Here is a 72089-nt window from a genome sequence, read left to right as displayed (position 1 = left end):
AAAGTGGCTGAAGCAGACTTTGATCTACTCTGTCAAGAAATTATTAACTAAGAATAAAATTTGTGCAATTTGCCATAGCTTATAGCCTGAGCATTAGCATTATGTGCAAAAAGATTCCTTCTATTTTACCATAATAATCTACTTTTTTTTTTTTTTTTTTATACGATTGATTTGTAAAAAACCCACCTGAGATTATCTATAATACACATTTTTTTATTATTAAAATAATACTTTTTTTTTTATTATTTTCCTTACCCGGCCCCACCACCTTACATCTTTGAAACACTCTCTTTCTTCTTCTCCTTCTTTCTTCTTCTATGTTTTTCTTCTTCAGCGTCTTCTTTCTTTTTCTTTTTCTTTTGCTATTCATTCTTACTTTCTTGTCTTCTTTTTCATTTCTAAAAAAAAAAAAAAATTCTCTCTCTTTCTCCCCCTCTCTTTCTCTATCAAATCAGTGCTCTCTTCAAATCTGAAAAAAATCTATTTACCAAGCTTCCATGACTCAATCCGCTCACACTCTCTGTCTCATGGGGTAGCAAACTTGAGTTTTGGGTTTATTTGTATTTTGCCAAATGGGTTTTCTAATGTGTTTTATGTTGAGTTGATTTTAAATTGGGTTTGTTGGAAGTATAGTTTGAAAAATTGTCCAAATTGATTAACAAAATTACAAAGCAATATCAATAATATATCAATAAAACAAGATATGCTCAAATTAACTTATAAGCAAAATAGACAAGTGCAAAAGCATATAAAATTAAGGATTAAGTAAAACTTATCGCCGAGGCACGGAACTAAATTCGCTGTCTTTAAGAAGTGATTTCGCCCCCACTGGAATAAATCCGTCAGTACAAATGGCTCAAGCGGTTGCTCTCTAGGATACAACAGCAACTCTGTTAATGTACACTCACAAACAGAGTTTCGAACTCGTCACAAATGCCCAAGAGAAAATTTTCAGTAAAAACAAAGGAGCTAAAATATCAAAGTAATATATATATATATATATATATATTAACTAATATCATATATACAGAATTTTTGATAGTCTTAGAATTCTAAAAAAAGGAAGTAGCTAAAGGTGATTAGAGTGAAAAAGGAAAAGCAAAAACAAAGGAATTGATGCCGCAAGCTGCTATGTATTTTCTGCAAAACGGGGGAAGGTGCGGCTGACTATTCTTCTAAGGAAATATGAGATGATTGAGGGTTTTGCTTGCTGCCAAAAATTCCCACGCTAGCCAAGGAAAATTCTAGAGCATGGGCTTGGACTTTACCACAAAATATTATGGGCTTAAGCTTTGAACATACCCAATTAATTTTAAAACATACCCAACAAGGTTTGTGATGATTTTCATTAATTTTGGGTTGATTGTGTTTGTATTAAATTGATGTTGTAATGGGTTGGTTGTGGTGGTGGTGGTGGTGGTGGTGGTGGTGGTTGGTTAGTTGTGATGGTCGGTTGCTTCTTCTTCTTGGCATTGAAGAGTAGGTGAGAGAGTGTCCGACAAGGCAAGGGAGAGGAGAGAGAAGAGAGAAAAAATATAAAATAATAGATAGAAATAACCGTGCATATATGCACAGTTATTATAGCAATTAAGGATAAATGCACAATTTTACATCCACTTAAGTGGATGCTTTTTTGCTCAAAATATATAAAAGGAGTAACTTTTTCTATTTTTCAAGACTTTATCCTAGTGATGCTGAGGCTCTAATGAATAATCTTTTATATGATTATGGCATTTTCTTTTTGAAAGGATCTAGGAGCTTTGTTCTATCTCTAGTGATTGGCATACCTGCTTGCACTACAAAAAATTGACTGGAGAATAATTGCATATGGCATACAACTCAGTTTAAGAACGAAGTAGAATACAAGCTTCCAATGCCAAAGAGAGGACGGCTTCCTCTAGAAATGTCAAACAGTCTATGATGTCGCGGAAGCCTAAAGAAGAGCACACACGATACTCTCTTGATGGAACAGAAACTAAACTGTTAGTTCCTAGGTAGTAAACCTCGAGTCCACGAGGGGTTCCTTGAATCCACGAGGTGATAGGTCTGGAATCCACCAGAGAATACAATAGACACAAGTCTGAATTTTTATTGATAATAAACTATGAAAAACGTTTACAGACTTAGGGGCCTATTTAAGGGCTCCTTAAAACTTGACAAACAAGAAAATATAATCTAAAATAACTCCTAATTGATACCTAACCATAACAGGAATCAAATTTGACCTAAAAAACATTAAATGCACCTAAAGATAAGGAAATAAATCACCTAAACCTAAAATAACGTTTTTTTACATAAAAATACCAAAAATAATAATTTACAATAATTAAATAGTAAATTGTGTCCTACATCAGACCCCTTCACTTGAAACAAACTCGTCCTCGAGTTCATCTTTGAAATTTGAAATCTCCCATGCCAAGAGAACAAATACCTTGAATACTTTATCTTCTTTATCTTCTTGCCAAACTTAAAAGTCATTAATTTGGCAACTTGAACTTCTTCTCCCTTGATCTTCATGTAATTGGCAATATTCACCAAATAAGAGTCAATGATCAAGTCAAATCTTTCTACTCCAATAAAATCAATAAACTTTGTTTCGATGTCTCCCAATAAAATAATAGGAGTTTGAATGTTGCAATCATCTAACTTGATTTCATCGAGATCGTTGACAACTTCCTCTATAATTTCTTCTTTAATGGTCTCTACTATCTCAACTTTAAAATCTTTCTCTATAATGGGGTCTTCATTAATCTCCTCTACAATCTTGATTTCAGATTCTTCTTTGACTTCTCCATATTCTTCAAGAACAATATTTGCTTCAACATGTAAGTCTTCCTTTAGCGGTGGAATATTTGGCTCTTCAAAATAATTCAAGTATGAATTTCTTGGCCAATAATAATCTTGTATTGTATACGACAAGATTTCTTCACAATCCAAAAGATAAAATTTGATAGCAAGCATCTTTTTCATCCTTGGCGATGATCGAATTTTGTCTTTACCTTGTCGGATTCTATCAGATTGTACTCGTTCCCACCAACATAATGCATACTTACTAAGTTTATACAAAGCAAGTCCAACTTTTCTCTCATAACAAATATTCTCATAGTCAAATAAATCCTCTAGATCAAGTAACCAATCAAGGAAATCTTCTTTTAAAAAATAACCATTAAAACTTGCAATTCTCTTATAAGGTCTATATGAAATTTGCTTACCAATAGGTTGCTACTTTTGTAATGTATTGTAGACTAAAAACAATTTATAAGGCCAAAAATCATACTTAATTTTTGTAATGCATAGTAAGTTAAGTTATTCACATACTTAACTCTCTTCTCCGCCGCATATGACTCTAAATTTCTGACAATATTGCGTTAAGAAGGTGACATTTGTCAATGAAGCATCTCACTTTTTACACAAATGACCTCTCCTCCCTAATCATAATGGAAGTGGATCAAATGGATTGAAACGGACCAAAGTGAACAACAATGGACCTAAGTGGAAATGAATGGACTGAAGTGATCAAATGAAGCAAAATGAACCGAAGTGGACCAAAGTGAACCGAATGGACTGAAGTGAATTTAATACAGAATGAAAATTTTCACCTAAGGTAAAAATTTAAGTAGAGGCTCTTTGTAGTAAAATCGGCAATAACTTCAATGATACGTTGTACTTTGGAAAATTTTGTTGCCAAGTGAGTTCCAAAACCTCTTCCTAAAACTCGTAATGCATTGTGAGTTGAGGGGGTTCTTTTTTATTTTTTAATTTTTTTTATAGGACATTGTGAGTTAAGTTATTCATGCACTTAAATTTCTTTTGATCTTTCCTCCCTGTATTCTTCCACACTCCCTAATTCTTTATCAATATTACATTAAAAAAGCGGTATTATTGTCAATAAAAACAACTTTTTTTACCATAGTTTTAAAAACCAAAAACTAGGCACCAATCCAATTTGATAAAAAGCTCCAAAATCAATCAAAATAGGTAAAAAAATTGGGATCAAAACCAGTTCTTTGACAGTACCGGTTTTTAAAACTAAGCTTTTTACCCAAAACTCTCCTCTTAAAAGCATCATCAAAATGAACTAAATGGACTAAAGTGGATGAAAATAGACCGAATTTGGACCAAATGGATTGTAGTGACTAAATGAGCCTCACCGAATGGACCGAAGTGGATTGATAATTATAAGCTTTCATTTGGGTTTAATTGAGAGAATAACATTATGACATATTTGCTCTTTTCCAAAATATTAAGGGATAAATTACTTGATTTTAAAGTCTAAGGCGGAATTGTGAGTTACCACTAACAAAAAAGATGAAAAATGTTTTAATCCAGTTTTTGTTTTTGATTTTGTGTGTGTGTAAAACTATGTGTTTTTACTTAAAATGATGTATAAAGAAAAAAAAAAAAACAAAAAATTCAACTCAAGAATATTGTATGTTAAACAGTGAATTTTGGTTCAACAAAAATTGACTGATAAAAAAAAAATTCTAAAAACACAAAGAATGACACAACATTTTCATAATACATTTATAACTTTATTATATTTTACTTTGACTTGTAAAGAACTGACACCTTAGTGCAGTTGTGAATATATTGTGATAACAACAAGATGTTTTAACATTTTCACAAAAAAAAAAAAGCTATATTCACAACAATTTCATTACAAATCATAAGTAGTAGGTTGTTATGGGTTGTTATTGGTGGAAAAAAAGTAATTTCATTGGTAAGTTTAAATTAGAATAACAATTTACCACCTAAAATTTCTTATAAAAATATTGTAGATCTACAACACTTTTTTTTCATAATACCTTTATTTTTAGTTGTGATTGATTCCAGTATGATATTTTATTATTTTATTTTGATACATAAAGAATTAACACGTCAATAATTGTGAAAATATTATGACAATTTATTGTGTTAATATTTTATTATTATTTGTGGGGTCCGTGGGCCTGATAGCCTCAGTCCTTCGTATAGCAGGCCCAAGGCCCATGCCGAGGAGCGCAAGCTATTTCTGAGGAGAAAGGGGGAAAGCCTATTCTCTTGAATCCGCGCCGAGGACACCTTGTCCTCGGCCTGACAAGAGTGATTTCGGGGAGTGGCTAACCCCAAGGTAAGCTGTCACTCTCGCATTTAATGCACTCAACTAACCCCCCTGGCCGCATTAATGGAGAGGTAACCCCTTGGCAGGATAACGTTGGTCAGAGTGAGCCACTTGAGTATTGATAAAGCTTCTGATGGGATGGACGACCAGAAAAAAAAGGCGAATAGACAATCAACAAATGGAAGCAAAAGATAGGAAGATTAAAACTATAAAAGAAGAGCAGGTTAAGCCAAAAGGGGGGAGGGAGAAAAAAAGGTCTCCTCGGCCACAGGCCGAGGAGCATTCCCTCATTTGTAAGAAAATACTTAGCCATTTTTAAAGATAAGTTTGGGCATGGTGATCAACGGACAGCACCTAAGCCTGTCAGCCCACTCTCTATAAATGTATTGTTTGGGCTTGTTGGGCTGAAAACCCAACACTCAATTCAAATTGAGTCCCTACAATTGGCGCCGTCTGTGGGAAGAATTAGGGTGCTGGCCGATGCACCAGGTAAACGTTCCAAGTTATAAGTATTTGTTTTACAGTAGATTGAGTAAGATAAGGTTCTAAGTTCTAAGTGTTTGTTTTACGGTAGATTGAAAAAGATAAGGTTCTAAGTTCTAAGTGTTTGTTTTACGGTAGATTGAAAAAGATAATGTTCCAAGTTATAAGTATTTGTTTCACAGCAGATTGAATAAGATAAGAGTTCTAAATTTTAAGTATTTATTGTAAAAAAAAAAAAAAAAAAAAAAAAAAAAAAAAAAAAAAAAAAAAAAAAATTTTTGTAATGCATAGTAAGTTAAGTTATTCACATACTTAACTCTCTTCTCCGCCGCATATGACTCTAAATTTCTGACAATATTGCGTTAAGAAGGTGACATTTGTCAATGAAGCATCTCACTTTTTACACAAATGACCTCTCCTCCCTAATCATAATGGAAGTGGATCAAATGGATTGAAACGGACCAAAGTGAACAACAATGGACCTAAGTGGAAATGAATGGACTGAAGTGATCGAATGAAGCAAAATGAACCGAAGTGGACCAAAGTGAACCGAATAGACTGAAGTGAATTTAATACAGAATGAAAATTTTCACCTAAGGTAAAAATTTAAGTAGAGGCTCTTTGTAGTAAAATCGGCAATAACTTCAATGATACGTTGTACTTTGGAAAATTTTGTTGCCAAGTGAGTTCCAAAACCTCTTCCTAAAACTCGTAATGCATTGTGAGTTGAGGGGGTTCTTTTTTATTTTTTTATTTTTTTTATAGGACATTGTGAGTTAAGTTATTCATGCACTTAAATTTCTTTTGATCTTTCCTCCCTGTATTCTTCCACACTCCCTAATTCTTTATCAATATTACATTAAAAAAGCGGTATAATTGTCAATAAAAACAACTTTTTTTACCATAGTTTTAAAAACCAAAAACTAGGCACCAATCCAATTTGATAAAAAGCTCCAAAATCAATCAAAATAGGTAAAAAAAATTGGGATCAAAACCAGTTCTTTGACAGTACCGGTTTTTAAAACTAAGTTTTTTACCCAAAACTCTCCTCTTAAAAGCATCATCAAAATGAACTAAATGGACTAAAGTGGATGAAAATAGACCGAATTTGGACCAAATGGATCGTAGTGACTAAATGAGCCTCACCGAATGGACCGAAGTGGATTTATAATTATAAGCTTTCATTTGGGTTTAATTGAGAGAATAACATTATGACATATTTTCTCTTTTCCAAAATATTAAGGGAGAAATTACTTGATTTTAAAGTCTAAGGCAGAATTGTGAGTTACCACTAACAAAAAAGATAAAACATGTTTTAATCCAGTTTTTGTTTTTGATTTTGTGTGTGTGTAAAACTATGTGTTTTTACTTAAAATGATGTATAAAGAAAAAAAAATACAAAAAAATACAAAAAAATACAAAAAATTCAACTCAAGAATATTGTATGTTAAACAGTGAATTTTGGTTCAACAAAAATTGACTAATAAAAAAAAAATTCTAAAAACACAAAGAATGACACAACATTTTCATAATACATTTATAACTTTGTTATATTTTACTTTGACTTGTAAAGAACTGACACCTTAGTGCAGTTGTGAATATATTGTGATAACAACAAGATGTCTTAACATTTTCACAAAAAAAAAAAATGCTTTAACTTTGTTATATTTTTACTTTGACTTGTAAAGAACTGACACCTTAGTGCAGTTGTGAATATATTGTGATAACAACAAGATGTCTTAACATTTCACAAAAAAAAAAAATGCATATTCACAACAATTTCATTACAAATCATAAGTAGTAGGTTGTTATGGTTGTTATTGGTGGGAAAAAAAGTAATTTCATTGGTAAGTTTAAATTAGAATAACAATTTACCACCTAAAATTTGTTATAAAAAATATTGTAGATCTACAAACTTTTTTCATAATACTTTATTTTTAGTTGTGATTGTTTCAGTATGATATTTTATTATTTATTTGATATATAAGAATTAACACGTCATAATGTGAAAATATTATGACAATTTGTTATGTTATTTTATATTATTATATAAGCAAGTTCAACTGATGATATTACCACCCAAAAAAAAAAAAAAAGTGAGAAGAAGGCAATTGTAACAGCGGAGATTGAACAACTCTTCTTAAACCAAAACACTCTATCACTATCACCACATATAAATATTTAAAAAAGGGAAATCTAAAATGAGCAAGAAAACTGGTATGAATGGTGATATGTTTAAAAAATAATTAAAAAAAAAAAAAAAAAGGCTAGCTCAAACGGTGAGTTTATGCTCACCAAAGGCCAAAAATATTGTAGAAATGTCTCTACTCTTATCAATTTTGTTTTGTTAAATTGTGACTTTTTGTTTTTTTCAAAACAAAGCAAACCAAAGCACGGTAGATATAAGCATCGACACTTTTTATATAATTAATAGAAATAGAAATAGATATGGTGTATATAATACCATTTCCTTCTAACATTGTTTTAAAAAATAAAAATTAAAAACCTAAAATAAATAAGAATTAAAAAATGCTAGCAAAAATTTTTCATAACATCATAAGATCTTAGCTAGATATGTGGTTGCGATTATGCAGAAAGAAAGAAAAAAAAATCTAGTAATACAAATTATTACACAATTTTTTTTCATAATTGTGATGAAACAGAGTGTGAAAGGTGAAGGAGAAAATAGTGGACGCTTAAGTGAAGTCAATTTCTCACTCAATGTTGTCATGTAGATTTTGCGAAAAAAAGTTGTCGGTATAGTTTCTAGTCCGAAACCACCCTTTCAAAAATATCATACATTCACAAATGATCACTGACAACGTGGGCAGTTAGCAAACGTGTGGCCGGCTTGGATGAAACGAGTGAAGCTGTGAGGGAACACGCTGATGAAAAGGAATTAATAGGCATCACTTGTGGAATATCACCAAGTCACACAGCCTCCTTTATATACGCTAACAGATCAGTTCAAATCTTCATTATCTTCTTATCTTCAACAACTGTTTACAAAGCAAACCCTCTTCCAATTCATTCAGATTCTCTCACAAACACAATGAACTTTCTTTCAGATCTTCAGAAGAAATCCAACAGTTCTTCTGAGACTCACCAGCCTCAAGAAAAGAACAGTTCTTCTGAGACTCGCCACCCTGAAGAAAAGGCTGATCAAAACCAAAACCAAAACCAAAACCAAAACCAACACCAACACCACCAACCATCAAACGCTGAGCTCATGGCCAGTGGCAAGGTGTTAGCTGAGGCAGGCCAAACCACTGTTAGCCAGGGAGCTGGCAAAGTTGACAAGGCCAGGGCAGCAGGAGCAGCTAGTGATCTTTTGGAAGCTGGCTCTATCTATGGAAAGTTGGAAGAAAAGAGCTATGGCAAGTATGTGGAAAAGGCTGAGACTTATCTCGACCAATATGGCAACCCCTCCTCCCAATCCCATTCCAACACCACCGCCACCACCACTCCTAGCCATTCCACCACCCCTTCCACCACCACAGACTCAGAACCACACTCAGCTGCTGGTGGGGGCTACGTGAAGATGGCTCAAGGTTTCTTGAAGAAATGAGCATTTGAATTCTAATTTTGCCAACTGCTTATGCTTTGCGGTTTCTTAATTTTGTGTATCTTTAATATTATGACACCCTTGTTTCTGTGTGCGTGCGTGTGTTTTTTTTTTTAAATGTTGTGTTGTATGTTCTATAGTATGTTTGTTATCTGTTTAGCTTTTAGACTGAAAAGTGGTTGAAGCAGACTTAGATCTACTCTGTCAAGAAATTATTAACTAAGAATAAAATTTGTGCAATTTGCTATAGCTCCAATTCTCAATGTAAAATTAACGTCAAGCAAGAGTGCATGTAGAGATTAAATCAATGAATCAAAGGGATAAATTGCAATCAAGTAGTTACAATGTTCACAATATTAAAAGATAACCCAAATAAAAGTCAAATTCTAATAAGCTCCATAATTAATAATGAGAGTATGATATTTCAAAGAAATTGGTTTTTTTTTTTTTTTTTTCTTTTAGAATTTTAAAATGGGTACTGAAAGCACAAATAATAAAATAGCTAACTTGAGCACAAAATGGGTAGGGCAGTGGAATATTGTGGGTAGGGACGGAACCAGGATTTGAACCTAGGAGAGGTGAAAGCATGAACCAAAAAAATTTCCAGTGACATGGTTTATTAAAAAAAAAAAAAAATCATGGTAGACAAAATAACTATACATTATTACCATAAATATTTAAGTCAAGAAGGAAATAATATGAACCAAAAAAGTTGAAAGTTACAATATGATATTCAAACCTTTTCAGAGAAGAATAAAAAAAGAAGAGGATTTTGGATCTCCAAATTTTGGATAATTAGAATTAATATGTTGATTTTATCACATTGACCAACTCACCAATATGATAAACTTATACTTCTGGATGCAATTAAAAATCACACTAATGAAGTTTTCAAAACTTTGTTTGAGGATTTTAAAAAATTGGGATATTAATAGTAAGATTTAGCAATGCTACATCATTAATATTGGTTTCTAAAAGAATTTTGCATTTTATCTTTTGAAAAAAATTTAAATATTGTAATTGACTTTCCTGTAATTTATAAATTAATTAAAAAGTTATATAATTATTGTCACCCCCGTAAGGGATTTTTTTTTTTTTTTTTCTATGAGCTATTGAATTATGATATTGATTATTTGTTGATTTTTTGTTGTGTTGTATTTGGACTATAGAGGAGCCATGAGTTCAAAGAAAGTGTTAAGTAATTAGTTTCTTTTAGGCTATTTGGACCAATCCAAAAATTTGAGGGGGGCCAACTATAAACTCTAAAATATGGGCATGCAAATAAAATAGCTAAAAAAGTTATTCAAAAAAAAAAAAAAAAAAAGCTAATTTGAGAGAAGGGGGGTGGGGGGCCTGCCCATTAATGGGTCCATCATTGGTGGGAATATGCGTACAAAAAATATAAAGATATTATTTTTTAACGAGACAAATTGAACCCACTAAAATAGAGTAAGAGTTGTACACTAAGATCCATTCACTTGAGGAGCCGGGCCCATGACTATCTAGTGCAGTAATAGCCTATAAACCCAATATGTATCTTTTCTCTCTAGCTCTTATCTCAAATTGCAATGTATTGGATGATCTAGCCAAGGACGTGTATCCATTAATTTTTCTCTTTTCTGGAGGATACATGTACCCTGACTACTTATCTACGTGTGACTACTTATCAGCGTGTTGACTGGAGCATGAGAAATGTTTCACATAATGTTCACATTTTCATGTTATATATACGAATTTTAGATGCGATGGAACGTGGACATGATATGAAATGGTTGGATACTCGGATGTGAAACAATGAAATCTATCTTACAACATATTGAAATGGCATCATTTGTATGGGTAATTCTTACCTACCCTCGGAGTGTCTAAGTTTTTTTCCATTTGTGTTTACTGTTTACACATCAATCACATATTAAAATAAAATTTTTAATTATCTTTTGGAAAATATACAAAATCTCCCATTAAGTTCCCATAAAACATGTAACTACCCTAGAAATTAGTGTAACACTTAATCCTCTACCGGATATTGATTTATGTGTGTAGACGACTAAATTTTTGGTTTGAAATAAATCAAACAAGTAAAATAATTTCACAAATGTGAATTTGTATTGATGAATGTGTGGTACAATTCTCTGTGATTACAAAAGAGTAATCATCTGATTTGATCTCCTTGAAAGATTTATTGGTTGGAATTGTAATAATGTGATTTTGACTCAAACACCAAAATCCTTCAATTTGGCTGAAGAATGGATCGAAGATCCTTGAAATAGAATTAGAATGAATCTCTGGCTATAAGCTTGTTAGAAATTCTTTGTTCTTCATGTTCTTCGGGTGTTCTTCGTGTCACGCATCAGCATGTGTAAGCGATGACATAAGCAGCTCAGCACGTGTAAGCGATGACATAAGCAATCCAATCAGGCTATGACATGTGTCACCAATTAGACTTCGCCATGTGTCGCTCACTTACCTCCAAACTCCTATAAATAGAAGCCTTCCCAAGGCATTTGAACACACACCAAGCTATCTAGAGCATAAGCAACATTAGAAAAGATTCAGAAGCACTCAGAAGTACAGAAGCTCTGCAAGAATCAAGCCTCAAAGCCTTCAAGAACTTCAACCTCAAAACTGAAAACATCCGAAGCCCAAACTATTAACCTAGATCTTGAAGTTTGCTAGAATCAAGCTCAAAAGCCTCTAGAAACCTCAACAAATTGTAAATCAACGAAACTCTTCAGATTCAAGCCTCTAAAGCACCAAAGAACTTCCACCATAAACCTTCGAAGAAAATTGAATCAGAGGATTACTCTTTTGTAATCACAGAGAATTGTACCACACATTCATCAATACAGATTCACATTTGTGAAATTATTTTACTTATTTGATTTATTTCAAACTAGAAATTTAGTCGTCTACAAATTCTGGCATGCCTGGTGGGACCTCTTTGCCTTTCATCTCTTTCTCCTTCAAAAGAAAAGAAATTCGACATCATTTTGCTACCAGCTTCGATGGCCTCTAGCAAGAATGTCCGAAAATCAATGGTTGATGCTTCCATTGTCGATGATTATGTCTACCCAATCACTCGCAGTTGATCCAAAGCTCTCGATTAACTTCAACCCCAACCAAGCAAAGAAAGCAAGCTTCATACTATCATCTCTTTGGTATTTCTTGCAAACAAGAAAGCTATTGCTAAGGATTCATCTGTCTCAAAAGATTTGGAGATCGATAATGAACCATCCCCAACAAAGACCTTTTCTATCAACTTTTCACCCATGATGAGAACTTAAGAAATGAAGTACCTTTAACTCATCCTGTGATTCTCTTATTTGATCTCCTTGAAAGATTTATTGGTTGGAATTGTAATAATGTGATTTTGACTCGAACACCAAAAATCCTTCAATTTGGCTGAAGAATGGATCGAAGACCCTTGAAACAGAATTACAATGAATCTCTAGCTATAAGTTGTTAGAAATTCTTTGTTCTTCATGTTCTTCGGGTGTTCTTCGTGTGTTCTTCGTGTTCTTGGTGCGTTCTTTGTTTTCGAAGGTTTATGGTGGAAGTTCTTCAGTGCTTTAGAGGCTTGAATTCGTAGAGTTTCATTGATTTTGGTTTGTTGAGGTTTCTAGATGTTTTTAAGCTTGATTCCAGCAAACTACAAGATCTAGGTTGATAGTTTGGATGGTTTTGCTTCAGATGCTCTTTGGTTTAAAGTTGAAGTTCTTGAAGGCTTTGAGGCTAGATTCCTACAGAGCTTTTGCACCTCTGAGTGCTTCTGAATATTTTCTGATGCTGCTTATGCTCTAGATGGCTTGGTGTGTGTTCAAATGCCTTAGGAAGGCTTCTATTTATAGGAGTTTGGAGGTGGGTGAGCGACACGTGGCAGAGTCTGATTGGTGACACATGTCACAGCCTGATTGGTTCGCTTATATCATCACTTACATGCGCTGGATTGCTTATGTCATTGCTTACACGTGCAGGGCTACTTATGTCATCGCTTACACATGCTGATGTGTGATTGGTTTTTGTTGCATGCATTTTATGCCCTATTTTAATGACACTTGGAAAATTTCTGTTGATTTCTGAATAGAGATAGCAAAACCTAGCAGCAGTACGTGACGCTTTGTAATTGGCTGTATTTTGTGGACTTGGTAGTATGATGTGTCAGCTTGTGATAGGTTGGAAATTTTCCCTCTCTACAATGTGTAAGCCATTAATTGTGTAATTCTTAATCCTTAAGAATTATGAGCGTAAAAAAACTCTTACTTGGTATTGATTTATTTTTGCTAGGCCTTGGTATTGTATTGTGTTATGTGTTTATGTGAAAATGCAACACTAATAAACATGGACATGTGTCATCACGTGAGTAATTTATAATTTATTTTCACATATGGTGAATAGTATACACATACAATAATATAAAGGAGTTTTAGTAAGTCATTCAAAACTTTGGGTGTTTTGTCATTTGTGTTTTATGGAATAATCTAGCATCATTTTGCGGCAAATAAGTAATAAAAGAGAAAGTTCATAGTACACCATGAGAAGTGGAGAGAGTGAGAGTATATTTGAAAGTAATTGTCAATTTATCTAGCACACGAATGAAATCAATCAATTAATATATATATATATATATATAAAGAAAGATGCTACGTCTACAACAATTTTACAACAAATCACAGGTGATTAGTTGTTATTGGTTCAAATTTGAAACTAACACTAAAATTACTTTTTTGCCCCAACAACAACAACCAGTAACAACTGCCACTTAGGATTTGTTGTAAAAATGTTATAAAAGTGTTGTAAACATATCATTTCTTATATATAAAAGTACAAACCTTATTATGTGGGAGAGCAAAATGTTTTGCCATGTGTTGCATTCTTTGGTATTTTATTTATTTAGTTCATTGAATTAGCCAATGAAATAAATGCATATATTAAATATCTACAGTTGAGCATTAATTATTTATAATAAATGAATTTATATGATTATTTTTAAAATTTTATATAAAAACTATTTTTTATTTGGAATAATAACAATTATAATAATAATAATAATAGATTCACAATATGATATTTTTCTTGTGTTTAGTTGCTTTGAAAACAATTGACACAAAAGCTATAATAAAAATTAAATATTTATGAATTCACTAAATAATCTTAACCATTTAGATTTCCCAATGACATATATATATAAACCGACACTAGTGTAGTATTTACTTTATGCAATTAAAAAGATTACTAATAGAATAAATATTTTTAATTAGTTTGTTATACTAATTATTTTAAGTGGTATATTAATATTTAATTATAATTAAATTTTGATATTATTTTTCTAAAATTTATATGAGAAAAAATTAATTTAAAATATGATATTTTTGCTCAAATTTAGTTGCTTTTGAAACTGTAGAAACAAGTTGAACAAAAGGAAAAAAAAAATGACACATAATGAAGATGTTAAAAAAAAATGATTGAAGAATATTTGCATTTTAATTTTATCAAATCAATATTTTTATTTTTGAGTAGGCGTGAAACATGCCTCTATATATATATATATATATCAATTACTATATTATGTAATTTTTAAATTTTTAAATATGATCAAATCAAACTTTTATTGTCTTTTGATTTTTTCTATAAAAAATTGTTATAAATTATAAATTTTTATTAGAACAATTATTGAAATATTGGATGAAACTAGGAAAGTATTTACTCTCCAACATGACTCATCTTTCTTGACATCTAGCTATATTGGCGAGGTTCGGAATGAAGATGGTAACTGGATCCTTGGCTTCTATCGCCGTATTGTTGTCACATCTAGCTATATTGCTGAATTATGGACTATGTGACGGTGTCTTGTCTTTCTTGATTGTAATGTGTGCTTTATTTTAATTTGATAAAATAAATAAATTTTCCATTCCAGCACTCTTGTCATCTCTTATCCTAGTAAACTGATATCATGATTGTTATTAACTTCTAGTGGTACTAAAAGCTGAGATCAAATTCAACTCATCAAATGAAAAAAAAATGTGCTCATTCTAATTCATATGTCTTAATGATGGGACCTCATATTAAGATCTTCTAAAATTCCGAGGATAATTCTAATGAGAAGTTCTTGAAAATTATATCTTTTTATTTTTATTTTTTGGTTAAAAAAAATTATATCCATCTATATTGAAATGAGTGGATTAAATTTTGTTACATTATTAATAATTTGAATAGATATCAAAATCATGATGGTCAACATTTGTTTAAACGATATTGATGTAATATAATTCAATCCACCATTTATTTATAGTGCTACTGATGTGGTACTACTCAATCACATTTGTTAGCACGCAATTTGTAAATCTTTTATGATAAAATTTAGCATTTCTTTATATTTTTGTCTTGTGTTTAAAAGTAAATACATCAATTTATAAAGTTAATGTGGTAAGATTTGTAACACCCTAGCATCACTCTAAATGAGATCAAGCTATTATTTTCATCAAATCCTTCTGTTACTAGCTCAATTGCTAAATTTATCACTGAAAGGACAAGCTAAAATGTAGTAAAAATGACGACATCTTATAGTGTTGGAAGAATGACAACATGGTGACATGAGGTTCTCTTATAAAAGAGAGCTCTATCAAGTAACAAAAACCCATCTCCAGTATCACAATGTCCACTTTCATATAACAGAGTACACCCCAAAGGAGTGACAATTGAGAACACAAGGAGCTTTGGCTTCCAAATATGTCTAACGCACTTGTGTTCTCAGGTCACCCCTTTGGGCTTCCTGTTTACATGGCATGACAACAAACCATTGTAAGAGAGAAATAGAACCCAAGAAAACCAAAATCCCAGATGTTCAGGATAACATTTTTCATGTATCAGAGTACACCCCATAAGGGTGACACCTGAGAGCACAACTAGAGTTGGCTACTCTAATGTAAAGCTAATGCAGTTTGTGTTCTCAGGTCACCCTTAATGGGCACTATGTTTACCTGAAATCTCAAATTGAAGTTTTTAGAGACATTTTTTAACAAATAAAAAAGGGTTTTAGGAGTGGACTCATCAACTCCTTCTCACATGACAGGTAATACCTCTCTTGTAGGAGTATATTGTTTTTCCTTTCTATTACTCTTTATATTATCCATCAAATGGTCACTTAATTTGTTACAGCCTTGCAGGAAAATGTAGTCATTGTAGTCCCTTTCAGTTTCAGCAGGATTCAACCAAAACGCGCTTCATGCCACAAGGTCCTAGAGACCAATAGGAGTCTGATATTGCAGAGACATCGTGTCAATATTTAATTTAAATCTTGAAATGGCTTCATTTGAAATGAAGTGGATCAGTTTCCTCAAATTTTCACTAAACCCTCATGCTTTTTAATATTGTTTAGTAGATATTATTATTAAATGAACTAAAACTTATGATTATAAGCTATGACAAATGTGGACCGCATGTTTTTTTTTTTTTTTGGCTGAATTAATGTGGACCACAAGTTATGATTATGAAACCATCATGTTGACATTCCAGATGGGTCTTTTATTTTTTCCAAAAAAAAAAGATGGGTTTTTTTATTTATAATTTAATTGTATATCATCACTTAAAATTAAAATAGTGACAGTCTATGTTAAAGTTAAGATTTTATTCCTTCTATATAACAGTACATATGACATCATGCCTTTTAAAATTTTAATTAATGTAACTCTAATATATTTTTAGATTTATAATATTTAATCTCACTTCTACTTTTCTTAATTCAACAAGTTTATAGGTACCCAAAAATTCACAAAAAAATTCAGACACTCTCTTATCTTTGTCCTGGTCAAAGATCTTTTAATTGAATTAGTATCTTTCCATGCACAAAATGCTTGGAGGACTAGGAGAATAGGGTTTGAGCAATATATTAGAAGCATATTGTAATTATCTCTTAAATATATATATATATATATATCTTTGTACTGTAGTGGACCTACGTGAGGTGAGCCGACAAGTATATGTAAGTGAATGTGAAATTTTAGTGAGTTTTTCTTTTGTCGGTAAGACTTATCATACCTAATATTCTAGCCTGACTTGCAATAATGAATCGTTTATCAAATTAGGGCAATCAGGACTGGTGGGGCTATGGACATCTCAACTTTTGTCAAAACTCAAAGATGTAACTTGAAAGGCAGGCATGAATAATCTTTTATATGATTATGGCATCTTCTTTTTGTCAAGAACTCAGGAAGGAAGAGAGAGGATTTCGGGTTTATCACAACTTTAGAGGCTTGTAATAATGTTGTTCTCATAATCTCATGTAATTATGCTGCTCAAGTTTTGGCTGGGTTTGCAAAGGAGAATGAGGAGGAACTCATTTTGTTAGAAGAGGGTCCTAGGCCTCATCCCTTCTTCCCATTATATAAAAAGATTCAATGAAATAAAACTGCTACTGTATTCTATTCCTATTTTTTCTTGGCTAATAATGTATAAATGTACAAATAATCTTTGTAGAATTAACAAAATATACTCTAAAAAGGAGAATATCTAAAGAAGAAGATGCATGATTGACAATAAATAATTAATCTAGTAGTGGTACTCTGGTTATGCAATGTATTATAAGCCTATTTAAAAAATTTTGTATATTACTTTTATGTTTGTGTTTGTGAATTCTAATAAGTATTATTGTTTCATAAAAAAAAATATATGGATGTTTATCCTATATCGGTTGTGTGTGTTAGAGTTTTAGTCTTTATAACTTTAGGCTACTACTACAAAGGTTATGTTATTTTGTAGTGGTACCCTGGTTATATAATATATTATAAGCCTGTTAAAAAAAAAAAAAAAACTTTGTACTCTCTAATGCACAAAAGCAAGGTTCCACATGGAAGCAACGCAGAGTTGTTTGAGGGATCACTACGGTAATCACTCATCCTATTCTTATTTTGGTAGATTCCATTAAAGCATCTTTGTTAAAGAAACTAACAAAATTGGAAGAAAATTGACGACTTTTGTAATGTATTGTAGACTAAAAACAATTTATAAGGCCAGAAATTAGAAATCATACTTAACTTTTGTAATGCATTGTGAGTTAAGTTATTCACATTCTTAACACTCTTTTCCGCCGCATATACTCCCACTCTCTAATTTTCTATCAATATTGCGTTAAGAAGGTGACATTTGTTAATGAAGCATCTCATTTTTTACACAAACGGCCTCTCCTCTCTAAGCATAATGGAAGTGGATCAAATGGATTGAAACGGACCAAAATGAATAGAAATGGACCGAAGTGGAAATGGTTGGACCGAAGTGATCGAATGAATTAAAATGGACCGAAGTAGACCAAAGTGGACCGAATGGACTGAAGTGAATTTAATGCAGAATGAAATTATTCACCTAAGGTAAAAATTTAAGTAGAAGCTCTTTGTAGTAAAATCAGCAATAGCTTCAATGATAAGTTGTACTTTGAAAAATTTTGTTGCCAAGTGAATTCCAAAACCTCTTTCTAAAACTCGTAATGCATTGTGAGTAGTGGACATTGTGAGTTAAGTTATTCGTGCACTTAACTTTCTTTTGATCTTCCTCCCCGATTTCTTCCACTCTAATTCTTTATCAATATTACGTTAAAAAGGCGATATAATTGTCAATAAAACAACTCTTTTTACCATAGTTTTAAAAACCGAAAACTATGCACCAATCCGATCTGATAAAAAAGCTTCAAAATCGATCAAAACAGGTCAAAAATCGGTCAAAATTGAGATCAAAACCGGTTCTTTGACTGCACCAGTTTTTAAAATAATGCATTTTTACACAAAACTCACCTTCTAAATCATCATCGAAATGGACTAAATGGGTAGAAGTAGACAAAAATAGACCGAATTGGACCAAATGGATCGTAGTGGACTATAAATGAACTGAATACCGAAATGGACCGAAGTGGATTTATAACATACAATGAAAAATTTCACCATAGGCAAAATTTAGGCAAAATTTGCCAAATAATATATTTTTCCAAAAAAATTAGGCACGTGGCATGCATTCAAAGTTATTTAGTAAGTTGGACTGTTTTTGAAAATCGAGTTTGGCAAAATCGACTTTGGGCTGGAAAATGAACGTTATAGTGGCGTTTTTTTAGTGCCTATAGCAGCGTTTATAGAAAACGCCACTATAGGGTTCCTATAGTGGCGTTTTTACAAACGCCACTAAAAAAAACGTCACTATATCGTTTATTTTCCAGCCCAAAGTCGATTTTGCCAAAATCGATTTTCAAAAACAGTCTAACTAACTAATTAACTTTGAACTCATGCCACGCACCTAATTTTTTTGGAAAAATATACCATTTGGCAAATTTTGCCCAAAATTTAAGTATACTCTTTGTGAGTTCCAAAAACCTCTTCCTAAAACTCGACCGCCATGGACATGGAGATCGATCCCCCAAACACGAATCCTGAGGTTGAGATCAAAGATGACGATCTCTTCAAAGCCGCTGAGTCCGGCGACGCCTCCACCTTCGAATCACTCTCTCAGAACCAGCTCTCCAAAGCTCTCTCTCTCCGAAACGAGGACGGCCGCTCCCTCCTCCACGTCGCCGCCTCTTCTTCTCATCCCGAGGTATCGTCTCTCTCTTATTCCCTGTTTGTTTTCCGCGAAAACCGTTAGAAACTGAATACATATACACACGCATAGCAACTAAGAACACTCACAAGGATTTTACTTCAATTTCTGTATTGATTTTTGGGAAGTATTAGGAGTTATTGAGTTCTGTATAAAACTGTTGGGAGTTAAAGTTTGAATCTTTGCATTTTTTGAGAGTTATAAAGTGGTTTTGATGGGATCAGGTGGTGAAGGTACTATCAGCAATCGATGAATCAGCAAGTGTGATAAACAGTGCAGATGAAGAAGGGTGGGCGCCGCTTCATTCTGCAGCGAGCATTGGGAATTTGGAAATAGTGGAAGTTTTGTTAAGCAGAGGTAGAATGTTTTTTGGTATTTTGTGATCAGAGTTGTTTTTGGAATTATTGTTTCTCATGTCAAGATTGGCACTGTTGTATAGTCTGTTTGATTTGGCGATTTAGGAGATAAAAGCGAGTTTTTGAAACCCAAAACACGATAGCTTTTTTTACAAACGCTCATTTTAAACCCAAAATGTCATTTTGAAACAGCTTATACAAATGCACACTTGGTCTCTAAATGAACTCCAAGCTATTGATACTATTCGGAAACCCTATGAGTTGGCTAAATGAATAGAATCGGAATTTTTAAATGCTCAAATCATGTTTTGGGACAAAAAATTGAACTGAACATCTTTTGGGGGCCTAATTATATGTAAGGGGATAAGATTGCTGGCAAAGAAATGAATTGAATTTGAATTAATGTGAATTGGCAGACAAAGGACCAAATTGCATCAAATATTCTTTAGTTTCCACTTTATTTATATACAAAATGGATTTCATGTATTTATTGGCACTGGTATGGTATACAGTTCTTGTTCCCAAATTCTTTTCCCCCTTATTTTTCATGTATAGGCCTAAATTTGTAAGCTTCTGAATCAACACAGCATTTCATCTAGGAGGAAGATATGTGGGGCAGTTTAGGCTGTATTAGAGGCGAGTGGATCACCATTCTACCCATCAATCTGCACCATTTTATTGATCATGAATTTTTGGTTTGATTTATTGGCAAAAAATAACCTGGGCTTAGGTAACTGTGCCATTACTTTGCTCACTCTAAATCTTAAACAAGCATATGTGCTATTATTTATAGGGAGATAATATGAGGAGCTGTTTAGTTGGTAAGATTTTGTTTAATACCTAAGATTATATCCTTCTTGATAATAGCGGTAGCAAAAGAATAAGGTAGCACATTTTAGGGGCTAGTGCCTTATACTGTTTACCTCTTTTTTTTTTTTTTAACCTTCCTGTTTGCATTTTGGGAAATTGCAAGATGTAGAATCCCATATGTTCTGATTTTTGCATTTTACAGGAGCTGGTATTAATATGAAAAATGATGGTGGTCGCACTGCCCTTCACTATGCTGCCAGTAAGGGATGGATGAAGATTGCTGAATTTTTGATCTCACAAGGGGCAAAGATTAATCTGAAGGACAAGGCTTGTAACTTCACACTAGAGAATTTTACTTGATATCTCAGAGCCCTGTTTTCTATTTATCTTCATCTTCATGTGCACATTTCATGCAAATAACATCATTTTTAATGTTTTTGCATTTTCTCTTATAACACTAGTTGTATGACATTCATTGCCTCCAGGTTGGTTGCACCCCATTGCATCGGGCAGCTAGCACAGGGAACTCAGAATTGTGTGAACTTTTAATTGAGGAAGGAGCAGAGATTGATGCTGTTGATAAAGCTGGTCAAACTCCTCTTATGAATGCAGTTATTTGCTATAACAAAGAGGTAAGCTTGGTTGGAGTTGCCAGGGAAGATATCTTTGTGACATTCACTGGAATTGTTTTTTTCAGTAAAAATTAATTTATTAATACCTTCACTTTTGCGTGTTTGATGCCTATCTTTTTCCTCTTCTCTGTGTTGGGACAATGCATTGTTGAGCAGCTTGAGCCTACTTTGCCTGTGCTGTGTCTGAGGCCTCATCATTTTACTCATATAGTTAAGATATAGCTTTCTTGCTTTTCCTAGCAAAAAAATAAAGCTGAAAGAAGGATGCTTGGGAAAAGGATTAATTTTAGCAAGTGCGTGCCTGGCGGTTAGTTTAATCATTCACATTGGCCGTCTATATTGGCCAAAATCTTCCTGGATAAGAAGAAATTTCATTTTTCCCCTCTTGAAGAACACCTATGCAATGTTTTTTCTTAGATTGAGCTTGAACCGAGCTGTTCTTTCTCTTATAAATCTTGGTTTGATTTGATTTTACCTAAGCTTGAGCTCCTTCATGAGCTTTGCCAAGTTCAATGGATCTTTGTGTTAGAATGAACAATCTTACATGTTGACATGCATATATAATTGGAAAAGTTCTCAGTTTGTTAAATCTTGCTGGTTTCTCTAACATCTGAATCTTTTAGAAGTATATTTGTGGTTAAAAACTCGAGCGGTTTTTCTAAAAATAGCTGCATTATGCTTATGGGAACTGTTTGCAAGCTTTAGCCAAGCATGGTGTTGCTCATCATTGACTTTTTATATTATTGATTTGAATATTGAGCTTTGGCCTGGTTTGTAGAGCCCGTTGAAAAAAGTATTGAATGAGCTAGGTTGAGCTGTTAAGTGACAGTAGGTATATACTTCATCATCTTATAGTCAGTAGCTGCTTCTCCCTCTTTTTTTTGTTATTTTTCCCCTTTTTTCTTGTGTGCGGGTTGATAAATTTTTAGTTCTCATAAAAGTGGTATTTTTTCTGAGGTTTTATTAGACATATCCCCAATGTACCAAGAAACTGAGTAAACTTCTCATTTATTTATTTATTTTATATATATAAATAAATATATTGTCTTTGATCAGGGAAGTGAGATGGATTTTTCATATTATATCGATGAACTTTTACCATTCATAATTGTCTAATTAAATTCTTTCCTTTGGGGTGGATATATTTAGAATTGTTTGCATCTTTGAGCAGTATTATTTGTTTCTTTAAGGTGTCTATTTGAAGTCATGTACATAATAAACTTGCTGATTTACTTGAAGCTCTTGTATCTGATTTCCCTTTCATTTCAAATGCATCACAAAAGATGATTTAAAAATCATGTAGCTGATATGAGGCAGAATGCATCAATGCAATTTTTCCTTCCCTTATAAATTTTGATCTGTGTTTGTTTGACAGGTAGCTCTACTTTTAATAAGGCATGGAGCAGATGTTGATGTGGAAGACAAGGAAGGATACACCGTGCTTGGTCGAGCTTCAGCTGATTTTAGGCCAATTCTAATTGACGCTGCCAAGGCCATGCTAGAAGGATAAACTTCAGAATAATTAGCAGATTAGAAGGGGAATCCTTTAGGTGAGGCTGACGTGTGCTTTGTTGAAGAATTGTACTGTGGTTAAATTCCTATCAAGTCATACAAAAAGTGTGAAATTCACTGTACAGACATGTAAACAATCATCATCATAGTCATCAAGAGCCTATAGAGACAATTGAAGGATGTATAAAATTTTATTGATTTAATCATAACAGGGACTATGCTGCTAGCTATATTTAGGTAGAGATTACCTGCAGTTTGATTAAATCAATGACAGCAGAGCTTACTAAGTAGAATTTCAGCAAACATGTGGAATTTGTGCTATCTGGAGATCACAAAAAAGAAAAAGAAAAGCATTGATCTTAAAGCGGTTAATGGGATTGTTTATGGTTAAATGGTTGATTCCATGTGACTTTTCAGAATTAATATATTTATACAATACGCTCATATGCTGTTGCTGAAGGCGCGCGCACACATACACGGCACGGGTGATCAAATTGAAGGATTGGTGACCTTCCCTTCTTAATTTCTAACCAACAACCATTCGTCCCTTGATTTTAAATCAGTTCCCAAGTTCCTCCTCGATCCGGAATTTGTGCCATTACTCAATTTTGTATAATCAATTTCTGAATGAGAGATACATATTCTACATGGGATACTAATTGTTATTAGTGTCGGTGTTTTGGTTGTTCTCTGACGTGTGAATATATTGTGGTTACGCCTGTGCTTTTGCCAATTATGGTAGAGGATAGTTTTGTTTGTACTTGGTAGACTTGTATGATTGTATCCCCCTCTCATGAGTGATGAAACTTGAGCGGGGTAAGTTAACTAAAAGTTCTCAAAATAATAGAGTATTGGTACGCTGCAGCACTAGCGGATACGTAGGACAGAATGGGTAGGTAAATCTGTAGCACTAGCCTTGAGTGTGCATTAACAATTAGCCTTGAGAGTTGACTCTCTCTTTTAAAGTTTCATCCTCTACAGTTTAGATCACCTCCACTGCTCTGCCAAACATGTCAGCTTGTGATGATCTTCTACATCCTCATCCTCATGTAGCTCTTCTCCCAAGTGCTGGCATGGGCCATCTCACACCCTTCCTTAGACTCGCTACACAGCTTGTTCACCACCATTGCAATGTCACCCTCATCACCACCCACCCAATTGTCTCACTTTCTGAGTCTAAGCTAATCACCCACTTCCTCACTGCTTTCCCTCAAGTCAACCAAGTGAAATTCAATCTTCTCCCTTTGGATCACACCACTGCCAACTCCACTGACCCCTTTTTTCTTCATTTTGAAACGATTCGTCGCTCAGCTCATCTCCTTTCTCCTCTCCTTGCTTCACTTTCACTACCACTTCATGCTCTTGTTTGTGATGTGACTTTGATTTCCTCTGTTATTCCTGTTACTGAAGGCTTACATCTTCCTAACTACATTCTTTTCACTTCATCAGCTAAAATGTTATCCTTCTTTTCATACTTCCATATTTATGCATCCAAAGCTGGTGATGATGATCCTGCTATGCTTGGTGATGTTGAAATTCCAGGCCTTCCTTCAATACCCAGATCTTCAATCCCTCCTTTACTTCTTATACCAAATAATATTTTTGCAAATATATTCAAGGTAGACAGTCCCAAAGTTACCAAGTCAAATGGGGTTTTGATCAATACCTTTGAGGGACTTGAAGCAGTGTCACTAGAGTTGCTTAATGGTGGAAAAGTAGTTGAGGGGATGCCTCCTGTGTTTGCTGTTGGTCCTCTTGTGCCATGTGATTTTGAGAAGGGAGAGTTGGGTAATAATCAATTGAAGTGGCTCAATGAGCAGCCAGTTGGGTCAGTGGTGTATGTCAGCTTTGGTAGCAGGACAGCCATGTCCAGGGATCAAATAAGAGAGATAGGATATGGGTTAATTAGAAGTGGGTGTAAGTTTTTGTGGGTGGTGAAGGACAAGAAAGTTGACAAGGAGGAAGAAGAGGGTTTGGAAGAGGTGGTGGGGCATGAACTCATGGAGAGTTTGAAGGCAAAGGGATTGGTGGTGAAGAATTGGGTGGACCAAGGAGAGATACTTGGTCACAAGGCTGTGGGAGGCTTTGTGAGCCATTGTGGATGGAACTCAGTGATTGAGGCTGCTTGGCATGGTGTGCCAATTTTAGCATGGCCACAACATGGGGATCAGAAGATTAATGCAGAGGTGGTGGAGAGAAGTGGGTTTGGGATGTGGGTGACAAGTTGGGGGTGGGGTGAAAAGGATATGGTGAAGGGGGATGAGTTTGGGGAGAGAATTAGAGAGATGATGGGTAGTGAATTGTTGAGAGGGCAAGCTACAAACATTAGAGAAGAGGCAAGGAAAGCTCTTGGAGACTGTGGAAGTTGTGAGATGACTTTTAAAAGACTTGTTGCAGAGTGGAAGATGAAAGGTGGTTGTGTTTCTGGTTCTAAATGACAGCTTTGTGCTTTGATAGACTATTCTCCAAATTATGTTTGGAGGTGGAATATTGAGTTGTAATTTGGAAATTTTTATTGTTAATTTTCATTGTTTGGATTTACAGGACAACAATTTCAATAAATCAATAAAATTTAGAACCTTGGAATTTTAAAATACTAAAATCTCTTCTTTTCTTTTCTTTTTCTTTTTTTTTTTCAGATTTTATCAATGTTATCATATAAAAAAATCCACAATTACTCTTCACATAGACACCATCCATCATCATTACTATTGTAGTCGCCGCCAACGTTTTCATCACGACGACACCACCACAATCAGCATCATCATTGTCATCGTTATATATCACCACCATTATCACTTCTCATTGTTGCACCACCACCACTTTTACCATGCGTCACAACCGCTACCACCAGCACATGTTATGACCATCTTTACCACCAAGCTTTGCAACCGTTACCTCCATTTTATGACTTATGACCACCCTTATTCACCGTTACACTTTCACAGTCACCAATACTATTACCAACACTGTTTTTATGGATACCATATATCTAATACATGGTATCCTTTTTCTATATCAATACCATCCCTTCCTTTTTTTTTTCTTTTTTTTTTATTTTTCTTTTTGAGGAATACTATAGACTTTCATTAAAAAAGAATTAGTCATAATCCGCGAGAAGAACATCATGAATGCTGAATAACCACTAAAAAGTCTTACATGTTTAAAGTTATGAGCTATAACATTTCAACACCATCTTCTTGTTTTAAATTTTATACCCAAACTAGTCGCGGTCCCGCATGTTGCGCGTGATTACTTTTTTAGGGTGCTCTTATTTAGTTAATTTTTACAATTAGGACTAATTTAATAAAGAATAATGTATTTTATAACTATACTGTGGGAAAAATCACAAAAGTAATATATATAAATTTTGTTGTATCAAATGAAAACAATATAATTTTTCTCAAGAGTTCAAAAGGTAAGTTAGCGAAAATATTCAATTTTTAATAAAACTTATTTATAACATTTTGTGTATCATCAAAAAGTACATAAAATTTAGAAATTATTCTTTTAGTTTTAAACAAACTTTCTCAAACCCAATTTTTTCTACCCTATACACCAAAAAATATATCTAAAAAAATTAATAAAACTCAACAAAAATATAATTTAAAATAAAAAAGAAAGAGAAAAATAAAAATCACATCATAATCAAACTCCTTCTCAATATGTAAAACATATCAAACTCCTTCTCAATATCCAACGCACAATCAAATTAAAAAATTTTAATAAGTTACGCAATAGAAATAGATGGCCGATTCCAAGCAAAAGTGCTAGTTGTAGCTTTATGCATGATGATTTTAACTCTTTTACCTTAATAATATAAAAATAAATAAAAAATAACATAAAAATAAATCAATAAACCAAGAGTACAATTCCAAATGGGAAAAAATTAAGGAAATTTTTTGAAAAGAAGAAGAAGAAGTATTGTGTAACTATTGTCATAATCTAATCCAATATTTGAATTTGTTTTCTTAAAAATCTTCAAAAATATACTAATGAGATATGGAAGATGAAAAGTAATATCAGATATTCGTAAACGCTTAAAATAGTTACTCAAATATTTAGGAACATCCTATAAAAAAGACAACAATTTGCTACTAATTTGTTAAACAAAATATTTACAAATAGTGAAAGGAAACTACACAAAGCACATCTTCTTCAACTGTACAAACTATTCTTCATCATATTGTCCAAAATATCATTTTTCAAATAAACTAAAACCTAACAACAACATAAAATAGGACATATTATAATATGATTTTTCTCCAAATTAAGTCAATAACAAACACCATTGAGTATAAACCTCTAGCAAGAGATCTATAACATGCTTGATTTGGATTCCTCCTATGGGGTAGTTGTCAGGTTATATCTTTTCTACCATCAAATGTTAAGCAAGACTTGTGAATGCCATTTTATAGAATTTTTTTTTTTTTTTATTCTTCATTGATTTTATTTTTCAGTTATAAACAACTAAATTAAAGTAAATGAACATGTAAATGCAAAATTATATGTAAAGTTAAAACTGCTCAAGATGAATATGAATAGAAAAAAAAAATTTGTTTTGATTTTTTATTGATTTATTATTTATTTATAACATCATAATTAAAGTAGATGAATATTTAAAGTTAAAACCACCTAAGATGAATTTGTAAAACCAATATATTTATATATATTTAATATTGTCAAAAAAATTAAAGGTAAAAAATAATAAGAAAAAGAATAATAATGTGACAAATGAGGTTGCTCAATGGGAGTGTAGCAATAACAAATGTCATGCTTCAGATTTTATATATATATATATATATATCAGAGCAACTCTAAATAATATTAAACAATAACGGCATAATATAATAATTAAATAATAACAAATCTACCTTATATATGTTGGGAAAAAAAAAATATTTACCTCAAATCCCAAATCTTTACTATGCCATTCTTAGAACCTACATACATCCAACTTCAATCACATTGAAGCCCCACTGCCATCACATTATTGGTATGTTAATCATAGCTCATCACCTACCATGTCATTAGAGATAAGCATCCACATTAGCATTTGGAAAGATATATGTAAAACACTAAAAAAAAAAATGTATGACTAAACTATTTTGTTTTTTCTTTTATAAGTAAAAGTAAGACTACTTGCAGGAGTGACATACTCACTGAGGGTAGTTTGATTGAACATCAAACCATCGAATGTACGAATTATTAGCTATAGCCAGGTAGTGTGTATCTTGGATTTTTTCAAGCCAATTAACATATCATTCACATCATATATGGCATATCAAATCCAACATGAAAAATTTAGAAGCATCAAGCATTACAAAAGTTATAATATACGAAACAGAAAAAGGAAAAAAGAAAAAAGAAAAAAAAAAAGCATGATGGCCAAGACCGAAGAAACTGTAAAGAAAGAAGGAAGACAATTGAGTTTTACTTTGTTTATTTGGACATGTCATTAAAAAAAAAAAAAAAAAAAAGTGCCCTAAAATATGAAAAAACATATGCTGAAAAATAATTTTTTTTTGTTTGACTTATATTTCTAATTTCTTATTGCAATAAAAAATTCAAAAAAGAAACAAAGAAACAAAAAAACAACTGTTCAACTTATGGTAACAAATAAAATATAGAATAAAAGGGGGAAAGAAAGACATAAATTATTGCTCATGTCAAACATGGTCCCAATTTGAATACTACTAACAAAATATAATAGAGGTATTATACAAATTAGAGATATTACCTTTTGGTGGAAACCATTGCCAGTGTAAATGGAGATCCTACTCAATGTATAGCTCTCATCGAGCATGAAATCTACGTAATGAATGAATATGTTAATATAAAAAGAAATCCCATCTCCCTTGACGTTGGCATCCTACTATTGCAAGGCTCTCTTCAGCACTTGGGGTATCCTTCTCCAGGTTGGCATTGTCACCTTTGAAGCCACCAAACATTGTGCTCTCTCGCAGTTAAAGGCATCACCTGCAATGTCACCACACCAGAATGGTATTGTTTGTTTTATACTCCATATAGCAAAGAAAACGTTTTGGTATAATATTAAATAACTAAGGAAATGATTGGAGGAGACAAAATGATCACTGTCTTTTCATATACACAACGGAATCAACTGTTACAACATACAAATAAATGTTTTATAAAAGTTTTAAAAATTAAAAATAAATGGAAAACCAAAATTAAAGTCTGACTGACTCTTTGAAAATGAAAAAAATATTAATAGATGAATAGTGATTATAATCATTCTCTCTTTAAGAAGAAATGATATGTTTCATAGTAGAATTTCCTTTTCTTTTTTTTTTTTTAAATAAAATTTAGTTCACTTATGGTGGTAGTGCAAAAGACCACCTTGTATCCCATGCTATTCACATTAAAACTAAAATTTAATGTTGAAAGGAACTTTGAATATAGACAATAGAGTTTATGGTGGAGTGTAGTGCATCATATTGGCCACAAAAAAATTAATTTTGGAATGGAAAACTAATAGAGTTTGTAAGCCAAAAAAAAAAAAATAGTGAAGTGGCCGATAATGTGGCTCAACAGAAACGTAGCAACAATAATTGCTACGCTTCAACTTTTACGTGTATATATATATATATATATAGATAATGAAAACTATTGTTAAAATTCTCCGTTCCAAATAAATACAACTTTATTATAGTCTGCGCAATTCACGGCTTCAAGGAAATTCAAATTCTACCACTTTTTTTTTTAATTATAAAAAAAATAAAAAATAAAAAAAAAATAAAAAAGTCACCTTTTGTTGGTCATTGCATTTAAAAGTCTCCACTTGTTTATGGCATTTTCCAATAATTACTTATGGGACCAAGCAAGTGCCAAGTCCCCCCTTCCTATTCTTTAATAAGGACCTCCTAACTCACTCCTCTAAAAAAAACCAATCCTATATATTGTGGACCTGAGTTTAATATTTATTTATTAAAATGGAGAAATATGGTTTGCTCAAGAAACATTATTGTATACCCTCGGATAAAAAAATAAATAAAAAACATGATTGGATATGAAAGTCATAGCAGAAGATAGACCAAATATCAATATATCAGAATATGAGAAAAGATAAAAGGAAGTGGTAAATTATACTAAATTATTCTCCTTATTGAAATTTTTATAAATAGAACAATTAAATATATGCTCAAAATATTCTATTTTAAAAAAATGTTCCTACTAATTTATACAAATTACAAGAGGGTAGTTTCATTCATTCTCACAAATCTTCAAAGGAAAGTGTCTTTTCGTCCATGGTTTGGAATTTTTTTTTTTTTTTTTTTTTTTTGGGAAAAAAAATGAAAGTTCTATTAGGATAGTCTTAGTGTGAGAGAGTATAGACTTTTTCAAAGGAAAGTGTCTTTTCGTCCATGGTTTGGAATTTTTTTTTTTTTTTTTTTTTTTTGGGAAAAAAAATGAAAGTTCTATTAGGATAGTCTTAGTGTGAGAGAGTATAGACTTATTACATGTTGCATTTATACAAACCTGAAAAAGGGAGTAAATGTTTGAGGTAATGTCATTTCATAAAACCTAAAGAGAAAGGTTAGTGTAATTAGGCATAAAATTATAAAACAAATTCAAGACAAAAGGTATTAAAAGGCAGAACATAATTTAGACATTTAATTGGGGGATTAGGTAAATTTTTTATGAGCAATAGGTGCAAGAGTCCCCAATTTAAATTAGATTAAGGCTTAGTTAAGCTGAGTAGGTGAAATGGTTTCATTTGTTTATATCTAGGATTGGCCTAATTTGTTACAATAAGAATAAGGATACAACAATTTTAAAAATTACTAACATGATTTGTTGGATCAATGCATACTAAAAGATGTATCAATGCTGGATTTAGATCAAAGTAATATTAATATGACTTCTTCTAATTGAAGCAACATCACTTTTATTTGAGTCCAGTACTACTGACATTACTTTTATTATATATCAATCATAAGAAATGATAATGTTAATAGTTATGACAAAATTTTGAATAATTTTTAGGTATTTTTCAAAATACAGTAATATAATACTACATTTTCTTAAATTTATAATTGACCGTACTAATTAAATTTGTAACAAGATTCATCATAAATGTGAGAGTAGAAAAAGTTACGACACGCCACAAGGTCCATGAGTCCTTAAAAATTTTCTCAAAATTACGAGGCATGTTTTTGCTGTCAAGTGCATTACAGATAAAGGTCATCAAAACACTACATGTCGACATGGTTCGTATTAAATTGCTTTGCCAGTTTCCTTGTCTGGGCCACAATGTCGTTAATCATTGATTGATTTTCATGTGACACCCATATTGTGACAACGGTGCAACTTCTATTCTAGATATGGGGTACGCCCATGACTCAATTTTTGTGTGAAGAAAAAGGAAGATGGATTCGATGTTTGAATGTAAAACTTTAATTACAACGCAGCATATTTATAGCTCCTGTTTGTAGCGGTGTTGGTCGTTTTCTCAAGGTAAAGTTGACTATAAAAGGTCACATGTTATGGCTTCTATTCTACTTTTTCTATTCCATTCTATACTCCACCAATAAAAACTCGTCATATGTTCACCTAATTAATTAAATAATAGTTAAAATAACAGTAGTATTTAATAATGGTAGTATTTAATTCATTAAGTGAAAATGTTTTAAATTTTTATTGGTAGAGAATAGAGTGGATCAGGAAAAGTGAAATGGAATATTTGAACTCGTTATGATAAGGTAGGTTAGAATTAGTTTTTTTTTTTTTAAGAGGGTTTCAATCTATGGCGTCTGTTCCTGATAATAGCTATTTATCATTAGACCAAGACACCAATCAGTGTTTGTTGTAAACGGAAATTAAACCCCAGATCTCTTATTCAACAATCAGAAACTTTACCAATTGAGCTAACTGGAACCCACAGGTTAGAGTTAGTTTTTGTAAAATATTCTCTTACACTCATTTTACATTATATTCATAATTGATGTATATATTTTAAATGGCAAAAAAAAAAAATCATATTTAAAATATGAGAGTGAAGTAAGAATATTATTACCCTATTAGCATTAGCGTAGGTCAATAATTTCAAGGCCTTCCGGCCTAGTGCCAATAGATACTGATAACATGTCATTGTCCATATAGATTTGATCTAAGACCTAACATATGCACATTTTACTTCACACACACACACTCATACAGTTCAATCCAATTCAATCTAATTGGATTCATTCAATTTGTGGAATCACATAAGTCATACAAAGATCCACCAACCATGTTAAAAGTTGAAAGACTGAAAAAAAAAAAAAAAAAAAAAATGTAAGAGTACGGGACTACTAGTGTCCAATTAGCGTTATCCAATTAGCAACTTAGCATTAGTTTTGATCAATAATTTCAAGGCCTGCTATTGTCCACAGAAACAGTTAACACTCTTTATTGTCCATAGATATTGGATCTAAGACTTACCATATACAATTTCACACTTATACAGTCCAATTCAATCTAACCGGATTCATTCAATTTGAGGAATCACATACAGACATACATCACACCTTCAAGCTCAACCAACCATGTCAACTTGTAATGAGCTTTCACAGCCTCATCAACCTCATGTAGCTCTCCTCCCAAGTGCTGGTATGGGCCATCTCACACCCTTTCTTAGACTTGCTACAAAGCTTATCCACCACCATTGCCGTGTCACTCTCATCACCACTCACCCCACTGTGTCACTCACTGAGTCTCAATTCATTAGCCGCTTCCTCTCAGCTTTCCCTCAAGCCACACAATTGCAATTCCATCTCCTCCCTTTAGACCCTTCCACAGCCAATTCCAATGACCCTTTTTGGCTTGGTTTTGAAGCTATTCGTCGCTCAGCCCACCTCCTCTCTCCTCTCCTCTCTTCACTTTCTCCACCTCTTGATGCTCTCATCTATGATGTAAGTTTGATTTCCGCTGTGATTCCAGTCGTTGAAAGCTTACATATTTATAACTATATTCTCTTTCCTTCATCAGCAAGAATGTTCTCTTTGTTTTCACACTACCCAAACTTTGCATCCAAAGCTATATTTGGTGATGTTCTTGAAGTTATTCCAGGGCTTAAGCCAATACCCAGATCGTCAATCCCTCCTTATCTTATCCCAGATAGTCTTTTTGCTAATATAGCCAAGGAAGACAGTCATAAACTCCCAAAATCAAATGGGGTTTTGATCAATACTTTTGAAGGACTAGAATCAGAAGCACTAGAAGCATTTAGTAATAGAAAATCAGTGATTGAAGGGTTGCCACCTGTGTTAGCTGTTGGTCCTTTGGTGCCATGTGAGTTTGAGAAGGGAGAGTGGGATGAGCCATTGAAGTGGCTCAATGAACAAGAAGATGGTTCAGTGGTGTATGTTAGCTTTGGTAGTAGGACAGCTATGTCTAGGGACCAATTAAGAGAAGTAGGACATGGGCTACTTAAAAGTGAGTGTAGGTTTTTGTGGGTGGTGAAGGATAAGAAAGTTGACAAGGAGGATAAAGAGGGTTTGGATGAAGTGGTAGGGCATGAGCTTATAGAGAAGATGAGGGAGAAAGGGTTGGTGGTGAAGAAATGGGTGGACCAAGGAGAGTTACTTGGTCACAAGGCTGTGGGAGGGTTTGTGAGCCATTGTGGTTGGAATTCAGTGACTGAGGCTGCATGGCATGGTGTGCCAATTTTAGCTTGGCCACAACGTGGGGATCAGAAGATTAATGCAGAGGTGGTGGAGATGAGTGGGGTTGGGATTTGGGAGAAGAGTTGGGGATGGGGTGGAAATGATGATCAAATGGTGGTTAAGGGGGAAGAGATTGGGAAGAGAATTAGAGAGCTGATGGGGAAGGAATTGTTGAGAGTGCAAGCAGCTCACATAAGAGAAGAGGCAAGGAAAGCATTTGGTGTTGGTGGGAATTGTGAGAGAATGTTCAAGCAATTGGTTGAAGGGTGGAAGTGAGCAATAGGAGCATTTGAGGGTTCATGCATAGCTTTGAGCTTTTATTATCAAATATCAGTCTTCTTCCAATTGTAACAATGTGTGCATTTTCAACTGTTGCTGGGAAGTCCCATTAATCTGCCTTTCATATCTTTGCACTTAGTTTAGTGGGTTTTAATTAAGTTTGTTATTATCTTCAATAACGGAAAAATGGGAAAATTAGTAGGGGTAAGCAATTTTCATTTCATTGGTCAAAAGGGTGTACATCAATGAGAATTCAATGCGTGATACCTGGAGGAATCTATGTTAACATTTTTGTTGTGGTTTGTAACTCTATTTCAAGGCTTGTCCTATATTGAGAGTTTACAAAGCCTTTTGTAGGTCTAAAGATGAAAAATTATTACATACTTTTGAAATACAGTAATATATTTGCTTCTCTCACATTCATAACTCCACAATGAATTTAATTAATAGAATCAACCATGATGCGAATAGAATAACGAGGAACAGACTTTTAGTGAAGATTGAGAGAGAGAGAGAGAGAGAGAGAGAGATTAGTGGGGCTTGTTTGAGATTGGGCTTGAAAGGGCTTAAAAGGCTGCTGCTTAAGTATTTTGTAACTAGAAAGTTTGGGCTTTCTTGTGAAAGAATTGCACTGCAAACTTTAGTGAGTTTGTTATTTTGTGGATTGTGGCCTGATTGGATAAAAGCCCTCAGACCAAAAAAGCTCCAACAAAAAGATGCAAAAAAGCACGAGGTTCAACTTCAACATATCTTTTTGCTTGATTGCTTGTCTTTGAAACACGTACAACTCTTGACATGTTTTACTTATAGTAACTTCCACCTTCGGTCTTAGACACTCTTGACCATTCAAATGCAAATCGTAACAAAACATGTAACCAATAAACGCATGCCACGTATGAGAGCATTCTTACAGCATCTTTAACCGATTGTTATCCACCGTTAGTTGCAGCAAATTCTATCTCCCTTCCTCTCTTCAGCAAGAGAGTGTGAGAGAGAGAACCATGGTTTCCTCTTCATTCTCTCCTATCTCTCAATTTTCATTAACCAGCTTCAATGTCTGTGAGAAATCCACTAACCATAAAATTAACAAAATCCCAATTGGGTGCACTTTGAAACTCACAAGTTCCTCTGGTTCTTCTTCAACTTCTTCACCATCTTGCCAAATTCTTCACAAATCTCTTCCCTTGGCAGCTTCAGTTGTTGTTCTTCTCTGGTCAAATCCAGATAATCATCATAGATTATCTTTAACAAAAACCATGACAGATAATTGGCATAATGCAAGAAATAGTGCAATAGAAAACTAGCATATAAATAATAGTAGAAAAGATGATAGAGAACTAAAAGCAACCGAAAAACCTATAGCTATAACATATAAAGACAATAAAAAAGACTTTGAGAAAGATGGCCTAATAATGAAAATAACAACAGGTATAGAAAATAATGGAAAGAATCTTAGTGCTATAGAAACAATGCAAAAGAAGAAGTTAGACATAATGGATGAAGACAAAGAAATAGGAATGATAAAGAAAGGCATAGTAAAAGAAATGTTAGAAAAAATTGAAAGACAAAATGATGAAAAGATAGAAGCCATACATAGGAAGTTAGATATAAAAGTAGAGATAGAAAAAGAAAGACAAAAGAGCACTCTAGTAGAACTAGTCAACAAATGATAGAAAAATAATAATAATGATAGTTTAAAAGAAAAAATTGATGAAAGACTAAAATCAATTGAAAGATCCATGATATATACCCAAAATGATAGTTTGGCAGAATTAACTAAAAATATAGAAATTTTAAATATACCTTTAGATATAGATAGAAAAAGAGACATAACAGTTTTAAATACTACTGAATCATCAGATAATGAGAAAACTGACAGACATATTAGAAATACTATTTGTCATAAATGTAAAAAATATGGACATACTAAAAAACAATGTAAAAGACATAATAAAATTGTTAAACAAATTAGTCAATTGGAATTTGAGAAAGATATAAAAGATGAATTAATGGAAATATTTAAATGTTCATCAAAAAGTGATAGATCAAGTTAAGAAAAAGACAGAACTAAAATCAACCAACCAATCTACTTAAAGTCAATAAAAGAAAAATGAAACAAAAAGACTATATAATGAAATTGATAGATAATCTACCCAATCACTTAAAAGATAAAAAATGCTATTTACTAAAATTGAAAGATTCAATAGACATACTTATTGCTTATATTCAGTATAGGAAACATGGACACCATGTTACGGAATGTGGAAAAGGAGAAAAAGCTAAGAAAGAAAAAACAAAAAGGAAACAAGATGGAGTAGATATAAAATTAGTAACTCTACCAGACTTAATGATAGAAACAAAAATAATAAAATAAGAAAGAATAGAAATTAAAGAGGAGAATTTCACATATATAAATAAACAAAATATTACAGAAATAATAAACTTGAAAGAATTTTCTAAACCCATGACAGACTCCTTCATTAGAAAAAGACACTCACAATAGACAAAATTTTTTGAGTCAGAACATCACCAAGTATAGCTTTGGATGCAAAATTTGGGAAGTGTGAAAATAAAGATAACATCCTTGCTGATGAAGGAAAGAGAATATAGTTAGAAATATGTAAGCTTTCAATGGCTGGAATCACAGAGGAAATCAAACTTACATCATAGATGAGAGCATCAAGACGTGGAGAAAGTGAAGAGAGGAGAGAAGAGAGGAGGTGAGCTGAGCGACGAATAGCTTCAAAACGAAGCCAAAAAGGGTTATTGGAATTGGCCGTGGAAGGGTCTAAAGTGACGAGATGGAATTGCAATTGTGTGAGTTGAGGGAAAGCTGAGAGGAAGCGGCTAATGAATTGAGACTCAGTGAGTGACACAGTGGGGTGAGTGGTGACGGATGAGAGTGACACGGCAATGGTGGTGGATAAGCTTTGTAGCAAGTCTAAGAAAGGGTGTGAAATGGCCCATACCAGCACTTGGGAGAAGAGCTACATGAGGTTGATGAGGCTGTGAAAGCTCATTACAAGTAGACATGGTTGGTTGAGCTTGAAGGTATGGTGTATGACTTTATGTGATTCCTCGAATTGAATGAATCCAGTTAGATTGAATTTGGATTGTATAAAAGTGTGAAATTGTATATGTTATGTCTTAGATCCAGTATCTATGGAAAATAAAGAGTGTTCTCTGTTTTTATGGGCGCTAGTAGGCCTTGAAATTATTGACCGAAATTAATGTTGAGAAGTCCCATTAATCTTCCTTTCATATCTTTTCACTTAGTTTAGTGGGTTTTAATTAAGTTTGTTGTTATCTTCAATGATGGACAATTAGTAGACTTACAAGTTACAGCTATCGTTATTTTTTTTTTCCTTATATGATACGGATGGTAATCTTCATTTCATTGGTCAAAAGGGTGTACATCTGTGAGAATTTGATGGGTGATACCTGGAGGAATCCTTATAAACATTTTTGTTGTGGTTTGTAAGTTGTAACTTTGTATTTCAAAGCTTGTCATACATTAAGAGTTTAGTTTACAAAACCTTCTTGTGGGTCTCAAAGATAGAAAATTATTAGTTATTTTCAGAGTACAATAATGTAGCGTTTGCTCCTCTTGAATTGATGATGAACCTCAAAAAAGAAAATAAAAAATAAAATAAAGAGGGTGGAATCGACTGTGATGCTACTAAAAGAGTGAAGAACAGACTTTTAGTGAAGCTTGAGATAGAGAGAGAGAAGTGGGTTGGCTTGTTTGAGATTGGGCTTGAAAAGGCTTAAAAGGCTGCTGCTTAAGTATTTTGTAACTAGAAAGTTTGGGCTTTCTTGTGAAAGAATTGCACTTGAAACTTTAGTGAGTTTGTTATTTTGTGGATTGTGGCCTGATTGGATAAAGCCCTCAGACCAAAAAAGCTCCAACAAAAAAGATGCAAAAAAGCACAAGGTTCAACTTCAACATATCTTTTTGCTTGATTGCTTGTCTTTGAAACACGTACAACTCTTTACTGTTTTATATCTATAAAGTTCCTACCTCCATACATTGACATGTTTTATTTTTTATAATAACTTCGACCTTCAGTCTTAGACACTCTTGACCATTCAAATGCAAATCGTAACAAAACATGTAACCAATAAACTCATGCCACGTAGAAAACATTCTTACAGCATCTCCAACCGATTGTTATCCACTGTTAGTTTCTGCAAATTCTATCTCCCTCCCTCTCTTTCAGCAAGAGGGTGAGAGAGAGAACTATGGTTTCCTCTTCATTCTCTCCTCTCTCTCAATTTTCATTAACCAGCTTCAATGTCAGTGAGAAGCCCACTAACCATAAATTTAACAAAATCCCAATTGGGTGCACTTCGAAACTCACAAGTTCCTCTCGTTCTTCTTGGTCTTCTTCTTCAACTTCTTTACCATCTTGCCAAATTTTTCACAAGTCTCTTCCCTTGGCTGCTTCAGTTGTTCTTCTTCTCTGGTCAAATCCAGGTAATCAGATACACCACCTAACTTTCATTAGCTCTATTTCATGTCACTTTCTAACATAAATATATCCTATAATATAACATTGTTTTATATTATGTATGCACTAGAAACGTAAAGCTTGATAGCCTGTATTAATATTTTTAACAAAACTAAGGTATAGTTGCTTAGATGTTGTACATTAGGTTTCTCATTTAAATTCAAACACATGGTTGTACTGATCAATGAAGCACAAACAATATTATTTTTTTCGAGAATAATTTTATTCCATGCAGCTATGCATTTGAATTTATTTGAGGACATAATTTACTTAATCTAAGTTTTACCCTAATATTTAATATCGATATCATTTACATGAACAATTTAGTTTACTAAGCAGTTTGTCCAGTGGATTGGAGGCTAAAGGAAAATGCTGCAAATTCTATTTTGAAAAATGAATAGGGTTCTCTGTTGTAAATGGTGTATATTGTATGATATATCCCTTTCTGTTGTTAGACAGAAGCTTGGTTAAATGGTTTGTTAGTTTTTTGAGCTTGTGTGGCCTGTAGGTTGGGTAGTTCTGATTATTGCGTGTTGGTTGCTGTAGCCTAAATGATACCAAATTGCTCTAGTGGTTTTATTTTTGTAGTTATGTTGATTGATTCTAAGCAATGCTAGAGACACCAAAAAAGTTCACAACCTATAATATCACTTTCACATGGGCTCATTACAAATCTCACTTATGCACCAATCACAACAGGCCATATTAATAGTTGTGAAAAATGTTGTGAAACATTTTGTATCACTAGATTTATGCTCTTTGTTTGGTTAGGTGTCTAGTTGCTGTTACAGTGCGCTGTGGGTAGCAGCTATGATGCTGCTTGATTGAGTTGTATTGTAAATTTCTTCTTAACAATATTTCTAATCTCCAAAAGAGAGAGAAAAAAAAAAGTTGGAAAGTTTACTAAGCAGTGGAGAAATTCAACTAGTTCACTAATCAGATTCCACAGTAGTCTGCCAGACTACACAGTTAGAGCTATATGCAAGTCAAGTAAGTACTAATAGTAAACTTTTGCCAGTTGAGCTTACGTGGTTGAATATCCTCTCTAGGCATGCATTCTAATGGAAATTATTCATGCTATGTTGTTCTATATTTTGGTTTGTTGTTTGCCCATATGTGGGGACATACATTAAAAGGCTAAGAAAAAACTAAGACTTTGGATATTTTTGACTTAAATTTGATTAAAAAAATGCAAATCCATAATAGAACTGATTGTTTGTGCTTTGAATTCTGCAGCAAAAGCTGGATTTCTGTCAGGATTCCCTGGAATAGAATCAGTTCCTGGACCAAAGTTGCCTGAAATTGAATTTCTCAATCGCTTCAACGGTTAGATACTCACTAATGATTATCATTATGCTAACACTCAGTTCAAGCTTAATATGTCAAATGGCTTCATACTGGCATTCTTTTACAGAAGAAAACCAGAAGAGGTATGCAGAACTTGACGACAAATTCAAATCATCTCCTCTGCTCAAGGAATACCTTGAGAAAACCAAGTTGAACAAAGAAAAGTAAGTTTCTGGTCAATTACCAATTTTAGCATTAAACTGAGTGTCAAACTTCTGACTTATTGAAGTTAATTACCTAAGAAAAATGAATATTTAGTTAAAGGAGCTAGAATTAGATTTGATTTCAGTTTCTGAGTTATGCATATAAAGGACTTACTCCTGGCTCCAGCTACCTTAGGGAAAGTAAGACTTTCCAACTGATTAATAGTGATCTATGCGCATCTCTTGCACATAAAAGATGCTAATTTTCTTGCCATTGAATTTTAGCTCAAATGGTATTTTCTGCCAGAATAGATGGGCAGCGAGATCGTGAGTTCAAGGGCTATATAAGTAACTTACTGATTGAAAAAAATGCTGAGTACTTATTCCTGAAATTGGAGTTATCTTATTGCAGTCCAAATTTATAAGTACTCTGTCATGCCCTTACTCATAATTGGAATGATATTGTTCTCATTGGGAATGACACAGCCTCATCGCTCAAGCTTTTAAAAGGCTTCATACCAATTAATGTGCAAGGCATTTCATTTTGAGGACAATATCATGCTTTGTATGGAATCACATGGACCCTAATTGGTATGAGGCCTTTTAAAACCTTGAGGGATGAGGCCATGTGTCACTTTCAAAGAGACAATATCATGCCAATAATAAGTTGGGGCGAGAGATACTCATTGAGTTGGATGTCTCCTGTTTTATTAGGTTTGAAAACTTTGATTGTAATGGACTCATATTTAGGAAATTTTCAGGAATCGCCAAGAAACTCAGGACAAGTACTGTTTACGTGGAGCAGAATGGGGTGTTGGAGATTGTTCAGCAGAGGGAATGTCAGCTGAGGATAAAGAGAAGTTCATTGCGGCTTTGAAGCAGAAGGCTGGAGTGAAATAAAAGGAGCTTTAGATAATGGTTTCTTGGCTTAGCATCATGGGTAAATCTACCATGTAAGATCACATTTTGGAACAGTTTCTTTCAACAGGATAGCATTTGTAACCTTTCTTCTTCCTTTTATTGTTTTGAATGTAATATGAATTAGCCAGGCATAGGCTGTAAGCCTGTAACAAGGTGTTCAGTAGGTATTCCAGTAATCAATTGGTATATTAAATTGATTCTTAGGTTGGTTTCGACAATAATTATAACTAGTCGCAGACCCACGCGATGCGTGGGAATATATATTTTGTAATATGATACAATTCATAATTTATTCTCTAAAATTTATTGAAGATAGTTTTTTCCTAAAAATTTGAACTATTTCTAAAATTATTTTCCAACTCTCTATCTCTACAAATATATCATTATATTATTTTGGTTTTATATTTTATTTTATTTTATTTTTTTAATTTTATAGATATAATATTTGAAAACCAATAATGGAGGGACATGCCAACACAACATTAGATTTCTATTTTTCTTCCCATGATGAGATTGTATTATATTTTAATTCTTCTAAATTTTGAGGTGCAACCTTCGTACCAGTTGCTAAATCCTTCATTCCCAAAAGTGATATCTAGTTAGTTGCCAACAAAAAAGAATAAGACCGCAAAAAAAAAAAAAGGAAAGTGAAGTTTTATAGGTTAGAGTCATCACGTACAAAAACTTATTTACAATAAGGTATATAAATAAAATACATATTAAACAAACCTTACTTCAGCAAAATGATCAAATTTAATAGATCCTCACTTATATCAATTTCCATCAAAGACCACCAAATTGTCAAATAGTAATATGCCATTGATTCCACCCATGTCTACTACAGACATTTATCAATGTGTCCCTATACAAATCACTCAATTATTATTGTTTTGAATTCCCACAGAAAATCAAAATAGAGCGTATACGAATTGTAAACTTGCTAACTCGGCCAATTGTTCTTACCTCAGAGAAGATGTCTATTAACATTCCAAGTTATGAATTTCAAATGGCTACAGGAAGTTATCAGATTGTATCAGTTGCTATGCCCAAAAATAACAATTGCTTCTGCCTTCATTGGAACACATCAACTATATCATATTGTGTTTAATAAGGAAAAAAATAGTAAAATCCAAAAGAAATAGTATTGTTAAGATTTGTCTAAAACTCATGTACATAGTATTCTAGATATTCAAAAAAAGAAAATCAAGTTGTTGAAAAAATAGCATAATTCAAAATCTAAAACTAAAAATCCAATTATTGTTCATGTACATAGTATTAAAGATAGGTATTCAAAAATCAAGAACCAATTAATTTTTCTATCCTCACAACAGTTAGCATAAAGCTAGGTACTAATGGAATTTAAAATAATTCAATTCTTTGAATTTCCTCACTCCTAAAATACCAAAAAATTTCTCATAAGCTAAATAATCCCCAAAATTATTCGTCAACCAAATAAGCCAACTTAGGTCCCAAACACAAAAATTCTAGCCACAATACAACAATCTACTTAAGCTAATGTACTTTGAAGAATTAGTGTTTCCTTTAAAATATTAAGATAAAAAAATTTAAACTATGACATCCCAAGTTCCATACACAAAAAAATAAAAATAAAAATAAAAAATAAATAAGATTCAAACTTTACTCTCTTTTCTTTTCCATTTTCCCACAATTTCTGGGACACCAAATAGTCAAATTAAACAATAAAAAACAAATTATTAGTATAAGGAAATGAAATCTAATATAGCTGTGTATTGAACCATAAAAAGCAAATTATCAAGCACCACCCAAGAAAAGCAACAATTTTATTCCTCTTTCCTTCAAAATATTCTAAGAAAAGAATGGTTACCAATTGATTAGTATGACCTTTAATAGATTAAAAAGCCTCCAATGATTGCGAGTCTTGATCTTTGACATCTGTCGAGGAATTAACAAACAAAACAAAGATAAAAATGAAATTTAGTTTAGCATATAAGACGATGGGAAAAAGAGAACAATAACAATTTCTCTTTGATGAAAATGAATAACGCTCTTACTATAAAACAAAGACCAAAATAAAAACATCACATTGAACAAACATATTGAGAGTAACATTCCTACATTCTAGAGAATGGCAACCATAAAACAATTTATAACAAACATGATCAAAATTGAAAACTCAATCTCATTCATAATGAAAACTCAAAATTGAACTACGTTTTTTTTTCCTAATAATGAGATGGGAATTAAAAAAGAAAAAAAAAATAATACAAGTAGCAGAACTCATTTTCAGTTTATACCCTTTGGACTTGGGCTACCAATGTTCACCTCTCATCTGCTTTAGTTTCGTTTGCAAGCTCTAGAGTCATTATCTATCTCTTGCGCTCACTTGATTGGGTTTTGGTAGACAAACTTGAGCCATGACCAAAAGAACGGAAAAAACACTCAAGAAACTATCGCATTGAAGGCCATACCGATCAATTTGTAAATAGAGAACAATTGAAAATTTATAGAAAAAAAATGAGAGGTGAGGAGGTGAGGAGATTGCAATCTATCGGTGACTATAAAAATTCCATATAATAGCGGCATCTCAAGAGTCTGGGTTAATGGAAAGACAAATGATAGATGTGGAGATAAAGTATTAGTGACTATAAGAATTCCATATAATAGCGGCATTTCAAGAGTCTGGGTTAATGGAGAGACACATGGTAGATATGGAGAGACACACGGTAGATATGGAGATAAAGTATTGGCGACTATAAGAATTCCATATAATAGCAACATCTCAAGAGTATGGGTTATGGGTTAATGGAGAGACACGCGATAAATATGGAGATAAAGTAATACTTGAATTTAAAAAGAGACTCAATAAATGGCAATCGATAAAACAAAAAAAAAAAAAAAAATAAATGATGACATGGTGCTGACGTGGCTTCACTGGAGTGTAGCAACATTAAACGCTACGCTTCAGCTTTTAGTAATATATAGACTAGGTTATAAATGAACCAAACTATTTATGAATAGCTCAAGCTCAACTCAACAAAAGGTTTGTTTATATCCGTTTATTTAGTAAACAAGTCAAACTCAAGCCCAAGTTTAGGTTCAACTACTGAACTAGCCAAGCTCAAACATGATAATATATTTGTGAACAAGCTCATGAATTTGAGGCTTGCTTAACTATATACAATATTATAATTTTATATATATACTTATCTAAAAAATTACTTATATTGACTTGAGGATTGTATAAGTTTGTAAATACGTTTATATGATATCAAATTATTATTTGTAGTTTATTTATAATATATACAATCTCTTCGTAGTAAAAATTCATAAATTTACGAAGGGTTAAAAAATTTTAGTCATGATTTTACTATATATATGATGTAGAACAAAGTCAAGCACATGCTTTCTTAGAGTAGCAAGGGCGCTAGAAGTTACAATGTAAGATCAAAGGGGGTGCTATTAGAGGCCATCGGGCCGAAAGTGTTGGAATTGCATGAAATTTGGCAAGTTGAAGGGAAATAGCATTCTAATCCAAACTCATGTCAATTGTCATGAGCATCGCCTAAATTTAGGCAAATTCCTTTGTTAAGGCCTTGAAAACAGTGTTTTTGCTATTTATTGTAATATTTGTTTTTCTTTAATAAATTTTAGTTTAAAAGTCAGAATAAGGCCCTATCTATTTTGAAACGTCTCTTAGAGACAGTATTTTCAATTTCCGCAATCATCTCAATTTTTCTATTTTTGGCAAAAATCACTATTTTGCCACCTAATTACGTGATTAGCGCGAATTAAGGTTTCTGGGCGTTTCCCTAGCCGCCCTAGGGTTTCTTTTACTATTTAAACATATTGTAGCCTTCAAGGTAATTCAATTTTCAGATTTATAAACTACAGACTTTGTCTATTTCTCTCTGGTAGATTCTAGGACCTATCACATTGTGGATTCAAGGGACCCTCATGGATTCGAAGTTTTCATTCAGAAGCTAACGTGTTTAGTTTCTTTTTCCAGTCCAAAAGCAACGTGTTTGCTTTCTTGTAACTTCCATAACATCAATATAGGAAAAAAAAAAGTTATGCAAGTAACTTGTGAACAAGCACGAGCATGTTTGACAATAAAATGAATCAAGATTGAATGTGTAATCTTGTTAGGGATGAGTTCGAGCTCGACTCATATGCGAAATAAAATTAAATGAACAAACTTGAATTTTTAATACTCGGCTCAACTTAATTTGTTCACAGGCCTAAAGTGTAACCTATGTGGCTAAACATGTTGTCTCGAGGCAAGCTTTGTTCAAGGCCTCATTTGGGTATAAAATTCTTTTTGAAGGTTGGATTTCATAATGGTTTGGATTTCATAATGGTTTAGATAGGCTGATTAATTATCAATGTAAGAAAATAAGTAGAACTATTTTAGAGTATACTTGTAATTTGAAAAATGAGAAAAATTAGAAGAAAAAAAAAAGATTTTAAAAAGCTGTACGTAAAAGCTAAAAAACAAAAACAAAAACAAAAACAAAAAAAAAAAAGCTTATAAACACACACGAAATTTTCCAAAAAGCCATATTCTGAATCTTTTAGGAGCTAGTAGGCTAGGAAAAGAGGATTGACATAGGGACATAGGAAGGAGAGAGAAAAAGAGATCATTTTCCCCATGGTTTTAAAACAAACTGAATCATAATCCAATTTAGTTTTCTTTAATAATCGGAAATTCTAAAAAAAGCAACAAAAGTTGGAAATTGCCATTTCAACGATGAAAACCAGGAACCAAAATGATTCAATCGGTTCTAAAATGGTTGAGTAAGGATGTCAAAACATGGTCGTTTTTGTAAAAAACTAAGGTTATGTTTAGTAATAATTTTTGTTTTTTGTTTTCTAAAACTTGTTTTGAGAATAGAAAGAAAAAAAAATTAATGTATTTTCAAAATCAAAAACATGTTTGACTAGTTGGAAAAAAAAAAAAACTGAAAAAGTACTTTTAAAAATAGAAAACTTTTTTTTTCCTATTCATTTTGAGTTATCAAACAAGTTTTCTAGTCTTAAAAATAGAAAACTATTTTTGAAAATAGAAAATAGGAAAAAAAATCAATTACCAAATACACCCTAAGTCGCCTCGAATAGAGAAAAACCCATTAATTCTTCCTTTACTTGTAGTAAAAGACAACAAGTAAAGGACAATGGACAATTAAAAAAGAAAAGAAAAAAAAAAAGATACAAATGTGCAAAATTGAGAGAGAGAGATTGGTAAGGTAATTTGATGACAATTTCTCAACTCCAATTTGATGTACAACATTTGTACATTCTCAACTCAAATCAATTTTTGCCCGTGATCTTGACAAAGAATTAGAATGATATCAGCTCACATGCAACTAATAATTGCGCAAAGAAAGCTCTGTTAATTTATGTTGTGCGCGTATTGGGTGAATTAAACCTGTTTACACAAGGTTAAAGAAGAGAGAGAGAAGATAATATGACACAAGGAATTTACGTAGTTCGGCAATATGCCTATGTCCACGGGAGGCGACGGAATAAATTTTCACTATAGTTTGGAGATTACAACAATGACTTGTAAGCACTCTCACACAAACCCAAACCCCAAATACACCCTTGGTTCTTTCACAAACAAATAGAGAACACCCTTTTGTATTTAGGCAAAATTGCAAGACCCAACTTCCTAGCTCTGGTGCACACACACAGAAGAAGTTATTTGCTATCTCCCTAGCTCACCCTTGCATGCTTTCATTTGCTCCACACATATTGTATTTATAGCCAAGGTTTAGCCGAAATCTCCACCTCTAGAGCACACTAGAGACTTCTATTGTTAAGGAAGTCAACAATGGTGGCTAAGCAATTCATGAAACATCCAATGCATGAATGTTGTCTTTCTTCAAGCAAGCTTTCATACAATGAATTGTATATCTTTGACTTTGCTAATCAAGTCATACTTTTCGGCTAGCTTGTATCTCCTTGCCTTTTCTAGACAATTCATGAATGCAAGAAAGTCATATATTTCGGCTAGATCTCAAGTGTTCTAGACCAATGTGAATGCAAGACTTCTATCAACCAAGAAGTCAATAATTTCGGCTATGGAATCTTCTTGCAACTTCTTGATAGTTTGATGCTTAATTGTTAAGCCACCAATCTTGACAATTCAAGCCACATTATTTGACAATTCAAGCCATTCTAACAATTTACAAAAAGAACATAGCTTAGTGTAACTGATATGTTTTTGAAAATTTAAGTGATGGTTTAGTCGATTCAAGGTGACTAATCTATGAGAAATAGAGAAAAGAGACAGAATTTGGGTTGTAATACTAGTTGTTCTTATTATTCACTGCCCACTGATTAAATTCAGTGCTGCTCAACGAATTCAACAGACATAAGGATAAAACAAGCCTAAAAGAACTGAAAAGGACTCCTAAACAAACTCATATAGACATTTAAAAATAATCTCTAAATAATTCTGCTAGCCTTCCTAACAAGTAAGAAGTACTTTTATTTGATAAAGTCTGGAATAACAAATGCAGATAAAGCCTCTCATGCTGATAATGACTTCATCCTGAATCGCTTCCCCCTTCAGCTACAAACCTCTTATCATCATCTGTCAGCATCACAACTATATAACTTCGAAATGAAATCATAACAAAGTTGCTTAGAATGCATTATTTTTTATGATAAGCCGATATCAAAAGTTGATGAATCTGTTCCACTTTTCCACTCTGCTCATCTTTCATATCCATCTCATTAAGAATCTGTAAAAACCCAACCATCAGGCTAAGAATGAGTGTGTGTGTGTGTGTATGGAGAAAGAGAGGGAGTCCATTTTAAATTGCTACCTGTGCATCATTGTTCTTAAATATTGGGAGAAATCGCCGCCTACAATACTCGTTGACTATAAGAGTGCAGATAATCAACGGAATGGTGAAACCTGAAGCCACTGGTGATCGTTTAATTCCGAAAGCCCCAAGAGTGGTTATTTGTGTTATTATCAATGAAAAGATTGTTGTGTTGTGAACAAGCGGCCAAAACTGTCCTCCAGTATCATGTTTTGAAGTATATACGTTGACTATCTGAAATATACATTTGAATATTGTAAAATGCATTCCTTAATAGAGCAAGAGAACAAATCACAAAATACCAAATGGTGAGAATAGATCAATTTCTTTAGTGAAAAAAAAAAAAATAATAATAATAATAATAATAATAATAATAATAACATCCAAATGGTGAGAATAGATCAATTTCTTTAGTGAAAAAAAAAAAAATAATAATAATAATAATAATAATAATAATAATAACAAGAACAAAGTCTTAGTCCCAAAATTTAAAGGTTGGCTATGAAAACTAATTAGGGTCAACCACATGTATTCTTCTCCGTTATTCAATCCTATCATGTCACCTCATCAATTAACATATCCTTTTAACAACTAACATATGGAGTCACTTTCTGGTAGAAGCATAAAAATAAAAGCAAATGCAATACTTAGACACACGCTACTTATAGGTTATATATATTCTACAAGAACACCAAATCCATTGCCTATCAATTATCATATGCTATTTATCAGAAAATAAAGAAGCCATAATCTTACAAGGATCAAGGATCAATTATCAAGAATCAGCACTAAGAGATTACAGTCCTGTAGTTCACATATGGACGAAAGGATTGGCATGTATCATATCCCTAAACATTTATTTTATAAACTCCAACCAAAATGTGCTCCAACTTAGCACCAATTTTACATTAAACTTTTTCAATTTCTATGTTTGGTACATTTTAGAGCTCATGCCACCATTGGCGATTGTCCAGACTTAAATTTCTACAATTGGTCTCTCTCTCATGTATTTTACTGACCTATATGAATAAACTAAAGAGTTCAGAACTTGGTGGAATGGCAAGTGCACTCTGCCTAAATGTCACTCGTTTTAAGTCTAGAAACCGACCTCTCTGAAATTCGGGTTGCATAACCATCTTAGAACCTGTAGAAGGAGGAGCTTTGTACAATGGTACAACCTTTTTCAAGAAGACACTAAACTAAGAGCAAACAGATGCAGACTGCTAATAACTAGATACAACTACTCTACCAACCTATGGTACCAAAGTTGTGTTTCCCGAATATGTTGCCTTGTACAATAAAATATACGCCAAAAAAGAGACATACGAACATCTAGGTGGTACCAGAAAAACTCTGTTATTCAATTTGATAATCTCAACAATTCAATCGTATTATTAATCCCTTCATTGCCACAAAAGCTAATAGCAGCGGCATCATCAATCATGAAGATAAGCAAAAACTTAATGTATTAAAAAAGGGAACTGATTTTTTTTTTTTTAAAATATATAAGGAGCTTCTACAACTTTATAGTGCAGCCATGGAAAAGGAGCTTAGTTGCAGTTTGTATGTGCATTAAATTTTGGAAGTCTAGAATATTTATTTGCGGGGCTGCATGCAATGCCCAATGAAATCGAATTCTGCATGGTAAAAACTAAAAGGTGTGTCTAGTAGTCCAAAGTGTGCTTTCTCGGTCCTTAAGTTAATAGGATTATTACGTAATTTTTATTTTGCTAGCATTGAGTCTGATTTTGATTTCACATCAGCTTTCTTACTAAGTTTATCAAACTCTTTAATTAAGGTCATTGTGGTCGAGGTGTCGAATAACTCAGACACATAAAAACCTTAGAATTTAAAAATGAATTTTTTCCTAGAATGTGCACTCTCTCTCTCTCTCTCTCTCTCTCTCTCTCTCTCTCTCTCTCTCTTATTTTAGTCTTAATTTATCATTGTGCTATTCTTCTCTGCAAATAGTACTCGGATTGCTGTTTAACAAAATTTATGCATTAAAATGTTAAAATCCGTAATAAATCAATTTCCCATCACCTAAGAATCATTCCACCACCCTTGCATTGTGATGGCAGCCCCCAAGCAGGAAATTCCCTAAGCTAGGTGCTTCTTTTCAAGCCTTAATTTTGGCCCTTCTAATTATTTCAAAATGTACTACTAAGATTGAGGGTGCCAAGAAAGGAGTTTCTAGCAATAAACCTATTACCAAGTTCAAGAGAACTGAGATCAAGTATTGGAAGAGTGAAACATAATATCAAAATCTAATTGGTGGTTGGATAAAAAAAAAAAAGGAAATACCACCAGCTTACAACTCAACTGAATGCATTGTTCAAACATATTTTGTATCTATGATGGAAAATTGAAGAACACACTGTAATGAATGCCTTATTTAAACACATTTGATAACTACAATGGAAATGGAAGAACAAGCTCACCATTGACAAAATACAATCAAATCACTAATTAAAGAACTTGGCAAAGAAATAGACATGCCAAAGCCACATTAACAAACAAGGTAAAGAGGGACAAATCACTAATGAGAGCACTTACCTGATTTCGATACACAAAGTAAGCAAGCATAAAGTAAGCCCACACAAAGGCCAATATTGAGGGTGCCAAGATAGAACATATGAATCCAAGGAATCCGAACAAGAGGAGTCGTGGGACTTCTTTATGGTACTGGAAAGACAAGGTTTCATTAGAGGAATCATCCCTGATTCTTTGTATGAATCTTTTACCCAGGTTGCGAAAAAGTGCAGAGATTTGTATCGCTTCACATGCCAAACTTATCCAACCATACATTAAAACAAAGGTTGTGAAGAAACCAACCTGCAACAATTTGTAAACCACAATCATGATGAAAATATGATGTCAAAATTTCTATATTTGCCTGAAGAAATAAAGGAAAACTGGAAAAATATTTCTTTTCATGAGAATTTGGAAACTAGATAATGAATTTAAAATGTGAAACATTCATCATGAGGGATTATTTTCACAAATAGAACTCTTCATTTTAAAGCCTTGGTACAATCAATAATTGGAAATTAATATTGCTCAAAACCCACTCAAAATTATATAAAACAGTTTGCATAAAGTAGCATAGCTAGAAAAAGGTAAATAATAAACTTAAATAAGAATCAAAGAACAAAACCTGTCTCAGAACTGCTATGGCAAGTTCTGCAACTATGTCTTACACATTAGAAGAAGCACTCCATTGGTTGATATAATAACCAATAACAAACCTTACAAAAACACTGACAAAAAAGACATTCCAAATTGTGAAGTACAAGACTTTGCAGCATGCGTTCATTTGCCTCCCACTAAGAGAAATATACCCCTCTAGTCTTGAAAATAGCATCATAGTTGGTGGAACGGCATATAGAGCTAAATTCAAAATTAGACTTGGAAGGTAAGCTGTTACCAGTTGGCTCATATATTTCCTGCATCAAGGCACATAATAAATTTACTTGTAAATCAGCACTATGCCCATGCAATGCATAAGTTAATCAAAATCATTTATAAATTAAACAACGTTAAAAGAAGATACAATTATTTAGATTTCATAGCAAACATATTGTGTAAGCCTGAGTTTATTATTTGAAACTTTAATTTGATAATTAAGTTGTAATTGTAATAAAGCTACTCTAGACAGTGTTAAACTTGGGGTAATTAAGTTGTAATTGGAATTGAACTTTTTCATACATTGCTACGATCTAGATAGTATTAACCTAGAAAACTATTTAAAATTCAAAATTCAAGACCAAATTTAAGCTTGAGGCTAGTAAGTAAAGGGGATGGATGATTAATAACTTCATCTAATATCTATGCAGTTTAAACAAAAGCATTTATATCTTTTATAAGCAAATGTGAATAACATGAGGGAATTAAGTAAGACTAAATACCATGTATACTTATATTTATAAAAACATGCATGTTTATTTTATTAAGAATAAGCCACGGAGAACTTACCTAACATAATTACAAAAATAACACACACATAACACAACACAACTCTATCATCACAATACTTACATCTTTAGAAGTTCTCCCAAAAAAGGAAATGCCTTTTGTACTAGATATGTTTTTTCAAGCTCATCTAGCTGAGTCAAAACTTGAACAAATGCCATAGGATAAAGAAACACAAAAATGAAGGCAATAGTAGCCACAAGTGTTCCCATCTTACGGGTCCAAAATTGTCTGAATGGTCTATCAAGGTTTGACCAATCTACATCTTGTGGTTCTGGAGCCATTTTTGTCACCCATAACATAGGATTTGAAGATAGACGCACATGTCTAGCAGCAGCAGCAGCATAACGAGTCTTGAAAGAAACAAAAGCAGATGCACCATCCTGAGTCTTGAAAGAAACAAAAGCAGATGCGCCATTCATGAGAAAAAAGCCATATGGCCGAATCTTAAATATACACTAGTAGACAATATTTTCAAATTAATTAGTGGACTAAATTACATTGAATTAAAAAAACAACTGGAGTTGCCATAAAAACCTTCTGTGAATAGTCAGAGATAATATCTAGGTAAGACATGCTTTTATATATACTAGTTCATCCATTATTTCACATACATATCCACATTTGGTATTTTAAAATTTTCCATATTTTATGGCATAAGAGTAGATTTGAAAAAAGATATGTTATGTGTGTGAGAATCAAGTCTATGGCAATTAGTCTTGTGCAATGAAGCAAGTACCAAGCAATGTATGAAGAAAATGGCCTTGAAAGGCAAAGACAAGGCAAAAAGATATAAATTGCAGGAGATAACTTTCAATTTCATAGTATAACTTTGAATAAAATAAAATAATTAACCAATGCAAATGGTAGGAATGAGGAATTGCTGTTCACTACGATCACATTGCATCATCTGCTAATCATTTGGTAATCAGTACAACACAAAATTCAGGGTCCAAATTACAATGTTAATTAGGTCCACATGAAATAATGAATCATAATATTTCTGAAATTTCTAGAACATTAGCCACAATTAATTGTGCTCTCATACTGAAGGAAAGTCATACTGCTTCATATTTATTAAATAAAGAATAAGCCATAAGAAAATCAATTGACAGACATGCAAAAGATTTAGAAGTGTATAGCTGAATATAAACAACAAATTGTGAATTAAAGACAGATGCGCACCATTGATTTCTCAATTCTTTCCGGTTGGTACACCATTTGGTGTGACAAGTAATAATTTGTGAAATTCTTTTTCACAGAATCACTGTATGATTCTTCTGAAGACCAAGGAATAGCATGGACAAGAACTGTAAAATGACTTGGATTTGTTGGTGATCCAGTAAGATGTGCTCGCCTAATCTTTGCAATGTTCTTATACTCCTAGAATATGTAGAAAAAGTTTCTATAAGAAACTTTGAACAAAAGATAAGCTATACAATAATGGAATATGCATATAAATTTACATACTCTATAAAAACAAAATATAAAAATTACATACTTACAATGTAAAGGAGAATGCAAGCTGAGCAAGTGATAATGTATAATCCAAGACAATAAGTCCAGAGCCTGAAAAGGCACAATCCAAAAAAATAAATATAAAAAATAAGCATTTTAAATTATCTAATCATCAACAGTATATGTCAACGTACCATCTTGAACCTTCTTTAACATTCTCGATGGTAAATACTTTCAGAGAACGGTCATGACAATTTAGTTGATCAAAATAATTCACTTGAAACACTAGAATACCGCCAAAGACAGTAACAACGGCAAAAATTTTGATACTGCAAAGAAAATTTAAATGGCACCCGTAAGAACTTGAAAAACCAGCAGTAAATTTTTTTCTACAAATATGTAAATGAGATGGAAAGGAAACTATGAAACATATTTTGCTAAAGGATATATTAATACGTGTGCTTAAATTGCAAAGTGCATTTTCACTGCATCAAGAGAAAACTTCCACAAGTGTAATATGAAAGTGGGCCACAACAAAATGAAAATTTTAAATGAACGAAAAAAAAAAGGAATTTGGAACAACCTAAGGAAAAGCTCTAATCAATGCACTATACTCCAAAAGAACTAATCACAATTGAGGTTTCTTGTAATTATTATATCCAAAATCATAGTTTCTACCATCTCCTTAAATAACATGTTTTTCTCTTTTATTACTTCTACTTGTGCTGTTTTAGGATTCTATCATATTCAAAGTCTCTATCATCTCCTTAATTAACATGTCTTTCTCTTGTGCTATTTTAGGTTTTCCTTGTTCACCTAAATCAAATTAGCCTTCCTAACCGGTGCATTAATTACTCTTTTTTGCATATAATCTTTTTTACTACTTCTACTTGTGCTATTTTAGGATATCACTATCATTTTCACAATCACCTTAATTAAGATGTCTTTCTCTTGTGCTATTTTAGGTTTTCCTTTTTTTCCGTTTAGTTCACCTAAATCAAATTAGTCTTCCTAATCAGTGCATTAATTACTCTCTTTTGCATATAATCAATCCATCTTGAGTGGCTCTACCTTGAATCAATAGAGAACCTTTTCTTTTGTATATGTATGAATAGATATTATTCCATTCCAATTCCTTCTTGATACCTCCCAAGGAAAATCCTGAATTGGATCCCATATTGACAGGTTAGTGTGAGCTTATCCATGCGGTTATGCACTCTTCGAATAGGAATTCATTTTCTTAAAGATCTGCTTTAGTGGGTCTCCAAGATCCTTTCAATGACCTATGTTCTTATTAAGAGTCACCCCTATTTTTAAAACTTCACAAATTTATAACATATTTACCAAAAGCAATAAAGGATGACCATATGTGAAAGCATAGGGAACTGATCGACTAGAAACATCATCCAACCATAAAAGATTTAAAAATAAATAAATAAAAAATAATATTAAAAAAAAAAAAAAAAAAAAGATGAATCAACTCTTATAATTCCAATAGAGATATTCAGAGTAAATTATCAGCCAAAAAAAAAAAATACAATAACCATGCCAAGCCATTGACCAAAATAAAAGCAATTATAATCTTTATTACATTAAATATAGACACAGCTATCATCCTTCAATAACAGTTAGTAATTACCTGAAAACAATTATCCTGTGAAAAACCAAAGCATCCATGCCACCCATGCGCAACAGTTCTTTTTCATTTGCTGCAAATGCATCAACTATCCAACTACGTGAGGGAACAAACCCTCAAATGTCCAGCACCTTGAAGCAAGTCTCCCTCTAAAGTAGACTCTTACATTGCTTGGTTGTTCTCTTAATATAGAATAGAGTAAAAAAATGACCCCACACAGAACCAAATTGATTATTTCAGAGGCTGTAAGAGCATAACTGTCCATTGCTATGTCTGCAAGTTTAGAGAACTGACAGATTCAAGTATGGGACCAAATATTTCATCCACTTTCTCACTCTCAGATCAGGGTTGTCAACTGGCTCAGATCTGTGTTGTTAACTGGGGTTTGTAACGTGCATGGATTGCTTATATATGGATGGAAAAACCAGATAAGTGTATAAGCAAAAGAGCTCGTACGTGTGGGCCTGGGAGTTGGATTAGTTGTTATCTTATCCCAAAATTTTTGTTTCAGTATTTTTTTTTATAACTGTAGTTTGTTGGTTGAATTGTTCACTTATCAAGTTATCATAGCCCACGTTGGGCTGAATACAATACAAATCCTCCGTAGCTTAGAGAATACATCAGAACTAGATATAGGACTCTATAAAAAATTAAAAAATAGATACCTAAAATTAAACGAGAGAGATAAGAGTAAATACTATTTGAGTTGCAGTGGTGTTTTTTTTTTTTTTTTTTTTTTTTTTCCTGTAAGATTTCTGTGAGTACTTATCATCTTTTTTCGATAAGAGATCAAGTGGGTTATTATATTCACACTTCCACAAATTTATAGAGAAAAACAACTTCTCATTTGTTCTTATCAACTATTTCTTTATCACTAATTTTTAGATAAAAATAACAACAATTTTTATATGCAAGACTACACAGTTAATCGACAATTTTTAGTAGGAAACTTCACTTAGCAGTGGAGAAATTCAACTAGTTCACTAATCAGATTCCATGGTAATCTGCTAGACTACACAGTTAGAGCCATATGCAAGTCAAGTAAGTACTAATTGTAAACTTTTGCCAGTTGAGCTTACGTGGTTGAATATCCTCTCTAGGCATGCATTCTGATGAAAATTATTCATGCTATGTTGTTCTATATTTTGGTTTGTTGTTTACCCATATGTGGGGACATACATTAAAAGGCAAAGCAAAAACTAAGATTTTGGATCTTTTTGACTGAAATCTGATTAACAAAATGCAAATCCATAATAGAACTGATTGTTTGTGCTTTGAATTCTGCGGCCAAAGCTGAATTTCTGTCTGGATTCCCTGGAATAGAATCAGTTCCTGGACCTAAGTTGCCCGAAATTGAATTTCTCAATCGCTTCAACGGTTTGATACTCACTAATGATTATCATTATGCTAACACTCAGTTCATGCTTAGTATGTCAAATGGCTTCACACTGGCATTCTTTTACAGAAGAAAACCAGAAGAGGTGTGCAGAACTTGATGACAAATACAAACCATCTCCTCTGCTCAAGGAATACCTTGAGAAATCCAAGTTGAAGAAAGAAAAGTAAGTTTCTGGTCAATTATCAATTTTAGCATTAAAGTGAGTGCCAAACAACTTCTGACTTACACACCCAGGATTGTACAGCAAGGTAACTTGTTTTAGAATATCATATATGTAATGCAGGTAGTAAAAAATTTATTGAAGTTAATTACCTAAGAAAAAATAATATTTAGTTAAAGGAGCTAGAATTAGGTTTGATTTCAGTCTCTGAGCTATGTATTAAGGGACTTACTCCAGGCTCCAGTTACCTTTGGGAAAGTATGACTTTCCAACTGATTAATAGGGATCTATGTGTGTCTCTTGCACATAAAAGATGCTAATTTTCTTGCCATTGAGTTTTAGCTCAAATGGCATTTTCTGCCAGAATAGATGGACAGCGAGATCATGAGTTCAAGGGCTATATAAGTAACATACTGATTGAAAAAATGCTAGAGTACTTATTTCTGAAATTGGAGTTATCTTATTGGTGTCCAAATGCATAGTACTCTGTCATGCCCTAATTCATCATTGGAATGATATTGTTCTCTTTGGGAATGACACAGCCTCAGCCCTCAAGGTTTTAAAAGGCCTCATACTAATAAGAGTCCAAGGCATTTCATTTTGAGGACAATAATCACATGGACCCTAATAGGCATGAGGCCTTTTAAAACCTTGAGGGATGGCTATGTGTCAATTTCAAAGAGGACAATATTATGCCAATAATAAGTTGGGGCGTGACATACTCACTGAATTGAATGTCTCCTTTATTATTAGGTTTGAGAACTTTGATTGTAATGGATTCATATTTAGAAAATTTTCAGGAATCGCCAAGAAATTCAGGACAAGTACTGCTTACGTGGGGCAGAATGGGGTGTCGGAGATTGTTCAGCAGAGGAAATGTCAGCTGAGGATAAAGAAAGTTCATTTCGGCTTCAAAGCAGAAGGCTGGAGTGAAATAAAAGGAGCTTTAGATAATGGTTTCTTGGCTTAGCATCATGGCTAAATCTACCATATAAGATCACATTTTGGAACAGTTTCTTTCATCAGGGTAGCATTTGTAGCCTCTCTTCGTCCGATTATTGTTTTGAATGTGATATGAATTAGCCAGGCATATGTTGTAACAGGGTGTTCAGTAGGTAATCCAGTAATCAATTGGTATATTCAATTGTTTTTAGTATGACAGTAACTATATATAACTAGGGTTGCAAATGAACCAATCTATTTATGAATAGCTTGAACTCTACCCAAGAAAATGCTTGTTTATATAGTAAACAAGTCAAACTCAAGTCCAAGTTTAAGCTTGACTACTAAATGAGCCAAGCTACGATAATGTATTTGTAAACAAGCTCCTGAATTTGAGGAGCAATTAACTACGTATAATATCATATTTTTATATGTATTGTTATCTAAAAATATTATATAGGCTTGATATGCTCACATGACTAATAATTGTGCAAAGAATGTTCGGTCAGTAAAGAATATTTACAAAAAATACATAGTTTGGTACTGTAACTGATATGCTTTGGAAAATTTAAATGATGGTTTGCTTGATTCGAGGTGACTAATCTCTAACGAATAGAGAAAAGAGAACAGAATTTGGGTTGCAATAATTGTTGTTCTTATTATTCACTGCCCACTGATTAAATACAGTGCTGTTCAACGATTTCAACAGACATAAGGATAAAACAAGCCTAAACGAAACCAAACTCATAGGGACCAGGGGCAGAGCCAGAAATTTTTGTTTGAGAGGGCCAAGTTGCAGCACTAATATATATATCAAGACAACCCCCACATACATATATATACACACATTTTTTTTAATTATATATACACACACACACATATATATATATATATGCACACTTTTTTATTTAATAAGTTATATATATATATATATATACACACTCAGCAAAAAAAAATAGAGCTTAGTATTTTCAATCAAAATTATGTTTGATGGTGATCTTTCATAAAATAAAATTCATTCTTCCATTTTCATAGTGAAATTCTTAGAAAATTTCATTTTAAATATAATTTATCAAATTTTATACTAAAGTAAGTAAAAAATCTTTTAATTGAACTAATGAAATTTTCAAAAATATGAGTGATCCAAAACTTGAAGGAATAAATTAGTCTCTAAACATATTTAAAACTATCTTGCTCTAACTTATTATGTGGCAATTAAAGACATATTTCATGTATAATTTTAATGATAAGATTTTTTTAATGAGTCAATGACTTGTTAATCGCCACATAACGGGTTAAAAAAGATAGATTCAAACATGTTTGATGCCAAACTTTATCAAATATTTAATAGATATAAGAGCACATTTTACAATAAAAAATAAAATTGTGAAAATTAAAGTTATATCTTTATTACTATTAGACCAATTATTTCTTTTAAGAGCATTATTAGATTAATTCAAATATTTGGGAGGTGCAACTCTTATTTTTATAGACTAAATTTTGAAAACATTAAAATAATTATATATTTTTTCAAAATTTCCCGCCCCTAATAGGGACCTTCCTAAAAATTAAGAAGTACTTTTATTTGGTAAAGTCTTGAAAGAAATTTGCAGATAAGAGCATAAATGTCCATCTTCTCTTTTGCTTGCTATATTTGCATGCACGTTTAGAGAAATAACAGATTCAATGATTGGTTCAAATATTTCATCAACTTTCTCACTCTCAGATCAGTTCAGATCTGCGTTGTTAACTGAGGTTCTGTTACGTGCATGCATGGATTTCTTTTATATATATGTGAGTGTGTGTTAATGTGTAATAGGTTGTGGGCTTTAGACCCACCTTGTTTACTTGTATCACACACTTACTTATACCATACACATCTGCCTCCTATATAAAGGCAATCTTCTATATTCTATTACTTAAGAAATACAATACATTCATTCAGTATTTCTAACATGGTATCAAAGCCACTGCTCTAATATTCTTGTATCTTACAGTCTTGTCTTTGCTGGTATTTTTCGCTGCCTCAACTTCTGTGGTCAGTAAGCCTTTTCAATGCCCTCTCCTGACTGCTCTGCTGCCGTCAGATGTCCTCAAGGTTGAATCTCTGCTACCAGAAGCTCCTTCTCCACCATCAAGACCACTTCCATCGTCGGATCCGTCACTACTAACCTCCGATTACAACACAGGACATATCATCATGTAGACCATCAACCGATCCACTCAACGCCGCTAGAAATTTCTACATCAGAGCTGTCACGCGCTCTCACGTGCCACTCAAAGGTTCAGTGAGTTGATCCACGCGCCTCACGCACCGCTGGGTTACCTGCTGACATCATCTCGCTATCTGCTAACATCACTTGCTGACGTCATCTGCCACGTTAACCCTAGTTGCATCGCCTCCTGCCGTCATCTGCTATCGTCAGCCCTAACTGACACGCCTACTGACGTCATCTGCAACATCATCTGCTGACATCATCTGCTGCTTCTGCTGACGTCATCTTCAGTTGACTTTTACCAACAGTTGACTATTGACTTTTTACTGTTTGACCATTAACTCTCTACTGTTTCACCATTGACTTTTTGTAATCTAGGTGCTTCTTACCCAGTTTTTCGCATAGATTTCATTTTTTCAGTTCATTTTTACATATTTTGCTTCTAAATGAAGAATGAGGACATGTCTTATTTTTATTACAACAATCGTCCTCGATAATCCAAAAGACCTTTTCGCAATTTTTGCAAACGTCTTGGCCATAATATTGAGATTTGCTATTGATGCAACAAATCAGCTATTTCCATTTCTGCTGCTACTATTGCTAAAATTGAGAGTATCCAACCAATGGCTCCCATCTCCACAAAGTTCAAGTCTTCTGGATCCACTATCACTATATCCACAATTGACCTTCAAAACATTATCGTTAATACCATTTGTATGGTTGCTAATGCATCTTATTCATCTTCTCTCTTAGTTTCATCTAGTATGTCTCCTTCCTCTTGGCTTATGGATTATACTTGTTGCAACCACATGACACCTCACTCATCTTTATTTTCTCAACTTGAACCTACATCACACCCTCTTAATATTCGCATAGCTAATGGTTCCACAGTGTTTGGTCATAATATAGGTTCTATCTCAACCTCTAACCTCTCGATTCCTGGGGTCTTTAATGTTCCTAACATTTCTTACAATTTATTTTTATTTTTTGGGCAATCAGCTTAGTTGGGTTACCATATTACCTTTGATTATTCTAGGTGTATTGTGCAGGATCCAAGGATGGGAAAGGAGCTTGGGACCGATCTCAGAGTTGGGCATAAATTTCCTATGGACAACCTTTATCTTCTACCCTATGCTCATGTTTCTGTTGCCACTGTAGCTGTTATAGTTTCTTCTATTCCATCCCTTGCACTTTGGCATGCCCAACTTGGTCACGCATCCTCCCCTCAGGTACAACACTTAGCTTCTAGAGATTTGTTAGGTTTAATGTCCACAGAAAATTTTAATTGTGTTTCATTTCAGTTAGGAAAACAATCAGCTTTGCCTTTCAATACTAGTGAATCAATATCCACTAATATCTTTGACTTAATTCATTTTGATGTTTGGGGGCCTTTCTCTGTCTCTAGTATTGGGGATCTCGATATTTTGTTATCTTTGTTGATGATTATTCTCGCTATAGTTGGATTTTTCATATAAAACATCGTTTTGAATTATTGGAAATATATTCTAATTTTGCAAAAATGGTTGAAACTCAATTTTCCAAACATATCAAAATTTTTCGATCTGATAATGCTCTTGAATACACTCAATATGCTTTCCAAGCTATTTTGCATTCCTATGGCACTATTCATCAACTAACTTGTCTAGGTACCTCTCAGCAAAATGGTAGAGCCGAAAAAAAATTTCGTCATATTCTTAACACTATTTGTGCTCTTTTTCTTTCTGCCAAAGTTCTCGCTCCTTTTTGGAACAAAACTGCTCTTCATGTTGTTCATGCTATTAATCAAATTCCCAATCCTATCATCCAAAATCAAACTCCATATGAGTGCCTTTTTGGAACACTTTTAAACTATCACCACATTCGCTTCTTTGGTTCTGCCTGTTTCATTCTTCTTTAGCCACATGAGTATAACAAACTTGAGCCTCAGTCTAGACTTTGTTGTTTTCTTGGCTATGGCAAAACTCAAAAGGAGTATCAGTGTTATGATCCTGTCTCTCATTGTCTTTGTATCTCCCGCAATGTTGTCTTTTGGGAACATCGCTCCTTTGTTGAGCTCTCTTACTTTCGTGCCTCCTTATCTACCTTATATATCTTGGATCTTTTTCCCAATAAGCCATGTAGGGTTAGGATTTGTGGCCCAAGCCCAAAACAATAAATTTGTAGAACGTGGATGATAGAGCTAGGTTGATTATGGAATTAACAACGATTGTTACAACCTCCAAGTATAAACTAGCAGAAAGATACACATAAAAACGAAATGAATTGAAGTTCGAAAAGGTTTATGATAAATTGAGTAGTGATTACAGTTTTTAGAGCTATATTGAAGTCTCTCTTTCTTTTTCTCTCGTCTATTTTTTCTCCCCCTTTATCAGGAGCCCTTCTTCTTTATATAGCATCCTTCCCCATCATTCCCATCGTCCACTTGTTCTTCATCTGGGTACCTACTTAAGTGTCTATTATGTCATGTATCTTTTTTAGCTTTTGGTGAGTGGTGGTAACTGAGACTACACTGTTCAGGGGTCTTCTCCACATAAATGCGATCAGAAAAGTTGCTGCAGTGCAATTAATACGGTGGTAGCAGCTTTTCCTTTAGATATTTTTTCGTTCTTATCGTCTCTAGAAATACTCAGAGCTTATCTTTATCATTGGAGTTGCTAGGAAGATCATTCGAACCTTCCACACATTTGATTAATTAAGACTATTCGTATCCGAGGAGTAAGACCTCTTCGGACCACTGGTGACCTCTTCGGATTGTACTCCTTCTTCGTTTCTAGGTATCCTTCTTCCAGATGGACTCCATCTCAACCGGTTCCTTCTCTTCGGACACACAGTAATCCTCAAATAGGGCCCTAGACCCCCTACGTAAGGTTGGGCTTTTCCCCCCCACAAGCCATATATTCCTTCTATAGTTACTCTTGATCCTCCTATAGACTTCTATGTCCAACCACCAGATAATTTTTATGCCTCTCATAGATCACCTTCTAATGAACAGGTCAAAGATAAGCCACCCAACCCTGAGCTTGGGTCCCCTGCTCCTACTCCGCCTCAAGATCTTGCACAAGACATTCCACATCGTCACTCAACTAGCGTAAGATCCATTCCTGCACATTTACTTGACTATCATTGTTATACTGCCCTTACTACACTACATGAGCCTCACATCTATCGTGAGACCTCCATTGACCCTTTATTACAGATTGCAATGAAAGAGGAACTTGATACATTATCTAAAAACCATACTTGGGATTTGATGACTCTCCCTTCGGGAAATTTATGGCTGGTTATAAGTGGATTTACAAGATTAAAACTCGCTCTGATGGATCCATTAAGCGATATAAAGCTCGTCTTATTGCAAAAAGTTTTACACAAGAGTATGGGATTGATTATGAAGAGACCTTTGCTCCGATTGCTCAAATCCCATCTGTTTGTGCCCTCTTAGCTGTTGCCGCTGGTAGTAACTGGGACTTTTTCAAATGGATGTCAAAAATGCCTTCCTTAATGGGAATTTAAGTGAAGAAGTTTATATGCAACCTCCTTCTGGTCTCTTTATTGAACTGAACAAAGTTTGTCACCTTTAACGTACACTTTATGGCCTTAAACAAGCTCCACGAGCTTGGTTTGCCAAGTTCAGCTCTACCATCTCTCGCTTGGGTTACATTGCTAGTCATTATGATTCTGCCTTATTTCTTCATCGCACCGACAAATGCACCATATTGCTTCTCCTATATGTGGATGATATGATCATAACTAGTGATGACCTTAGTGGCATTCAAGAACTCAAGAATTTTCTCAGTCAGCAATTTGAGATGAAAGATCTTAGACATCTCAGCTACTTCTTGGGTCTTAAAATCACTCATTCCATTGATGGTCTTTATATAACTTAGGCTAAGTATGCTTTTGAACTTTTGTCTTGAGCTGGACTCAGTAATAGCAAGACTGTTGACACTCCAGTTGAACTTAATGGGCATATGACTCTCTCGAGAGGGAAACCATTGTCTAATCCCTCTCTTTACAGACGATTGGTTGGCAACCTAGTTTATCTCACTATCACTTATCCAGACATTTCCTATGATATTCACCAAGTGAGCTAGTATTTGTTTGCTCCACAATCAACTCACTATGCTGCTGTTTTGCGCATTCTTTGATATCTAAAGGGCACTCTTTTCCATGGCCTTTTCTACTCTGCTCAGTCCCCTCTTGTGGCTCACTCCAGTACTAAAGCAAAATATCGTGCCATTGCCGATACTACATCTGAGCTCCTTTGACTACAATGGCTTCTTAAGGACTTAGGTGTGTCCAAATCCTCTACTACTCCTCTTTATTGGGACAACCAAAGTGTCATTCATATTGCTCACAATGATGTCTTCCATGAACGGACTAAACACATCGAGATTGATTATCATTTTATCCATTATCGTCTTGCCCATGGTGCTCTCAAGCTGTTCTCGGTCTCCTCTAAAAATCAACTTATAGATATCTTCACCAAGTCACATTCTAAGGGACGCCTTCGTACTTTGGTTGAAAACTTCAAGTTGGTCTCACACCCACCTTGAGTTTGAGGGGGGCTGTTAACGTGTAATAGGTTGTAAGGCTTTATGCCCACCTTATTTACTTGTACCATACACTTACTTGTACCATACACATCTACCTCATATATAAAGGCATTCTTGTATATTCTATTACTTGAGAAATACAATACATTCATTCAGTATTTCTAACAATATGGATGGGAGAAACAGATAAGTGTAGAAGCAACAGAGATAGAGTTCGTACGTGAGGGACTCAAAATGGGATTAGTTGTTATCTTATCCCAAGATTTTTGTTTTAGTATTTGTTTGATAACTATAGTTTGTATTTGTTTGTTGGTTGAGTTGTTATCATAGCCTACGTTGGGCTAAATACAAACCCTCTAATGGCTATGACTAAAAGTGTTAGTGGTGCCGGCGAGTGATGGTGGTGGTGGTGGTGGTGATCTTGATTGTTGGGCTTCTCCTAAGTCCTAATAAATGCATAAAATTAGGATTTAATTAAGTAGGTGTTATAAACTGTTCAAAAATAAACACCTCTCAAAAAAAAAAAAAAAAAAGGATATATACTTTTATAGAATATTTGTGAAGGGTAGAGAATGGAACTGAAGATTTAATCTTAAGTTGGTAGTAGTTTAGTTCTCAAAAAAAAACTTGGTAGTAATTTACTTTCGGGGTCATCTATAGTTCTATACTATTCTTCTATTTACACTACTTAAATAGTTAAACTTGAACTTATCTCAAAAAAAGAAAAAAATAATAATTTGAACAATTATCACAGTTGTATCTTTTATTGCCTTTGTTAATGAATGTCCTAATAGCTTGGAATACAATTCCTCTGTACCACTTTTTGTTCCACCAATCTCATAACTTACCATGTTTGGGTCCGATTACTAGGTGTCTTTAGGACAAAACTTAGGTGCAGTATCTTAGGTGTTGTTCCTTATATTCTTTTTTTAAAATTCAGCCACGTGGCTGCTTAACTAAAAAATACACTTTCATCCTATGAGAAAAAATTTACATGACAGAATCTTAAAATAGGAACCTAAGGAATAGCACTTAAGTAATGTACTTAAGTCTTACTCCTTTAAGACATTAATTATAAAAAAAATATTTTAGAAAAGTTATTATACCACTTTTATGTGAAACATAAAAAAATTTCAAAAAAAATTAGTTTTTTTTTTCTTTCCCATAAAAAGATTTTAAAACTATTTTCTTAACTAATGCCCTAAGGGCACCTTTTAACAAAATTCATAATATTTTTACACATTTTTCAAAAAATAAAGTTAAATTGTACACATATATCCAAAAAATGACACATAATTATAATGAATTTATGGGAGTAAGTCAATAAATCATTAACAAGTGTATTTTTTCCTTTAAAAAAAGTGCATTATTTACTGCTCATAATTGAGCTATTATAAATATTTTACCTATGCTCTTAGTCTTAGGGCACTTGTTAGTAAAATTATCAGATCTTGAAAATTAGGCCATAAGTTTTTGGGAAACTACTTCAATATTTTTTTTTAAGCAAACTTCAACAATTTTATCGATTAATAATTTCTCCGGTTGCTGTTTACATTAATTTTACTGGTTGTCAAAGAAAATCCTTATCTCTGGTTTAATTTAATTTTATTCTGCGTTTAACTTAACTTCTTCTACCACTAATTTTGTTACCAAGACTAGTATCAAAGGGACTTGTAGTTAAATTGGTACCTATTCATGCACAAAATGCTTGAGATTTTAGGGAAAAATAGTTTGAGTTGGGATTAGCAACATTTGTGATTATCTCTATAATAATAAAAAATAAAAAATCTAGTAGATTCCACAGTCGGCTAGGGTTAGGAGTGCCCAACCTTGGTTACCTGAGAAACTAATAATTATAAATAATAATTAATAATGTCATTGGTGGTTTTTACTTGATAGATTGGGGCTGTGTTTGAGTTTCGGGTTTCGTCGACTATTATAAGTCTTCTCTGAAGCATCATATAGATTATAGAGAGGTGATTGGGGTTGGGTATGGTATGGACTATGGACTAGTTGGAGAAAGGACCCAGCAAGGTAAAAGATTTTAGCAGGCCCGGGTAACTCTAAAGAATGGGCTTACGACGGTCCACAATCCAATGACTCAGAATTTAAATAGGAGATGGGCCAAAATATGGTCGAAGGAAATGTATATCCAAGAAGTAAGTGAATTGCAGACACTTGCAGACGCTCGGAGTTACAAGCTTCAGGCTTGCCTTGCATGTTGGGCTTGTCTTTTGTTAAATTACTAATTTTTTCAAAAATTTAAAATTTGTAAAAAAATAATGAATTTATTCATTTAATCTAACGCTCCTTCATTATCATTTGAGCAAGTTTCTATTAAGTAGGGGCTCAACAAATGAAAATTATATAGAAGATAAGGTAACCATGTTAAGCTAATTATTAAGAGATTATGAATTTAAATTAAGAAAAAGTTAATGGATGCTGAAGGACATTAGTTTAGAGAGAATTCCTTAGTTTATAGAGAATATTTTTAGAAATTGTTTATGGGAAAAGAAAAAAACAATTGATTTTTTTACATTTTTTTAATATTTTCCATAAAATTAGTATTAAAACATTTGACCTATTAACAAATGTCTTAATCATCCATTAGTAAAACTCATTTAATTACTTAATCTAACCTTATAAATCTTTAAGTACAATAACATATATTCATATAATTTCCCTTTTTATCAATCTGTTAATCGACACTCAACATCTTACAGGAAACTTTGTAACCGTTTCACCATGGTAACTATTTCACAAATGGTAATGAAATCATGCAATCAACATATGTGGAAAAACTACATAACAAATATCATGAAAAAAAATTGTGGTTGTGGACATGATCTATTAACAAATGCCTTAATCATCCGTTAGCAGCACTCATTTAATTACTTAATCTAACCCTATAAATTTTAGAGTACAATAACATATATTCATATAATTTCTCTTTTCATCAACTTGACACTCAATTCCATTCGACTTCATACGAAACTCTGTAGCCATTTTACCATGGTAACCGTATCACAAATGGTTATGAAATCATGCGATGAACATATATGAAAAAACTATATAACAAATACCAGGAAAAAATTGTGGTTGTGGATATGATCCCACAATGCGAAGCTTTTCTTGAAACTCCTTATTAAAAAGGGAAAAAAAATATTTACAAACTTTACTTTGATTTTCTCCCCATTGTAGTAGCTAGTCTAATAGGTGCTAGAGTATACTTGCAAAGATTCATATAACAAAATCATGTACAAATATTTATGATTTTCTCCCATTCATAAATCAAGAAAAATTAAGCTTTAATTAATTTGTTCTCTTTATCTCCTTTATCTTTTTAGCAACCAAATAGAATTTAACGAAAAGAAAAACCAAGAGTTCAGGGGCATGCATGTATGTATGTATGTTTAATCTCTTAGCTACTATGAGAATCACTTTTGCTTTATCTTCTTTTGGCTACTAAGATATTTCACGTTTGGTTTATTTTACCTACTAAGAGTAGAATTGGCTTAAATTAGTTTATTTTCAGTCAAATCTACTCTACTCTCCCTCCATTCTCCCTTAATCCAAACGAGCCCTTAATTAGTTGCTATTTTGATGAACTCTTAGTTTATTGATAACATGTATACTATCATTGGCATAAATTATCTTATTTGATACCATATTAAATTATCGATTCTCCTAAAAACTTAAATGGTTAGGAAATTGTGAATTTAATTATTTAACCATATTCTAATAATGACTTGTATCTTATTGCTTATCATCTCGCTACATTTAGCTTCAACATTCAATTATTATTTTGACTATACTTCCCATAGATCAACTCTGTATCTCAATTATTGTCTCTTCTTTTTTGTTTATCTATTTATTTATTCTCATGCAAAGGTCTTCTCCTTTTCTCCTGGGAATTAGTTGAAAATGAAGGATTTCGTCCATATATAGATTCCCTAACTCAAGTAGATGCAAGTGCCATGCATGATGCTTTAACAAATCTTGTGAGTCGGGAGGAGAAATAATTCAGGTCTTGGACTAGTTTGGACTTTGGAGGGCACATGGCAGAAATTTTTATCTTGCTTGTTCACCTTTCTCATTAACTCGATCTGTGACTGTGACACAACGTGTACACATGTTTGATTTGGTAATTCATAGTTGTGCTTTCCATTATGGGCTCTAATTAAAGTCTTCCTAACAATTCTGGAGGCAGTCCTAGCTAAGATCCAATGACCGTGGTGATTTCTAATTATTCCTTTCAGGGGCATATCCTTTTTTTTTTTTTTTTTTTGGGTGAAGAGCAAAATAAAAATAAAACCAGGCAGCCAAAATGGCTAAGTTAGCAACAACTTGTCTACAAAAACTTTCCCCAATCTCATCTACATACACTACAGCAGAAACATCATCAAATGGGGGACTATCAAAAATAACAAATTCCTCATGAGCATGACATCCTTTCCTAGCTAAAGCATCTGTACATTTATTTGCTTCCTGAAACACATGCTTCACCTTGGTGTGAGGAATAATTTCTAGTAATAATCTACAATCAAACAATAAGGATGAGTATGCTGTATTGGAAGAGTTCCTGGAGTTAATTAAGTCCACAATGACTTTCACATCAAGTTCAACTTCCAAATTTTGCACGCCAAGCTAAATGGCTAATTGCAAGCCATCTCTAAGTGCCCAAAACTCAACTATTATACTTGTAGTATAGCCAATATATATGGCAAAACCCCTTATCCAATTTCCTACACTATCCCTTATAACACCACCGCCTCCTGCTCTCCTGGGGTTTCCACGCGATGCCCCATCAGTGTTTAGTTTATACCAATTTAGAGGTGGTTTTTCCCATCTCATAGAAATGACAGCCATGCTTCTCTGTTCCTTGATCTTGCCCACACAAAAATAATACTCCATGGCTTGATTTATACACAGTCTGCACAGAATTGGATTTAGAGGATTATTTTCAAAAGACACTTTGTTTCTATGTTTCCACAACTTCCATATAGCAAAAGGAAAGACAAATCTCCATGGCACCAAAGACTGGTGCATTGCGTTACTAAAACAATTTTCCCGTAGCCAAGAAACCACATCCGAAGCTTGGAATGATTGCACAGCATCAGGTGGCACACTCATTAAATGCCAAAAGTTTCGAGCAAAGTCACACTCCCTTAATAAATGCTCAATTGTTTCAGGCTGATTCTTGCAAAAAGAGCAGATCTTATCTTCAATGATACCCCTTGAAGCAAGAATATCTTTAACTGCAACACTCTTATGAACACACAAGCACAAAAAATTCGCAATTTTGGGTAACACATCTAACTTCCAAATCCAAGCACCATGGAAGGTAGGGGTTGGAACCTGAGATATATTAGCTAAATAGGCTGATTTTGCAGAGAATTCCCCATCTTTTGAGTGCTTCCATAGCACTAAATCCTCACTTCTACCAACTTGACTTAGAGGTATAGCTTTAATTCGATCTTTAACTTCCTGAGGCAACTCAAATGAAAGCATTTCCCATCTCCACCTCTGACCTTGTCCGCCAAGAAGCTCACCAACCAACATATCCGCCTCATGTTGATTCAAGGGACCTTCAATCAATTCCCTTAGAGACTTTCATCTTATCCAACAATCTGTACAGACTCTGATCTTAGTCCCATTGCCCACTCCCCAACAAATACCATCAGCAAAGGTTTGGAAGCCAGCTTTAATAGCCTTCCAATTAGATGAGGCAAGAAGCTTGTCAGGATTTCTTGATCGTCTTTTGTCTTTTGAACAGTACTTTTTCAAAATAACACTAGCCCACAAAGCTTCTTTCTCCTTATACATTCTCCAATTCAACTTAGCAAGGAGTGCTAAGTTTTTTTCTCTTGCTGCCTGTATCCCAAGACCACCCTCTACCTTAGGTTTAATTATTTTACTCCACCCAACCAAAGGAAGTTTTTTCTTCTCTCTAGTTGACCCCCATAGGAAATCCCTATTGATCTTATCCAATTTCTCGCATAAGTGTATAGGTAATGCCTCCCCTTGCATCACATAGTTAGGAATAGCAAACATGACTGATTTCACAAGGACAGTCCTCCCTGCAAAGGATAAGAACTTTGCCTTCAAGCCCACAAGTTTATTCATCACCCTATCCACAACAAAATTAAATTGGTTCCTTGCAGCCCCTCTATGATTAATAGGAAATCCCAAATACTTGCCAATATTAGTCATGGCTTGAATTCCCAATTTTGAGCATATCTCTTCACTAATTCCCTCTTGAACATTGGAGAGAAATAAATTCTCAACTTTTCGAAGCTTAACTTTTGCCCCAACTCCTCACAAAATCTGTTTAGAACTTCTGAAATTGCCTCATAAGCTTTCTCCTCCACCTTAGCAAATAATATTAAATCATCAGCAAAAAACAAATGGGATATTCCAATATTCTCCCATGAGGCTTTTAATGGAACCTAATCTCCATTGACACATTTCTCTTCAATTAAGCGCCCAAGAATTCAGGGGCATATCCACTAAGAATGGTGGGGGGCCATAGCCCCCAAACTTTTTCAATTCTATAAAATTTTTCAAAAAATATACGATTAGCCTCTCAAACTTTTTAAATATTAGATTTTAAAATTTTTTTACCCCTTAAATTTACCTAAAATTTTCAAAAGAAATATAATTAACTCTCCAAACTCTTTATATTTTTTTCTTTATATTTCTTGTATGACATTATTAAATTGGTTTAATTTTATAATTGTTAATATTTTGGTCCCACTCATAAAATTTTAGTTCTGCCCGTAATTGCTCTGGCCCTTCATTTACTTGATTGCCAAGGAGCTCCCATTTTGTTATTTCTGCACTTTATTAGATACAGACACGTGAAAATCATGATGCTTGATGGTAGCAGTCAAACAAAGCAGCCGCTAAATATCTCCTAATTGACTAAAGTGTACCAACTTTTGTCAACCAACAAAATTTTTTTTTCCAACTTTTGTCAAGTAATACTGCATTTTATAAGATATTATGTTATTAGTGGTAGAATTTTATGATAGAAGCTGCAAAAAAACACCCATTATATTGAGAAATTATAAAGTATTTATGGTAGACAATGTCATTTGTCTACTATTTCACAAAAAAAATTTCATTTGTTTAAAATTATTGAGTCAATTTATGATAAAAAAAAAAATTTTGTTAAATTGTTGATTCTATGAGGACTACATAATTTCTCTATATTTTTTTGCTTCAAAAATTAAATTTAAAAAGAATTCAGATGGGAAAGAATTAAATTTTTCTGGGCATGCAGTATGAACGAGAGCCACGCAATATAGTATATGAATAATCACATGACAAGTGTATGTACCTAATAGGCTAATAATACGTGCGGCATCACTTGTCTTTACATTATCATTACGTTGTCTTTTAAGATAATATTATTATGACATAGTTTCTTAGTGCTCCTTAAATCTACCATAGGCTTGTTATTAATTTTTTTTTTAATTACTTAGTCCCTTTCATTTTTAATTACTTAGTTACTTAGTGACTTTAATTACTTAATCACTTTCATTCATGCAATCTCAACTAAAGAGAAATTTAAATAAATCCAAAATCATTTGTGAATAAGGGATTGATGTTAATTGGAAAAACAGTTTTAGGAATGAAACATATGTATAGTATAGTATAAGCTTATAGGCATGGCTATAATTTTAATCTTAATTCTCAATAACTTTTTTTTTATTTAATTTTTTTAATAAAAATTATTGGTTACTACTAAGTACTAACTGTGGAGGAAATTAAGGATAGCTATTATAACTGGGAAAAAAAAAGAACCTATAAACAAGCCCAATACACAAAAAAGTATTCACTTCCATATTTAGGATATCCAAATGATGATGTTAAAAAGGGATATTCTGAAGAACATGACGAATTCATGAAAATTCAGTTTGGATTTTTATTGAAACATTCAAATTATCTTTAGTGAAAATAGCATAATGTTTTTTTTCTTAGTTGAAACATTATTTTATATACACATACATATATATATATATATTACTTTTTCTTCT

At 33.1% G+C, this 72089-nt stretch overlaps 6 protein-coding genes, 1 long non-coding RNA gene and 2 pseudogenes across 7 annotated transcripts in view; 8 read left to right on the top strand and 1 right to left on the bottom strand.

Annotated features, from left to right (window-relative positions):
- LOC136068321 (nodulin-related protein 2-like) overlaps positions 1–77 on the top strand; it is a gene marked incomplete at its 5' end in the record, with an annotated part of 599 nt that extends 522 nt beyond the window's left edge. Inside the window, 1 exon segment of the mRNA XM_065775340.1 lies at positions 1–77. This exon segment is cut by the window's left edge and continues 522 nt beyond it.
- An 8329-nt stretch (positions 78–8406) lies between these two features.
- On the top strand, positions 8407–9398 carry LOC112012178 (nodulin-related protein 2). Its single transcript, XM_024044560.2, has one exon. The coding sequence runs from the start codon at positions 8637–8639 to the stop codon at positions 9150–9152; it is 516 nt and encodes a 171-aa protein (XP_023900328.1). The 5' UTR covers positions 8407–8636; the 3' UTR covers positions 9153–9398.
- Positions 9399–15791: 6393 nt separating this feature from the next.
- LOC112012274 (uncharacterized) lies at positions 15792–17573 on the top strand. Its single transcript, XR_002882950.2, has 2 exons — positions 15792–16218; positions 16305–17573. It is a non-coding gene; the product is annotated as an uncharacterized LOC112012274 (long non-coding RNA).
- Positions 17574–19442: 1869 nt separating this feature from the next.
- On the top strand, positions 19443–23240 carry LOC112012285 (uncharacterized). Its single transcript, XM_024044673.2, has 5 exons — positions 19443–19718; positions 19946–20078; positions 21090–21214; positions 21373–21519; positions 22895–23240. The coding sequence occupies exons 1-5, from the start codon at positions 19521–19523 to the stop codon at positions 23027–23029; spliced, it is 738 nt and encodes a 245-aa protein (XP_023900441.1). The 5' UTR covers positions 19443–19520; the 3' UTR covers positions 23030–23240.
- Positions 23241–23368: 128 nt separating this feature from the next.
- Positions 23369–25572, top strand: LOC112012284 (UDP-glycosyltransferase 708G1). Its single transcript, XM_024044671.2, has one exon. The coding sequence runs from the start codon at positions 24042–24044 to the stop codon at positions 25467–25469; it is 1428 nt and encodes a 475-aa protein (XP_023900439.1). The 5' UTR covers positions 23369–24041; the 3' UTR covers positions 25470–25572.
- Positions 25573–32391: 6819 nt separating this feature from the next.
- LOC112012259 (UDP-glycosyltransferase 708G1) lies at positions 32392–34373 on the top strand. Its single transcript, XM_024044640.2, has one exon. The coding sequence runs from the start codon at positions 32580–32582 to the stop codon at positions 33972–33974; it is 1395 nt and encodes a 464-aa protein (XP_023900408.1). The 5' UTR covers positions 32392–32579; the 3' UTR covers positions 33975–34373.
- Positions 34374–38004: 3631 nt separating this feature from the next.
- On the top strand, positions 38005–41172 carry LOC112012263 (uncharacterized). The gene is made up of 4 exons (XM_024044646.2): positions 38005–38454; positions 39725–39814; positions 39903–39999; positions 40740–41172. The coding sequence occupies exons 1-4, from the start codon at positions 38220–38222 to the stop codon at positions 40876–40878; spliced, it is 561 nt and encodes a 186-aa protein (XP_023900414.1). The 5' UTR covers positions 38005–38219; the 3' UTR covers positions 40879–41172.
- Positions 41173–47132: 5960 nt separating this feature from the next.
- Positions 47133–55042, bottom strand: LOC112012230 (CSC1-like protein RXW8; annotated as a pseudogene).
- A 39-nt stretch (positions 55043–55081) lies between these two features.
- On the top strand, positions 55082–57359 carry LOC112012231 (uncharacterized; annotated as a pseudogene).
- The last annotated feature ends 14730 nt before the right edge of the window (positions 57360–72089 follow it).

Source organism: Quercus suber, unplaced genomic scaffold (assembly GCF_002906115.3).
Source record: "Quercus suber isolate HL8 unplaced genomic scaffold, Cork oak 2.0 scaffold_109, whole genome shotgun sequence".
In the NCBI taxonomy this organism is placed as follows: Eukaryota; Viridiplantae; Streptophyta; class Magnoliopsida; order Fagales; family Fagaceae; genus Quercus; species Quercus suber.
The sequence above is the reverse complement of the archived record's forward strand: the minus strand, read 5'-3'. Positions and strand labels throughout refer to the sequence as shown.

Coding starts and splice junctions, on each gene's coding strand:
- LOC112012178 (XM_024044560.2), top strand. CDS start 8,637: ATGAACTTTCTTTCAGATCTTCAGAAGAAATCCAACAGTTCTTCTGAG.
- LOC112012285 (XM_024044673.2), top strand. CDS start 19,521: ATGGACATGGAGATCGATCCCCCAAACACGAATCCTGAGGTTGAGATC. Junction 19,719..19,945: donor CCTCTTCTTCTCATCCCGAG/GTATCGTCTCTC, acceptor TGATGGGATCAG/GTGGTGAAGGTACTATCAGC. Junction 20,079..21,089: donor GGAAGTTTTGTTAAGCAGAG/GTAGAATGTTTT, acceptor TGCATTTTACAG/GAGCTGGTATTAATATGAAA.
- LOC112012284 (XM_024044671.2), top strand. CDS start 24,042: ATGTCAGCTTGTGATGATCTTCTACATCCTCATCCTCATGTAGCTCTT.
- LOC112012259 (XM_024044640.2), top strand. CDS start 32,580: ATGTCAACTTGTAATGAGCTTTCACAGCCTCATCAACCTCATGTAGCT.
- LOC112012263 (XM_024044646.2), top strand. CDS start 38,220: ATGGTTTCCTCTTCATTCTCTCCTCTCTCTCAATTTTCATTAACCAGC. Junction 38,455..39,724: donor TCTTCTCTGGTCAAATCCAG/GTAATCAGATAC, acceptor TGAATTCTGCAG/CAAAAGCTGGATTTCTGTCA. Junction 40,000..40,739: donor ACCAAGTTGAACAAAGAAAA/GTAAGTTTCTGG, acceptor GGAAATTTTCAG/GAATCGCCAAGAAACTCAGG.